This window comes from Nerophis lumbriciformis, linkage group LG19 (genome assembly GCF_033978685.3).
Source record: "Nerophis lumbriciformis linkage group LG19, RoL_Nlum_v2.1, whole genome shotgun sequence".
Classification (NCBI taxonomy): Eukaryota; Metazoa; Chordata; class Actinopteri; order Syngnathiformes; family Syngnathidae; genus Nerophis; species Nerophis lumbriciformis.
The window spans coordinates 12408139-12480227 of record NC_084566.2 but is presented as its reverse complement, the minus strand read 5'-3'; the positions used below and the strand labels follow the sequence as shown (position 1 = coordinate 12480227).

The window sequence follows — 72089 nt, the reverse complement described above, 5'->3', positions numbered from 1 at the left end:
TTTTATCAATAAATTATTTGCTCTCTGCTGCACTATTTTTTTGTTTCATTTCTCACTCTATGCAAAGAATCAATCGCGAGACAACAAGATTGCTCAATGAAGCTTGATAGTTGATACTGTTACCTGATTGGTTGTTAGCGTGTTACTCCCACTGATCAGGAACCACTTCCTGTGTTGCTCGGTTAACAGAGAGCGAGTGCATTTGGTCATGCAACCGACGTAGCCACGCAACTACGGGTTTCTTCCGACATAAAAGATAAAAAACATTGAATGTTTTATTGAACACATTCTTTATTGATATTGATCACAGAAGGCTGCAATATAGATTTTAGGCCATATCGCCCATCCCTCGTCCCCACCCCATCTTTCTATCGGTTTGGGTGTCCTTGGTCTGAAAAATGTTGAAGACTCCTGCTTTACTCAGCACCTTTTTGCACAACGCCACCCCATGCTCTTGCTTTTAAGTTGTCCTGTACAATATGTGATGGAAACGTCTGGTCTTATTGTTACTGAATGAAACTACGATGCTGTGTTGAAAGCGACACAAGAACACATGAAAAATGTCATAGAATAAAAGCTGCTTCAAAGAGAGTCAACCTTTTGTAAGCAGGTCTTGACAAAAGCAAATGTTGTGAAAGAGCATGTCGGGGTTGAAAGCTGCCCCGCAGGTTTCTCCACCTGTCTTTCGAACGCTCCTTATGACTCTTTGGATCTTTTTTTCAGGAAGCATCCATCAGATGCAGACAGACAGAAAGCTGAGGAAACTGACTCTGTGCCCACCAGCAAAGCATCAGCATGTGACCCGTATCGTTACAAGATGGACTACCCACACATGGGAATCTGCCTAATTATCAACAATAAGAACTTCCACAGAAGTACAAGTAAATAACCTACATTTTTTCCCAATTCAGTGATTTCATTCTTCCAAGGACCCCAATTAAAATACATTTTCCTAACTGTCAATCATAAAGTATATTCTTTGTGTGTCTGCTGAAGCAATGCACACATGAAGACGTTAGTTTGACCAGGTGCCAGTGATGTAACGACTTTACAGGTACATCCGGTATTTGCACCTGTCTCAAGGGAGAAGCTTGAGTTATCAGTAAATATCATGTGACCTGTAACTATGCTCAGCACTACTGTAGATCCATCTGATCTCTTCAAGATGCTGTTTTTAAATATGGACCACCGCTTGTGTCTCTTTACAGACATGAGTACTCGCAACGGGACGGATGTGGACGCTAAGCTTGCCTTCAAGACGTTTGCTGAATTTGGTTATTCTGTTAAAGTGTTCAACGATCAGACTGTGAAGCAGATGAAGAGTCTGATGCTCAGCAGTAATGTTTTTTTTTCTTTTTCTCATTATTTAACAGTAGATCCACACCTATTTGCACTCCCGACCATCACATGTTTTTTCTCTCTGCTTTAACTGCGAACAATTCAGTCAAATAATAATTGACTTAACTGTCTAATTTGCATAATTATTAATAAATCATGTATTTCTTTAAAAAGCTTAAAAAAACAACATACTGTATATATGTTTAAATTAGTGCTGTCAATGGTACATTTTAATCAGAATAATGACACTTTTGAATTTGGATTAATCATGATTATTAACGGTTATTTTTCGCTTGCATAATTTAAATTAACTTGTGGTGCTTTCGACTGCAATATTGTTGCAGGTTTTGCTTGTGTGATTATCTGTTGTGTGGCTGTTAACTCCTAGTAGCCTCTGGCCTACCATATTTAACTTTTGTAAATGACTAGACTGAAATACAAGAAAATACCAAACTTGTGTGCTTTTAGATGTTAACTGGCTATACAGCTTTGCACAAGTAAACATGCTGCAGGACTGCTTGTATCGGAGCTTACAGTATATTGCATATTTTAGCTGCAAGCCAATATCATCCGATTTGTTTTTGCTAATATCGGACCGATATCAATATCGGGTCGGAACACCCGTAGTGCGTTCTACTTGCCGGTAACGAGATTACTTTCTAAGCGTCATTGCTTGTGTTGAGCCTTTATTCACAACCACTACTCTATGTGAAAATACTTAATTGCATCCTGGCTAATTCCTATGTTACAACATGTGCTGAAACCATGGATGAAAGTTGGTCAACTTGACAATCGCAGCACAGATAACCGCTGACATTAGCAGGGTATTTGTCGTATTTTTCCTGTCATTCCACATCGCTCATGCCAAAGGCTCACCAATGTAATGTGGCGCTGATGATGTTGAAGACGAAGTGCATCAACAGTTCATCTCTACTTAGCATTGTGCCGACAGCTGTCTTTATAGCATTAAGTAGTGCACCAAGTCCCAAGGAGTCCTGCTGCTTTAGTTACATCAAACTCTCACCAATGAGGAGATGCCTTATTGATGACGCAGGAGTTGAAAATTAAGTGCATCAACCGTTTTACTCTATGCTTCATGAAAATAAACACTGGGTTCATCGCCATGACATTGGAAGTTACTTTTAACCCAGAATCGGAAGTCCCGCTTGGTGATTATCTTTATCAATCACCACAACATAACAATAGGAATAAAGACACAACGATTTATATAATGTTTCTTTAACCTTTCTATTAGCCTATTTAGTTACAGAATGACTGTATAGGAAACACAAACTTGAAGAGAAAGTGGTTTGATGGCGCTGCTCTAGGGGGAAAAGAGTGCTACAGCTATGAACCCAGCAGACAGCGCTGTCACAAGTCAGGTAGACTCAACATTTTCCAGCAGGAAATAATAATGTGTATAACTGATAATAATGTGTATAACTGAATATAAAATATTAATAACTGTGAGAGGCACATTACAGGGTTCAGAGTGTATTAAAAATAGACATTTTAGGGCCTTTTTACCAGCACTTCCAAAATTAGCATTTTTCCTCCGTACGTGGAGGGTCTTTGAACAAAACCCCTGTAAGTAGTGAGGATCTACTGTGATGTAAGCAGTATAACTTCCAGCATACATGCATGATTGGAAATAGCAAAACGATCAAAGCAAGTTATGTCATTCTCATTCGCTTTCCTTACTTGCAGCATCCCAAGAGGACCACAGCAACAGCGCGTCATTCGTGTGCGTGCTGCTAAGTCATGGCGACGAGGGCGTGATATTTGGAACTGACGGCTTTGAACAACTTGAAATTCTGACCAAACCTTTTAAAGGAGATCGCTGCAGGTCTCTGGTGGGAAAACCAAAGCTCTTCTTTATACAGGTGAGTGAAATGTACTGAAAACAATCCAAGCTTAAAATATGGCATAGTACATTCAATAAGGTAATGTGATTGCACCTCCTGTGAGCTGATGAAAGAATGTTAGTCAGCTGTGGGGACCAGGGTATCAGGGCAACTTGCTCTGGCTGACGAGGTAAGTCAGGAGGCAGGATCCAGGATTTTGCAGCCATTGTTGTGTTTGTTGTTGTGGCTTAAAATGCCTGAATTAGTGGCAGCTTTTTTCAGAAAGTAGCGGCAAAAGTTGCAACGTTTTGACTCTTAATTTTTTCCAAAAACATTGAATAAACTTATGATTTTATGAATTTGTTTTCAATGTATAAAGAGATCTTGTAACCTTAACTTCAAAAAGCACAAGTTAAAAAAAAAAACACTTGACTGTTTTATACCCCACGATAGAGCTGCAACTAATGACTATTTTGATACTCAGCGATTATCTTAACGAATAATCGACTTCTCGATTTATGAAGAATTAACCGAGTCAGTGGCTCTAATTTAGCGTCTACTTTAAATTCAACTTAAGGTATGTCTGGCATGTGCTAACTTACAAAGATGACTGATTCATTCAGAAGTATTATTACTGTAAATGTGCTGCTCAATAAGCTGTTACAAAAAACTAAATATAGTAACTATTAAACTTGTGTCCATATTAAAGCAAGGGCAGGCCCAGTGCTGACAAAAACAAAGTATATTTTTTTGGTGAAAACAAAGGGCAGTAAAAATAGCAGCTACAAAAAAACAAAAAACAATGCTATCTAACTTCTTCAAAAAACAAGCAATTTGAGATTATGTTTAAAAAGCTGCACACATGCACATTACTGATTAACTCTGGCATTTTTGCAATATAATAGACTCGATTAATTCTGAACATTATAGCTATCGAATAGATTGTATATTCTTTTATATCAGGGATGTAGAGCTTAATGTCCGCACCGTGTGTGTATGTGTATGTGATTCATGTTTATTGTGCTAACGCTGCTTCACACCTGAAGTATCTGATGTATAAATAAAAAAAGTAATTGAATTGATAAAGACAAAGTTTAGCTGGCTAACTTTGCCTAAAATGATAGTTGAATCTATTTTTCATATAAGTTCGAGCGATACAGTAAATTGTATTAGAAACGGAAACAGCATGTATGAGACAGTCTGCCCCACAACAATAGGATAGAGAAAAAGAAAGACCTTATTGACTACAATTTTAGACTACAATGGCGGACTCGCGCAAAGCTCTTCGGGTAAATTTCTACCATATATAGATAATCTGCTTACGTCACCAATGGGAAAAATGTCACAAAATGGGCAAATTCCAAATGACTCTTATGAAGGCAAGATTGTTTTATGAATATCTCCCCCATCCCTCCATGGTTCCTACCTCAGGTCCATATATTGGGTCATTCCCCACACTTTCATCGACGCTAGCTTAAGTTAATGGTGGTAATCATACGACTCGTTACCCACCTACCCGGGGCCCGGATCTGAACCCAAGTGGTGTTTTGTTATTGGACTTTTGTGCCCGTCACGGATTGTCCATAACGAACACCATGTTCAAGCATAAGGGTGTCCATATGTGCACTTGGCACCAGGACACCCTAGGCCGCAGTTCTATGATCGACTTTGTAGTTGTGTCATCGGATTTGCGGCCTCATGTTTTGGACACTCGGGTGAAGAGAGGGGCGGAGCTTTCTACCGATCACCACCTGGTGGTGAGTTGGCTGCGATGGTGGGGGAGGATGCCGGACAGACCTGGCAGGCCCAAACGCATTGTGAGGGTTTGCTGGGAACGTCTGGCAGAGTCTCCTGTCAGAGAGAGTTTCAATTCCCACCTCCGGAAGAACTTTGAACATGTCACGAGGGAGGTGCTGGACATTGAGTCCGAGTGGACCATGTTCCGCACCTCTATTGTCGAGGCGGCTGATTGGAGCTGTGGCCGCAAGGTAGTTGGTGCCTGTCGTGGCGGTAATCCTAGAACCCGTTGGTGGACACCGGCGGTGAGGGATGCCGTCAAGCTGAAGAAGGAGTCCTATCGGGTTCTTTTGGCTCATGGGACTCCTGAGGCAGCGGACAGGTACCGACAGGCCAAGCGGTGTGCGACTTCAGCGGTCGCGGAGGCAAAAACTCGGACATGGGAGGAGTTCGGGGAAGCCATGTAAAACGACTTCCGGACGGCTTCGAAGCGATTCTGGACCACCATCCGCCGCCTCAGGAAGGGGAAGCAGTGCACTACCAACACCGTGTATGGTGCGGATGGTGTTCTGCTGACCTCGACTGCGGAAGTTGTGGATCGGTGGAGGGAATACTTCGAAGACCTCCTCAATCCCACCAACACGTCTTCCTATGAGGAAGCAGTGCCTGGGGAATCTGTGGTGGGCTCTCCTATTTCTGAGGTTGCTGAGGTAGTTAAAAAGCTCCTCGGTGGCAAGGCCCCGGGGGTGGATGAGATCCGCCCGGAGTTCCTTAAGGCTCTGGATGCTGTAGGGCTGTCTTGGTTGACAAGACTCTGCAGCATCGCGTGGACATCGGGGGCAGTACCTCTGGATTGGCAGACCGGGGTGGTGGTTCCTCTCTTTAAAAAGGGGAACCGGAGGGTGTGTTCTAACTATCGTGGGATCACACTCCTCAGCCTTCCCGGTAAGGTCTATTCAGGTGTACTGGAGAGGAGGCTACGCCGGATAGTCGAACCTCGGATTCAGGAGGAACAGTGTGGTTTTCGTCCTGGTCGTGGAACTGTGTACCAACTCTATACTCTCGGCAGAGTCCTTGAGGGTGCATGGGAGTTTGCCCAACCAGTCTACATGTGCTTTGTGGACTTTGAGAAGGCATTCGACCGTGTCCCTCGGGAAGTCCTGTGGGGAGTGCTCAGAGAGTATGGGGTTTCGGACTGTCTGATTGTGGCGGTCCGCTCCCTGTATGATCAGTGTCAGAGCTTGGTTCGCATTGCTGGCAGTAAGTAGGACACGTTTCCGGTGAGGGTTGGACTCCGCCAAGGCTGCCCTTTGTCACCGATTCTGTTCATAACTTTTATGGACAGAATTTCTAGGCGCAGTCAAGGCGTTGAGGGGATCCGGTTTGGTGGCTGCAGGATTAGGTCTCTGCTTTTTGCAGATGATTTGGTCCTGATGGCTTCATCTGGCCAGGATCTTCAGCTCTCACTGGATCGGTTCGCAGCTGAGTGTGAAGCGACTGGGATGAGAATCAGCACCTCCAAGTCCGAGTCCATGGTTCTCGCCCGGAAAAGGGTGGAGTGCCATCTCCGGGTTGGGGAGGAGATCTTGCCCCAAGTGGAGGAGTTCAAGTACCTCGGAGTCTTGTTCACGAGTGAGGGAAGAGTGGATCGTGAGATCGACAGGCGGATCGGTGCGGCGTCTTCAGTAATGCGGACGCTGTATCAATCCGTTGTGGTGAAGAAGGAGCTGAGCCGGAAGGCAAAGCTCTCAATTTACCGGTCGATCTACGTTCCCATCCTCACCTATGGTCATGAGCTTTGGGTTATGACCGAAAGGACAAGATCACGGGTACAAGCGGCCGAAATGAGTTTCCTCCGCCGGGTGGCGGGGCTCTCCCTTAGAGATAGGGTGAGAAGCTCTGTCATCCGGGGGGAGCTCAAAGTAAAGCCGCTGCTCCTCCACATTGAGAGGAGCCAGATGAGGTGGTTCGGGCATCTGGTCAGGATGCCACCCGAGCGCCTCCCTAAGGAGGTGTTTAGGGCATGTCCGACCGGTAGGAGGCCCCGAGGAAGACCCAGGACACGTTGGGAAGACTATGTCTCCCGGCTGGCCTGGGAACGCCTCGGGATCCCCCGGGAGGAGCTGGACGAAGTGGCTGGGGAGAGGGAAGTCTGGGCTTCCCTGCTTAGGCTGCTACCCCCGCGACCCGACCTCGGATAAGCGGAAGAAGATGGATGGATGGATGGATCCCTCCATGGTTTGATTCCACATTTTCGGGACTCATGCAGATCCCAGATACACAAACACAGATACCAATAGGTAATAAAAGTTGATTTTGCATAATAGGTGCTCTTTAAGTTACATTTATTTAGAAATAAGATCTTATGTCACTGTTACGAACTATTTAAAGAAGCCATATTTGGCGGTGTGTTCCAGGCGTGTCGTGGCTCAACGCTGGATGATGGAGCTGAGCTTCAGGCCGACAGTGTAGAGGAGCAAAGTTCAGAGAGAATACCGGTGGAGGCGGATTTCCTCTACGCCTATTCCACAGCCCCAGGTAACCAACCCAGCACTTTTTATCAGCGACGTGCAGTAATGTCACGTTTAGTCAATGAGTCCTGCAGCATGGTACTGTAAACATAGAGTTGTACGGATCTAACAATGAAAACAACCCTTTAGGCTACTATTCATGGAGGAACACGCAGAACGGTTCCTGGTTCATGCAGGCGCTGTGCAACATGTTGCAGCATCACAGAGGAGAGTTGGAGCTGATGCAGATCATGACCCGTGTCAACAACACTGTGGCGATGCACTTTGAATCTAACTCTAACCTCCCTGGATTCACCGGCAAGAAGCAGATCCCCTGCATCGTCTCCATGTTAACCAAAGACCTTTACTTTCCTAAGTAGCTTTCTTTTTTTAAATATATGTTCAGCGAGTAGATAATCAGGTTTTTGTGAATCAATGTCTGGCTAGAACATTTCACTACACTTTTTCATTGAAATGACTTGTCTGCAGTTGTTGTAAATGAAGTGACCACTAGAGGCCGCCAGAGAAACATTTGGGTGCTGTACAATACAAAGTAACATTTAAACACAAACAAAAGTGTATCCTTGTCAAATACGTTTTTTTTTTATAAACCTGTCAAAAAATGTTATGCTCCTAAAAGATAACTACTCAAACGTGAAATAAAATCCGATTATTTTTGGTCTGTTCTTCAATTTCAATTTATGAAACGATATTAGTACTAACCGATGGCTCCCAAAACACTGATTTTAACTGTCAAAATAATTTCTTTTAAATATGAATTAACCTGATATTTTCCTTTTGCATGTTCGAAATAAACTCTAACCATAACCATTGTACTTGGTCCTCAATCTAAATGATCAGACCTCGCCCGGGTTACGTCATAACATTTCCTGCAATAACTACACACAATAAAAAAAGATTCTGTTACACGTTTATGTATTTAGTAAATAGATGTATTCATGTGTGAGTCGCAAATAACTGCATTACAGTGGAACTATGTGGTATTTATAACTCGATAACTTTCGTTTCCTGCAGAAACGAGAAGACGCAGACGGCAGGAAGTGAAAATGAAATCGAACACAAATATCGTCTACCTTGGCGCACATACATAGTTTTCTTAGTTTACTCAAAAAGTACAAACATGTAAAGATAGACTTGCTTTGTATAATAACATAGAAAGAGCTCAGCGATACGTGTGGTGGATGTGTCATTTAGTTGTGTTGAAGGCTCCACCGGCTTTGGCGATACGGGAAATGTATCTATCGATGCGATATTAAGTTAATACAGGTGACGTATTGCCAATACCAATACTTATACCTCCAACGTTATGCATCTGGAGATAAGTTGATTGGCAACTCTAAATTGGCCCTAGTGTGTTCAGTTCAGTTTCAGTTTATTTGGAACATGCATACGATACAATGTAATGCATCACACAATTCCAGTTGTTTCATTACAGCACGTCCAAAAAGGAGTAGGAAGAAGCAGAGTTTATTTAATCCTACCCCTTTTCATACCATAGCAATTTTATCCAATGTCCTTGTTCTCTGTAACAGAACAGTGAATAAATAATAAATAAATAAAACCACATAGTAAGCAAACAAATATTAAATACATAAATCATCTTTGTCTCAATAAAAAAAAGGAGAAAAAAAAGGGTTTGAGATGTTCATAATTCTTGTTCTGTGTACTTTGTGAACACTTGTAGTTTGAACAGTCTCTTAATCTGAATCATATTGGTGCTTTGTTTGATTTCTTTGGTTAATCGGTTCCATAATTTAATTCCACATATTGATATAATAAAGGTCTTAAGTGTTGTACGAGCATACAAATGTTTTAAATTAGATTTTCCTCTAAGGTTATATTTCTCCTCTTTGGTTGAGACAAATTGTTACATTCTTGGGTAGCAAGTTATATTTTGCTTTGTACATCGTTTTAGCTGTAAATGCACCAAATGGTTGAATATCAATAATTGTGATTTATTAAATAAAGGGTTTGTATGTTCTCTACATCCAACATTATGTATTATTCTAATTGATCTTTTTTGTAACACAGTTAGTGAATGAAGCGCACATTTGTAGTTGTTTCCCCAGTAACTCAGATATGGTAACACTAGTGAGCAGTAGAGAATATGAAGTGATTTTTGGTCCAGAACATGTTTTGCTTTATTCATTCTTGACGTGTTTCTTGCTACTTTATGTTGTATATTTTTTACATGAGATTTCCAATCAATTGTATCATCTATTATTACACCCAAAAGTCCATCCATCCATCCATCTTCTTCCGCTTATCCGAGGTCGGGTCGCGGGGGCAGCAGCCTAAGCAGGGAAGCCCAGACTTCCCTCTCCCCAGCCACTTCGTCCAGCTCTTCCTGTGGGACCCCGAGGCGTTCCCAGGCCAGCCGGGAGACATAGTCTTCCCAACGTGTCCTGGGTCTTCCCCGCGGCCTCCTACCGGTCGGACGTGCCCTAAACACCTCCCTAGGGAGGCGTTCGGGTGGCATCCTGACCAGATGCCCGAACCACCTCATCTGGCTCCTCTCGATGTGGAGGAGCAGCGGCTTTACTTTGAGCTCCCCCCGGATGGCAGAGCTTCTCACCCTATCTCTAAGGGAGAGCCCCGCCACCCGGCGGAGGAAACTAATTTCGGCCGCTTGTACCCGTGATCTTGTCCTTTCGGTCATAACCCAAAGCTCATGACCATAGGTGAGGATGGGAACGTAGATCGACCGGTAAATTGAGAGCTTTGCCTTCCGGCTCAGCTCCTTCTTCACCACAACGGATCGATACAGCGTCCGCATTACTGAAGACGCCGCACCGATCCGCCTGTCGATCTCACGATCCACTCTTCCCTCACTCGTGAACAAGACTCCGAGGTACTTGAACTCCTCCACTTGGGGCAAGATCTCCTCCCCAACCCGGAGATGGCACTCCACCCTTTTACGGGCGAGAACCATGGACTCGGACTTGGAGGTGCTGATTCTCATCCCAGTCGCTTCACACTCGGCTGCGAACCGATCCAGTGAGAGCTGAAGATCCTGGCCAGATGAAGCCATCAGGACCACATCATCTGCAAAAAGCAGAGACCTAATCCTGCAGCCACCAAACCAGATCCCCTCAACACCTTGACTGCGCCTAGAAATTATGTCCATAAAAGTTATGAACAGAATCGGTGACAAAGGGCAGCGTTGGCGGAGTCCAACCCTCACTGGAAACGTGTCCGACTTACTGCCGGCAATGCGGACCAAGCTCTGGCACTGAGCATACAGGGAGCGGACTGCCACAATCAGACAGTCCGATACCCCATACTCTCCGAGCACTCCCCACAGGACTTCCCGAGGGACACGGTCGAATGCCTTCTCCAAGTCCACAAAACACATGTAGACTGGTTGGGCAAACTCCCATGCACCCTCAAGGACCCTGCCGAGAGTATAGAGCTGGTCCACAGTTCCACGACCAGGACGAAAACCACACTGTTCCTCCTGAATCCGAGGTTCGACTATCCGGCGTAGCCTCCTCTCCAGTACACCTGAATAGACCTTACCGGGAAGGCTGAGGAGTGTGATCCCACGATAGTTAGAGCACACCCTCCGGTTCCCCTTCTTAAAGAGAGGAACCACCACCCCGGTCTGCCAATCCAGAGGTACCGCCCCCGATGTCCACGCGATGCTGCAGAGTCTTGTCAACCAAGACAGCCCCACAGCATCCAGAGCCTTAAGGAACTCCGGGCGGATCTCATCTACCCCTGGGGCCTTGCCACCGAGGAGCTTTTTAACTACCTCAGCAACCTCAGCCCCAGAAATAGGAGAGCCCACCACAGACTCCCCAGGCACTGCTTCCTCATAAGAAGACGTGTTGGTGGGATTGAGGAGGTCTTCGAAGAATTCCCTCCACCGATCCAGAACATCCGCAGTCGAGGTCAGCAGAACACCATCCCCGCCATACACGGTGTTGATAGTGCACTGCTTCCCCTTCCTGAGGCGGCGGATGGTGGTCCAGAATTGCTTCGAAGCCGTCCGGAAGTCGTTTTCCATGGCTTCCCCGAACTCCTCCCATGTCCGAGTTTTTGCCTCTGCGACCGCTGAAGCTGCACACCGCTTGGCCTGTCGGTACCTGTCCGCTGCCTCAGGAGTCCTATGAGCCAAAAGAACCTGATAGGACTCCTTCTTCAGCTTGACGGCATCCCTCACCGCCGGTGTCCACCAACGGGTTCAAGGATTACCGCCACGACAAGCACCAACTACCTTGCGGCCACAGCTCCAATCAGCCGCCTCGACAATAGAGGCGCGGAACATGGTTCATTCGGACTCAATGTCCAGCACCTCCCTCGTGACATGTTCAAAGTTCTTCCGGAGGTGGGAATTGAAACTCTCTCTGACAGGAGACTCTGCCAGACGTTCCCAGCAAACCCTCACAATGCGTTTGGGTCTGCCAGGTCTGTCCGGCATCCTCCCCCACCATCGCAGCCAACTCACCACCAGGTGGTGATCGGTAGAAAGCTCCGCCCCTCTCTTCACCCGAGTGTCCAAAACATGAGGCCGCAAATCCGATGACACAACTACACAGTCGATCATGGAACTGCGGCCTAGGGTGTCCTGGTGCCAAGTGCACATATGGACACCCTTATGCTTGAACATGGTGTTCGTTATGGACAATCTGTGATGGGCACAAAAGTCCAATAACAAAACACCGCTCGGGTTCAGATCCGGGCAGCCATTCTTCCCAATCACGCCTCTCCAGGTTTCACTGTCGTTGCCAACATGAGCATTGAAGTCCCACAAACAAACAAACAAAGGCGCTTTGTAGCACGAGGGAATCACCCGGGGGAGCACTCTCAAGTACTCCCTCGAGTGAATCCAAAAAGGGTGGGTACTCTGAGCTGCGGTTTGGCGCGTAAGCGCAAACCACAGTCAGGACCCGTTCCCCCACCCGAAGGCGGAGGGAAGCTACCCTCTCGTCCACCGGGTTGAACTCCAACGTACAGGCTCTGAGCCGGGGGAAAACAAGAATTGCCACCCCAGCCCGTCGCCTCTCACTGCCGGCAACGCCAGAATGGAAGAGAGTCCAGCCCCTCTCGAGAGAACTGGTTCCAGAGCCCTTGCTGTGCGTCGAAGTGAGTCCGACTATATCTAGCCGGAACTTCTCCACTTCGCGCACTAGCTCAGGCTCCTTCCCCCCCAGCGAGGTGACGTTCCACGTCCCAAGAGCTAGCTTCTGTAGCCGAGGATCGGACCGCCAAGTGCCCTGCCTTCGGCTGTCGCCCAGCTCACATCGCACCCGACCTCTATGACCCCTGCTATGGGTGGTGAGCCCATTGGAGGGGGGACCCACGTTGCCTCTTCGGGCTGTGCCCGGCCGGGCCCCATGGGGACAGGCCCGGCCACCAGGCGCTCGCCATCGTGCCCCATCGTGCCTGGCTCCAGAGGGGGGCCCCGGTGACCCGCGTCCGGGCGAGGGAAATCTGGGTCCTTGTTTTTTATTATTCATGGAAGTGTGTTTTCTTTTACCCTTTCAATATTTACTCCGTCTATCTGTACTTGTGTTTGACTTTCTTTTCTACTGTTACCAAATAGCATTATTTTAGTCTTACTGACATTCAAAGATAGTCTGTTTTTGTCAAACCATCGTTTTAATTTGTTCATTTCTTCTGTTATTATTTGTATTATCTTCTGTGTGTTGTCTCCTGAACAAAATGCTGTTGTATCATCTGCAAATAATACTAGCTTTAAGTCCTTTGTAACTTTACAAATGTCATTTATATAGAGATTGAACAACTTATGTCTGAATATTGATCCCTGAGGTACACCACAAGATATTTTTAGCAACATGGATGTGTGTTCGCCTATCTTTACTTATAGCTTCCTGCTGGTTAAGTAGCTTCTTATCCAGTTCAAGACCAACCCTCTGATGCCATACCGTTCTAATTTGTTTATTAAGATGTTATGATTAATTGTGTCAAATGCTTTTGTTAAACCCACAAACTGCAGCAGCACATTTTTAACTATCTATTGCATTTGTGATCTCTTCCGTTATTTCGATTAATGCCATTGACGTTGAGATGTTGGCTCTGCATCCGTATTGGTTGTCTGTGAGTGTTTAGTTTTTATTTATGAATTTGTCTAATCTGTTGTTAAACAGTTTTTCAGTGATTTTAGGAACGTGTGGAAGTAGAGAAACAGGTCTGTAGTTTGTAAACTGGTGTTAGTCTCATGCAGTCTTATAAATCGGTACGATTTTTGCTATTTTCATTTCATCTGGGAATTTGCCTGTTTGAAATGATAGGTTGTGAGTGTGAATGTTGTCTATCTGTGTTGGCCCTACGATGAGGTGGCGACTTGTCCAGGGTGTACCGCACCTTTCCGCCCGAGTGCAGCTGGGATAGGCTCCAGCACTCCGTCATCCTTATCGCAACCGTGAAAGGGGCATGCGGTAGAAAATGGATGGATGGACATTTTAAGATTTTAAAAACGTTGTGAGTTTGCCTTTAGTATATAATAAATATAATATATAATAAAGTATATGTTGGCCCCAAATAGTTAATCAAAAAACATTTTGATTATGCACACATTTTCAAAATGCAATATTTTTGAAAAATTAATAAACTAGCAATTCCGCAAATGTGCTATTTGTTTAAAAAAATGCTAAAACTTTTCTCCCCCACAAAACAAAAATGATTTAACAGCTGTTTTCTGTATTAGTGAGTCTTTAATTCAGTGTTTTTCAACGTTTTTTGAGCCAAGGCACATTTTTTGCGTTGAAAAAATTCAGAGGCACACCACCAGCAGAAATCATTAAAAAATGAAACACAGTTGACAGTAAAAAGTTTAAAGTCAATTGTTGGGTATGACTTTAAAGCATAACCAAGCATGCATCAATGTTGCTCTTGTCTCAAAGTAGGTGTACTGTCACCACCTGTCACATCACGCCCTGACTTATTTTTAGTTTTTTGCTGTTTTCCTGTGTGTAGTGTTTTAGTTCTTGTCTTGCGCTCCTAATTTGGTGGCTTTTTCTCTTTTTTTGGTATTTTCCTGTAGCAGTTTCATGTCTTCCTTGACCGCTATTCCCCACACCTGCTTTGTTTTAGCAATCAAGAATATTTCAGTTGTTTTTATCCTTCTTTGTCGGGACATTGTTGATTGTCATGTCATGTTCGGATGTACTTTGTGGACGCCGTCTTTGCTCCACAGTAAGTCTTTGCTGCCATCCAGCATTCTGTTTTTGTTTACTTTGTAGCAAGTTCAGTTTTAGTTTTGTTTTGCATAGCCTTCCCTAAGCTTCAATGCCTTTTCTTAGGGGCACTCACCTTTTGTTTATTTTTGGTTTAAGCATTAGACACCTTTTTACCTGCACACTGCCTCCCGCTGTTTCCGACATCTACAAAGCAATTAGCTACCGGCTGCCACCTACTGATATGGAAGAGTATTACACGGTTACTCTGCCGAGCTCTAGACAGCACCGACACTCAACAACAACACATAATGTGCAGACTATAATTACTGGTTTGCAAAAAATATTTTTAACCCAAATAAGTGAAACTAGATGATCTCCCACGGCACACCAGACTGTATCCGCGGCACAGTGGTTGAAAAACACTGCTTTAACTGATCTTTGGCAGAATTCTACTTAATTTAAAGAGGAACTGCCCTTTTTTGGAATTTAGCCCATCGTTCACAATCATTATGAAATACATTATGACGGATGATTTCTTTTTTTTGCATTCTAAATATTAAATAAACAGTATTAAAAGTCCGCTTACAATGGAACCTATAGGGAGCCGCTCAATTCTGCCCATAAAGCCCTTAAAAAACATCCAAACACCTCCATTAAGGTTTTATGTATATAATGTAAGTATATATGTAATGTAGTAACAGGCACGTTTATAATAACATTTAATGTTTACCAGTGGCGGGCCGTGCGTTTCTCACTTAAGCCTTCAGTGATGTCCGACTTCACCTCTCAAAATACCGTGATTTATGTCCCCACATGGACACGGCTGGAGATACTATACAGAAACACACTTGCACGCTACTATGTATTGAACCCCCTCAACAATGTACAAAAGGGTCTATTTCTCGGCGCATTTAACATTCAATAAACCCGCTTCAGCAATTAAAACATATTGTACGTGGTACTGTCAAAATTAAAATAATTGTATAAAAAAAATTAAACATGAAAAAAATAAAAAAATAAAATATTTGAACAATTTGGCGGGCAAACCATTTCGCTGCCGGTCTTGTCCCAAAATGTGATTGCATGCCAAAAATGGATTTCCTTCACGGGAGCGTGCACCGCTCGCTAAACCTGCATTGCTTGGCTTCGTCTGTCCACAGCGGATTATTCGGACAAACACTTTATCTACGTGGTTATTGTACCGGTGAGTTTTATGTGGCTTTCTATGGCTCGTATGGTTCCGGTGCCACTTCCTGTTTTCTCAACTTGTGATTGGATACACACTTGGGACTCCCAATTGTGTATCCAATCACAGCGTTAGGCCAACTAGAAGGCCTTACTGACAACAACTCGTGATCTGATTGGCTATCGCCATCGTCTATCCCCTCTATGTGTCCGTTCACTTACAATGCAAAGACGCCCGCATTGTTGAGTCTGAAGGCACCGGGCAAATTTGGTGCAGCATGGCAACATAAGCTAGGTGAATTCTGATTGGATACAAACTCTAAACTAAAAACAACAGCATTGGAAGGAGCATAATATGACGTGAAGAGAATATGAATAACTTTTGATATTAAGGGAAAGTAAATACTTTTTTTAAAAATCTTTAATTGTGATTATGATTTCTGATTATGTGAGGCCAGCAGAGAAAGTCTTGCTGACCCTTTACGTATTTTGATCATTATAAGCATAAACGGTGCATTGATGAGGTTACGACTTGTCCAGGGTGTACGCTGCCTTCCACCCGAATGCAGCTGTGATAGGCTCCAGCCACCCTCGGTACCCCAAGAGGGACAAGCGGTAGAAAATGGATGGATGGATGGATGGATTATTACTCACTGCAGACTTTATGAACATAATACAACATCACTTGCTGTACAAGGTCTGCTGTCATTAGGATGCAGACTGCTGGGATGTTCACATATTCAAGTTTAGATGAAAAATTACTCATAATCCTTGTGAAGAAACGAGGGCGGGTGGGGGGCGGACACACCAAGTGTCTCTTTGTGTCGTTCTCCCCATTTCTGGGTCCTAAAAGGCTGTCAAAGTGTACCAACTTGTCGGAGTACGTGCTCAGCCATCTACTTTCTAGGTGAGACACTTGTGATTTAGGGCCATTGATTGATTGAGTGAGAGGCATGTAGAATAAACTTCCACAAGCAAGGAAGTGAGAAAGCAGCAGACCACTCGATGTTGTAAACATAGGCACACACAGTAGTGATCACGTCTCAGCTATAAATAGTTTGTCTGCGTTCCCGCCTATAATAACAATATCATTAATACTTGGTTAATATTCAAGTCACAAAATGCAAATGGAGTATTTTTGAATTGTTATTTATTGGATTTTATGGGCAGTAAGCAGATTTTCATTTACATTTATTTCATATTTAGAATGCATACTAAAAAAAAAATCCATCCTTCGTCATGTAATGACATAATGATTATGAACGATAAGCAAAATTCCCAAAAAAGTGTAGTTCCCCTATGAAACAAAAAAATTCTGCAGCACATTTAAATTGATTTGGATGCACCTGTATTTATATAACAACATATGACGATGTAACAAAATACAAAACAAAAAATTAACTTAATATATTTTATTACGATCTGCAATACAAACAAAAACTACCATTGGTTCTCCTCCAGATAATTTTTGCCTCCAAATATTAAAAAAATAATAATTTAATGCATACATCTAACAATATCAACAATAAAATAAATTATTCACATTTTATGACATTGTTTGATTAAAAACAGTCATCAGAGCAAAATCGAAGATCTCTATGAATAACACTGACAAGGAACCCAGATTTCCCTCGCCCGGACGCGGGTCACCGGGGCCCCCCTCTGGAGCCAGGCCTGGAGGTGGGGCACGATGGCGAGCGCCTGGTGGCCGGGCCTGTCCCCATGGGACCCGGCCGGGCACAGCCCGAAGAGGCAACGTGGGTCCCCCCTCCAATGGGCTCACCACCCATAGCAGGGGTCATAGAGGTCGGGTGCGATGTGAGCTGGGCGGAAGCCGAAGGCAGGGCACTTGGCGGTCCGATCCTCGGCTACAGAAGCTAGCTCTTGGGACGTGGAACGTCACCTCGCTGGGGGGGAAGGAGCCTGAGTTAGTGCGCGAGGTGGAGACGTTCCGGCTAGATATAGTCGGACTCACTTCGACGCACAGCAAGGGCTCTGGAACCAGTTCTCTCGAGAGGGGCTGGACTCTCTTCCTCTCTGGCGTTGCCGGCAGTGAGAGGCGACGGGCTGGGGTGGCAATTCTTGTTTCCCCCCGGCTCAGAGCCTGTACGTTGGAGTTCAACCCGGTGGACGAGAGGGTAGCTTCCCTCCGCCTTCGGGTGGGGGAACGGGTCCTGACTGTGGTTTGCGCTTACGCGCCAAACCGCAGCTCAGAGTACCCACCCTTTTTGGATTCACTTGAGGGAGTACTTGAGAGTGCCCCCCCGGGTGATTCCCTCGTTCTACTGGGTGACTTCAATGCTCATGTTGGCAGCGACAGTGAAACCTGGAGAGGCGTGATTGGGAAGAATGGCTGCCCGGATCTGAACCCGAGCGGTGTTTTGTTATTGGACTTTTGTGCCCGTCACAGATTGTCCATAACGAACACCATGTTCAAACATAAGGGTGTCCATATGTGCACTTGGCACCAGGACACCCTAGGCCGCAGTTCCATGATCGACTTTGTAGTTGTGTCATCGGATTTGCGGCCTCATGTTTTGGACACTCGGGTGAAGAGAGGGGCGGAGCTTTCTACCGATCACCACCTGGTGGTGAGTTGGCTGCGATGGTGGGGGAGGATGCCGGACAGACCTGGCAGGCCCAAACGCAATGTGAGGGTTTGCTGGGAACGTCTAGCAGAGTCTCCTGTCAGAGAGAGTTTCAATTCCCACCTCCGGAAGAACTTTGAACATGTCACGAGGGAGGTGCTGGACATTGAGTCCGAATGGACCATGTTCCGCGCCTCTATTGTCGAGGCGGCTGATTGGAGCTGTGGCTGCAAGGTAGTTGGTGCTTGTCGTGGCGGTAATCCTAGAACCCGTTGGTGGACACCGGCGGTGAGGGATGCCGTCAAGCTGAAGAAGGAGTCCTATCGGGTTCTTTTGGCTCATAGGACTCCTGAGGCAGTAGACAGGTACCGACAGGCCAAGCGGTGTGCGGCTTCAGCGGTTGCAGAGGCAAAAACTCGGACATGGGAGGAGTTCGGTGAGGCCATGGAAAACGACTTCCGGACGGCTTCGAAACAATTCTGGACCACCATCCGCCGCCTCAGGAAGGGGAAGCAGTGGACTATCAACACCGTGTATGGCGAGGATGGTGTTCTGCTGACCTCGACTGCGGATGTTGTGGATCGGTGGAGGGAATACTTCGAAGACCTCCTCAATCCCACCAACACGTCTTCCTATGAGGAAGCAGTGCCTGGGGAGTCTGTGGTGGGCTCTCCTATTTCTGGGGCTGAGGTTGCTGAGGTAGTTAAAAAGCTCTTCGGTGGCAAGGCCCCGGGGGTAGATGAGATCCGCCCGGAGTTCCTTAAGGCTCTGGATGCTGTGGGGCTGTCTTGGTTGACAAGACTCTGCAGCATCGCGTGGACATCGGGGGCGGTACCACTGGATTGGCAGACCGGGGTGGTGGTTCCTCTCTTTAAGAAGGGGAACCGGAGGGTGTGTTCTAACTATCGTGGGATCACACTCCTCAGCCTTCCCGGTAAGGTCTATTCAGGTGTACTGGAAAGGAGGCTACGCCGGATAGTCGAACCTCGGATTCAGGAGGAACAGTGTGGTTTTCGTCCTGGTCGTGGAACTGTGGACCAGCTCTATACTCTCGGCAGGGTCCTTGAGGGTGCATGGGAGTTTGCCCAACCAGTCTACATGTGTTTTGTGGACTTGGAGAAGGCATTCGACCGTGTCCCTCGGGAAGTCCTGTGGGGAGTGCTCAGGGAGTATGGGGTATCGGACTGTCTGATTGTGGCAGTCCGCTCCCTGTATGCTCAGTGCCAGAGCTTGGTCCGCATTGCCGGTAGTAAGTCGGACACGTTTCCAGTGAGGGTTGGACTCCGCCAAGGCTGCCCTTTGTCACCGATTCTGTTCATAACTTTTATGGACAGAATTTCTAGGCGCAGTCAAGGCGTTGAGGGGATCTGGTTTGGTGGCTGCAGGATTAGGTCTCTGCTTTTTGCAGATGATGTGGTCCTGATGGCTTCATCTGGCCAGGATCTTCAGCTCTCGCTGGATCGGTTCGCAGCCGAGTGTGAAGCGACTGGGATGAGAATCAGCACCTCCAAGTCCGAGTCCATGGTTCTCGCCCGGAAAAGGGTGGAGTGCCATCTCCGGGTTGGGGAGGAGATCTTGCCCCACGTGGAGGAGTTCAAGTACCTCGGAGTCTTGTTCACGAGTGAGGGAAGAGTGGATCGTGAGATCGACAGGCGGATCGGTGCGGCGTCTTCAGTAATGCGGACGCTGTATCGATCCGTTGTGGTGAAGAAGGAGCTGAGCCGGAAGGCAAAGCTCTCAATTTACCGGTCGATCTACGTTCCCATCCTCACCTATGGTCATGAGCTTTGGGTTATGACCGAAAGGACAAGATCACGGGTACAAGCGGCTGAAAGGAGTTTCCTCCGCCGGGTAGCGGGGCTCTCCCTTAGAGATAGGGTGAGAAGCTCTGCCATCCGGGAGGAGCTCAAAGTAAAGCCGCTGCTCCTCCACATCGAGAGGAGCCAGATGAGGTGGTTCGGGCATCTGGTCAGGATGCCACCCGAACGCCTCCCTAGGGAGGTGTTTAGGGCACGTCCGACCGGTAGGAGGCCGCGGGGAAGACCCAGGACACGTTGGGAAGACTATGTCTCCCGGCTGGCCTGGGAACGCCTTGGGGTCCCACGGGAAGAGCTGGACGAAGTGGCTGGGGAGAGGGAAGTCTGGGCTTCCCTGCTTAGGCTGCTGCCCCCGCGACCCGACCTCGGATAAGCAGAAGAAGATGGATGGATGGATGGATCAGAGCAAAATGAGTAAACAACAAAATATTTGTTTTCATTCAAATCAATTTTGTCCCCAAATATTTAAACAGTACTTTTCATATATAAATGTAACAATATCAACAAAAATAAATGATCCCTTATTACCTAGAATTGTATGATTAAAAACAAAATAAGACCATAAAAACACTTTTTTTCATTCAAATAATGTTTACCTCCAAATATATTTTGTTCACAATTTAATACATAAATATAACAAAAATTATATTATATTACATAAATTGTTTGATTAAAAAGGCAAACACAGTCAATCAATCAATGTTTACTTATATAGCCCTAAATCACCAGTGTCTCAAAGGGCTGCACAAGTCACAACAACATCCTCGGCTCAGATCCCACACCAGGGCAAGAAAAAACTCAGCCCAACGGGACAATGAGACACCTTGGAGGGGACCATAGATATGGGGACCCCCCTTGGGCGACCGGTGCAATGGACGTCAAGTGGATCTACCATAATATTGTGAGAGTCCAGTCCATAGTGGATCTAACATAATAGTGAGAGTCCAGTCCATGGTGGATCTAACATAATAGTGTGAGAGTCCAGTCCATAGTGGATCTAACATAATAGTGAGAGTCCAGTCCATGGTGGATCTAACATAATAGTGTGAGAGTCCAGTCCATAGTGGATCTAACATAATAGTGAGAGTCCAGTCCATGGTGGATCTAACATAATAGTGTGAGAGTCCAGTCCATAGTGGATCTAACATAATAGTGAGAGTCCAGTCCATGGTGGATCTAACATAATAGTGTGAGAGTCCAGTCCATAGTGGGTCTAACATAATAGTGTGAGAGTCCAGTCCATAGTGGATCTAACATAATAGTGTGAGAGTCCAGTCCATGGTGGATCTAACATAATAGTGAGAGTCCAGTCCATGGTGGATCTAACATAATAATGTGAGAGTCCAGTCCATAGTGGATCTAACATAATAGTGAGAGAGTCCAGTCCATAGTGGATCTAACATTATAGTGAGAGTTCAGTCCATTGTGGATCTAACATAATAGTGTGAGAGTCCAGTCCATAGTGGATCTAACATAATAGTGTGAGAGTCATGTCCATAGTGGGTCTAACATAATAGTGTGAGAGTTCAGTCCATAGTGGGTCTAACATAATAGTGTGAGAGTCCAGTCCATAGTGGATCTAACATAATAGTGTGAGAGTTCAGTCCATAGTGGATCTAACATTATAGTGAGAGTTCAGTCCATAGTGGATCTAACATAATAGTGAGAGTCCAGTCCATAGTGGATCTAACAAAATAGTGTGAGAGTCCAGTCCATAGTGGGTCTAACATAATAGTGTGAGAGTCCAGTCCATAGTGGGTCTAACATAATAGTGAGAGAGTCCAGTCCATAGTGGATCTAACATAATAGTGAGAGTCCAGTCCATAGTGGATCTAACACAATAGTGTCAGAGTCCAGTCCATAGTGGATCTAACATAATAGTGAGAGTCCAGTCCATAGTGGATCTAACATAATAGTGTGAGAGTCCAGTCCACAGTGGATCTAACATAATAGTGTGAGAGTCCAGTCCACAGTGGATCTAACATAATAGTGTGAGAGTCCAGTCCATAGTGGATCTAACATAATAGTGTGAGAGTCCAGTCCATAGTGGGGCCAGCAGGAGACCATCCTGAGTGGAGACAGGTCAGCAGGGCAGATACGTCACCAACTGATGCACAGGCGAGCGGTCCACCCCGGGTCTCGACTTTGGACAGCCAGCACTTCATCCGTGGCCACCGAACCTGTGCCCCCCCCCCCTCCACGAAGGAGAGGGGGGCAGCAATTGTTAGTCAAGAAAAAAAACTCTTATTAGTTCACGTTCATTTTATTTTCGCCCCCAGTTTTAATACATCAATGTAACAATATCAACAACACATTTTTGTTGTAATTTTAGCTTTCTACAATTGTTTGATTAAAGGTCAACATTCCCTTGGTTCTCATTCGAATATCGACAATATCATATATAAACAACACATAAAGGCGTTTAAAGCAGGTGAAAATACAAGCTAGTATCGAACCGGTCGCGGCTGCCCCCGGTATCGCTCTTGTCGACCTTTGGATCAAGCTCCTCCCGCCCCCCTTCTCCTGGCTGCTCACTTCCGCGCCGCGGCTCGAAAGAGCCACACAGAAGTAGGAGGGGGATTCCCACTTCCCGAGCTAACCTTCTTGTTTTGCTTTCGCTCTGGACCAGAAACAAAACCTAACGACGCTCTCACTTTTCCCTGCAGCCAATACAATATTCAAACATACCGCCACCATCGTGTTATTTTGGCAGAAGCTGCGAGCTGTCCAAAGTCACCAGGTAACTTCCGCATTTCCCCGCCGCTAAATGTTACCAAGCTGGGCGACGTAACTGCGCCTTGCTTGCACTGTGAGCCAAATGACGCCTTTTACTTTCTCTCTTGCCTTTTATTCACTCGCCTGAGCTTTTATTTTCACTTTTGGGGGTTAGCTTGTTTCGTTTGTGCGGGAGAGCTGCAAAGCTTGGTTGAACTTGTCACGCTGTTGTAATAAACTTCTACTGTAGAACGACGTTCGTGGTGCGTTCACAGTTTGTAGTCATTCGCAGAATCGTTGTAGACTTCTCAAATGTGTCACGCCATTTACTGTTTTAGTGGCAATTATAAAACTACAACGTAAGTCTTAATGTTTGTTGGCTTACTGTGTTTCCAGTGAACATATATAATTTGTAGTCATGCAAACGTCCTGAAATGTGTGTATTTTAAATTGTTCATGTCTGGGTGTGTTTGATCTCCCTGCTTATTTTGCAAAAACAGTGAATGCCCCATACAGTGTTGGGCAATCTTGGTATGGCGGTCCATAACAAGTTAGTGGTTTAACGCAGAGGTCTTCAACAGGCCGTTCGCGACCGCAAGGGTGTCAGTGGGGGTACTGGGGGTGCTGTCAAATAATACATTTTCAAAATCAGATTTGATTATTTGCAGTACATTACTTGCGTTTAAGTTTAAACAAGAACAATATATTTTGGTTCAACGTAACTTTATTGTCAAAAGGTCAAACAAGCACTTTTAAATGGTTTACTTGAATACATGTAGTTTATTTGCTCAAAATTGCTATTGTTTTAGCTTAAATCAAACTGTTGTGTATTTTAAAGCATACTCTGCCACTAATGCATGGAATTTGTCAGCCTTACTTTAAATACACATTATCATTAATCAAAAATACTGTAGTGAACAGATAAATGGGCCGTTAACTAAAGATTTGCATCATCGTCACTTTTTTTAGAAAATTTTATGGACTTAATTATGTCTTCCGTGCAGCAGTATGCCATGAAAAAAAATGTCATAAAAAGCTCTGAAAAGATAAATGGCCACCAAAAGTAATACTTGTATAGTGCTTTTCTACCTTCAAGGTACTCAAAGCGCTTTTACACTATTTCCACACCCACCTATACATTCACACCCTGATGGCGGGAGATGCCATGCAAGGACTTAACCACAACCCACCAGGAAGTGTCTTGCCCAAAAACACAACGAACGTGACTCTGATGGATGAAGCCAGGGATTGAATCTGGTATGGCCACTCTCCCAACCAAGCCAAGCCGTAGTTGCTCTTTTGTTCCACTATTTCTTCACTACCACAACCGTGATTTTCATTTAAGATAGACTATTAATGTTCATGAAAGCTAGAGTGATGATTTATTCAGTGTATGGTTGTGTGATATAGATCAGTGTTTTTCAACCACTGTGCCGCGGCACACTAGTGTGCCGTGAGATACAGTCTGGTGTGCCGTGGGAGATTAAGGATTAAAGCACCAAAAATTATTCCCGGGCGCGGCCACCGCTGCTGCCGACTGCTGCTGCCCACTGCTCCCCTCACCTCCCAGGGGGTGAACAAGGGGATGGGTCAAATGCAGAGGACACATTTCACCACACCTAGTGTGTGTGTGACAATCATTGGTACTTTAATTATGTAATTTTACCTATTTGGGTTCAAAACATTTTTTACAAACCAGTAATTATAGTTTGCAAATTATGTGTTGTTGTCGAGTGTCTGAGTTGTCTCGAGCTCGGCAGAGCAACCGTGTAATACTCTTCCATATCAGTAGGTGGCAGCCGGTAGCTAATTGCTTTGTAGCTGTTGGAAACAGCGGGAGGGAGTGTGAAGGTAAAAAGGTGTCTAATGCTTAAACCAAAAATAAACAAAAGGTGAGTGCCCCTAAGAAAAGGCATTGAAGCTTAGGGAAGGCTATGCAAAACAAAACTAAAACTGAACTGGCTACAAAGTAAACAAAAACAGAATGCTGGACTACAGCAAAGACTTACTGTGGAGCAGAGACGGCGTCCACAATGTATATCCGAACATGACATGACAATCAACAATGTCCACACAAAGAAGGATAAAAACAACTGAAATATTCTTGATTGCTAAAACAAAGTAGATGCGGGAAATATCGCTCAAAGGAAGACATGAAACTGCTACAGGAAAATACAAAAAAAAAAGAAAAAGCAACCAAAATAGGAGCGCAAGACAAGAACTAAAACATTAAACACAGGAAAACAGCATAAAACTCCAAATAAGTCACGGCGTGATGTGACAGGTCGTGATAGTACACCTACTTTGAGACAAGAGCTATATTGATGCATGGTTGGTTATGGTTTAAAGTCATACCCAACAATTGCAGCGACAACTTTTTACTGTCAACTGAGTTTCGTTTTTTAATGATTTCTGCTGGTGGTGTGCCTCCGGATTTTTTCAACGTAAAAAATGTGCCTTGGCTCAAAAAAGGTTGAGAAACACTGATATAGATAATATTAAATTTTAATGATATAAATTTGGCAGACAATATAGCTTGTATTACTGTTATTATATCATGATAATGCATGGTGATGAAACATCCTAGCTGTGTCCCGCTTAATTATCAACGACACGACAACTGTGTTCTCAATGCATAGTAGCGCCCTCGCTAGCGAGCTCGTGGCTAACGTCCCTCCACAGTGTGAAGCCGTCCCTAAATCACTAATCCTGGTCTCCATTGAGGCAAATAAAGTAAGTTTCTTGCAAGTATCATTATTTCTGGAGGACGGGGAATAGCTAAACATGTTTTGTTACACACCGTAGGAGAATACAAGAAGCCATGCTATCTGCTAAGCGAGAGCTCTTGAATGTAAACATAAGTAGGCAGATCGGCGATGCGAAGTATAGAGTTAGTGTATGCTTGATACTGCAGTCATTAGATCGATATGTTTTATTTGCACAAAACCTTTTGTCGTTACTGTTTACAAACTCAGGAAATAAGTACCTGAATACACGAAGGCTTTAAGGGCAAAAACGAAAGGATTTAAATCAGAGCCAATAGTAGCAAATGATTTAAATATTTTATATTGTTCACTGCTATCCTGTTTTTGTCTGATTATAATTGTGTTAAATTGAATCATTCAATGCTGTTGAAAATTTTAAGTATTAGTTAGTATCAACATTTGTATGACCAATACTGCCCCTGTAACTACTTGGTATTGGATCGATCACCCAAAAATTATGTAAAGTATCTAACAACAGAATAATAAGTGCTTATTACATTTGATCTTAAGTGTAGATAGAAACATGTTACAACAGAGAATAACCAGCTATTAACAGTAAATTAGCAAGTGGATTAATAATAGTTTTGACACAATATATTACCGCATACTTCAGCAGTTAAATTAGGAGCCTTTGTAACCCCTTATGAAATGCTTCTATTATCATTTATATGCTAAATTATACATTGTGATATATATCGTTATCGCAGTAGGCTGCAATATAGATTTTAGGCCATATCGCCCATTTCTAATTCCGTGCTGTTAGAAGATCTAGTAGAAGAGCAGATATCCTTCCTGACAATATTTTAAAAAGGTAAAAAAACCGCCTCAAAGACAACAAGGGTTAAAGAAAGTACAGTAGACACAACTATTGTGACGTGACTGTGAGAGAGACAAAGTTGGATGTAAATAATTGTCAAAAATGGCTCAGATAAGGAGTTATTTTTTAAATTATTATTGTTTAATTTAATTCTTATATTAAATCTTTTTATTTGTGTGTTGCGTGTACATTGTGAGTGACTTTGGTGTTAATGTATGTATATTTTAGAAATAAGATCCAACTTACACTAAAACTCAACTTTTAAGAATGCAACTTGTTAATCATAATGCGAGGAATGACAGGTGCGTATTGCACAATAACAAGGTCCTTTTAGGGCCAATTTAATCTAAAACACAATGCTATGCAAGTTATATAAATGGGGGGTCCTCACTCCATGTCTACGTCAGTTTGGAAAACGTTAAAGACCTCTGGTTTAACCATAAACTTAATCTGAATGTCATCTGAAATTGTTTTTTAAATGTCTAACTAATCATGTTAGACATTGATTAGACGTCTCCAGTCTGGCTGGCAGACGTCAAGGCTCTCGCAGACGTAACACCAGATCTTCAGTCAGTGTGGACTGTGTGGTTCCTAAGTTCAAAACATATTTTGGACAGTCCACCTTTTCCTGTAGCGCAGCCAGACTGTGGAACATTCTCCCCACTGAATTAAAACTGCAAACTGCAAACATCTTCACCAGCGTCAGAAATTGTGACAGAAATCAGAGCAAAGTTGTACACATGATTAAGTTATTGTAAATTTGATTCATTGTATATTTTGTAACATTTTAACACATATTCTGTATCCTAGGAGCCTCCCATGGACAGGTGTTGAAAATTAGCATTTTCTTACTGTAACACCTAAAGCACTGCATGTGGTTTGTCCAATGTAACTGTTATACCAATATAAAAAAATAAACATCGTATATGAAATATTCATCTGCCATTGAGACTTTCAATAGTTGTATGTTTCCAGTACGGTGTCTTTCCCCTGTTTGACTAGTTCAGTGTTGTTGGCATGCTTTGCTATTATGCTGGGCGACTGCCACAGCATTATTTGGCTTGACGGACTTTGATCCGACCACACAACAACACTACTATTAAACCAAACCTAGTCAAACTCCATGTTTGAAAAAACATCCTGTAATAAACTTCCTCACCTCTATAATAATAATACTCCTTAAACAGCCTTAGCTTTGATATTAGGTAACATTTTAACATTCCTAAAGGCAATACTAGTGTGAAGAGATTTTTTTATGTCAAGCCTTAAATGAGTCATATAAATAATTGTTTCTCCTTTTGAAACACCTCAACGTGGTCTACATAACATGTAATGGTGGTTATTCAGTCAAAATCTTGCATAGATTATGTTTTACTCACTTTTTTTCAAGACGGAGTGGCGAAGTTGGTAGAGTGGCCGTGCCAGCAATCGGAGGGTTGCTGGTTACTGGGGTTCAATCCCCACCTTCTACCATCCTAGTCACGTCTGTTGTGTCCTTGCGCAAGACACTTCACCCCTTGCTCCTGATGGCTGCTGGTTAGCGCCTTGCATGGCAGCTCCCGCCATCAGTGTGTGAATGTGTGTGTGAATGGGTGAATGTGGAAATACTGTCAAAGCGCTTTGAGTACCTTGAAGGTAGAAAAGCGCTATACAAGTATTTATCATTTATCATTTATTTGTGGGCTGTCTTATTTATGTGCCTCCACTTAGACAGCGTCTTCTCCCGTCACCCATGTTGTAGTTTTTAGCGCCTCCTTACAGTACCTGCAGCATTTATCCAGGGTGTGTATTTGAAGCTATTAAATAATCACACTTAATGGTTGCTTGCAGTTCTTGAAGCTTTGCATGCAGACGTTGCTCGTTAGTTCTTTGTTCACGTGTTTGTGTGTTGACAGCCCAAGATGCCAGTGGATAGGATGAGGATGCGGCCGTGGCTGGAAGAGCAGATCAACTCCTGTCAGATACCAGGCCTCAAATGGGTAAACAAAGTAAGTACTTTTATTGGCACCTATCCTCTCTAGAATGCACAAAATACAGTTCATGTGAGGAGTTTACATCATATTACTTGTGGAAACGTAATGACTTATTTGGACCTGAGTTCATTTTAGATAACATTTATTTAGGATTTTTTTCTAAGGAATATCCAAACTGCGGCCCAGGGGCCATTTGCATTGCTAGTATTTTAATGGCTGCGGCACATTCTAAAAATACAATTACATAAAACACATAAAAGATGGAATAAAAGAGCAAATATGTGTAAAGCACAGCTATTCAACAGGCTACACCAAAAAAAAAGACAAATTAATTAAAACATTTCAAACAGGTCCGTGAGTTTAGTTCAAACTCGGAGAGAGTCACATTCCTGCAGGAGAATCCAAAAACACAACACTGTTAAAAAAAAAAAAACTTCAGATTTTATGTTAAAAAACTGGCATCTCACTCGCCAGAATTTACCTTCTAATTTACAGGGGGTTTTACAACAAATTACCATAGATATAAAATGGTTACCGTATTTTCCGCACTATAAGGCGCACCGGATTATTAGCCGCACCTTCAATGAATTACATATTTCATAACTTTGTCCACCAATAAGCCGCCCCGGATTATAAGCCGCGCCTACGCTGCGCTAAAGGGAATGTCAAAAAAACAGTCAGATAGTTCAGTCAAACTTTAATAATATATTGAAAACCAGCGTTCTAACAACTCTGTCCCAAAATGTACGCAAATGTGCAATCACAAACATAGTAAAATTCAAAATGGTGTAGAGCAATAGCAACATGTTGCCCTTAACGTTAATGTCACAACACACAAAATAAACATAGCGCTCACCTTCTGAAGTTATTCTTCATTCGTAAATCCTTCGAATTCTTCGTCTTCGGTGTCCGAATTGAAAAGTTGCGCAAGCGTGGGATGCAAAATGGCCGGTTCCGTCTCGTAGAAGTCATCGGAGTCAGTGTCGCTGTTGTTGTCCAGTAGTTCTGTGAATCCTGCCTTCCGGAAAGCTCGGACCACAGTTGTGACCGAAATATCTGCCCAGGCATTTACGATCCACTGGCAAATGTTGGCGTATGTCGTCCGGCGCTGTCTGCCCGTCTTAGTGAAGGTGTGTTCGCCTTCGGAGCTGTGTGAAAAAAGCCACCCGGCCTCTTCGCGTAAACTTCCCTTAACCACTCGCTCATCTTTTCTTCATCCATCCATCCCTTCGAGTTAGCTTTTATGATGACGCCGGCTGGAAAGGTCTCTTTTGGCAAGGTCTTCCTTTTGAATATCACCATGGGTGGAAGTTAGCATGGCAAGCTAGAACCACAGTGAAGGATGACTTCTCATTCCCTGTGGTGCGAATATTCACCGTACGTGCTCCCGTTCCACAGTGCGGTTCACAGGAATATCAGTTGCTGTGAAATACGGTAGTAATCCGTGTGCGGATGGAGAGATTGCGTCTTTTTATGAACCGGATCCTTTTCGCTTAGTAGGAGCCATTTTGTGGTCTTTACAGATGTAAACAGGAAATGAAACGTACGGTGATATCCGCGCGTTTTTTCTTCTTCTTCCGGGGGCGGGCGGTAGCTTACAGTAGAAGAAGAAGCGCTTCCTGTTCTATGGGGGCGGGTGCTTACCTTGGCGGTTGCTTGCGTAGAAGAAGAAGCGCTTCCTGTTCTACCGGGAAAAAAGATGGCGGCTGTTTACCGAAGTTGCGAGATCGAAACTTTATGAAAATGAATCGTAATAAAGCGCACCGGGTTATAAGGCGCACTGTTAGCTTTTGAGAAAATTTGTGGTTTTTAGGTGCGCCTTATAGTGCGGAAAATACGGTACACTGCTATTTTTGCTGTGAAATAAAATGGCAGTTTTTTTACTGTAAAATCTATGATTATTGTTTTTACAGTGCGTTTCTGTAAATGGAAAAACGCTACAACTTTGATTTTTACCGTAAAACCTTTTTTGCAGAAGGTCTTTAAAGACAGCACAGCACTTCTGTAACGCTGACAAAAAAATATCAAAATCAAATGTCTATTGTATAGAGGTGGGGGAAATAATGGATTTTTAGATGCATTGCATTTCCGACATGGACGATTATAGAATTGATTAGTAAACGTCGCTAATCGATTTATTTATTGTAAATAAAGTAATGCAGACAGTTCTAAAATTTGACTGACTGCAGCGAGCCACCTCACCAAGAGATCCGACCAGCTCCTTTATTATCAGGCATTGCTCCCCTCACCTCCCAGGGGGTGATCAAGGGTGATGGGTCAAATGCAGAGAATAATTTCGCCACACCTAGTGCGTGTGTGACAATCATTGGTACTTTAACTTAACTTATAGTCCAGTTTTGCACAGATGTTCATTAATTTATTAATTGTGGGAATTAATTTAACTGTTTCTTATTCTAAATTAATAGTTTTTTTTAAATTGCAAGTGATAATCACTTATTTAGTGAAATGAAAAGAAATGTAAAACTGCATCAATGTACGTAAATTAAAATGCATCAATAATCGATTTTTTTAAAAATCAAATCGTAACTTTTGAATCGTAATCAAATTGTGAAATGCCCAAAGGTTCCCACTTCGACTATTGTAGAAGATGCACCTGGTTCTCAGGAATATACAAAATAAAAATAATTGAGAAGGGAGATGCTTGTCCCCCTTTCAACAAATGTTGCCTCCCAAAAATTTAGTTGAATAGCCCTGGTGTAAAGTAACAGGAAGAAGTTGAAATATTGACGCTAAAAACTAGGCTTTCATTTCCTGCTTCTCAAGAAGGATACCTATAACCGATTACCGTAACTTACAGTGCATCTAGAAAGTATTCACAGCGCTTCACTTTTTCCACATTTTGATATGTTACAGCCTTATTCCCAAATGGAATAAATCAATATTTGTCCTCAAAATTATCCACACAATACCCCTTATTGGCAACGTGATTTTTTTTTAATTTGCATATTTATAAAAAACACATCTACATAAGTATTTAGACCCTATACTCAATACTTTTTCGATGTACCTTTGGCAGAAATTACAGCCTCAAATAGGATGCCACAAGCTTGGCACACCTATTTTTGGGCAGTTTCACCCATTCCTCTTTGCCCATTTTTCTTTGCAGCACCTCTCAAGCTCCATCAGATTGGATAGGAAGTGTTGGTTTTCATCCAGAATGTCTCTGTACATTGCTGCATTCATCTTAGTCTAGCCAAGGAGGTCACTCTGTCAGAGCTGCAGTATTCCTCTGTGGAGAGAGGAGAACCTTCCAGAAGGACAACCATCTCTGCAGCAAACCACCAATCAGGCCTGTATGGTATAGTGGCCAGACAGAAGCCATTTCTTCATAAAAAGTTTGCCACAATGCACCTGAAAGACTCTCAGACCATGAGAAACAACATGCTCTGGTTTGATGAGAAACAGATTGAACTCTTTGGCATGAATGCCAGGCATCATGTTTGGAGGAAACAAGGCACAACTCATCACCAGGCCAATACCATCAAAAACAACAAAAAGGTAGATTTGCATAAATGTTGTTTAGTTTACAGGTAACATTACAGTGAAGTCTTAAGAGGCACACACATAGCATAGGAAAAAAAATTAAAATAAGAAATATATATTAGCCTGTAGAATTTAAGGCCTGTATGATATAGACCAGGGGTGCTCATTACGTCGATCGCGAGCTACCGGTCGATCTCGGAGGGTGTGTCAGTCGATCACCAGCCAGGCATTAAAAAAATAGTCCTAATAATGAGCGATCATAAATCTTCACTATGACGTCACTTTCGTCACTTGATTGACATTCACGGCACCCGATGGTCTTCTGAGATGACGCTGGCTGCTGCCAGCTCATTAAAATTACCGACTGGAAGGCGAGAAACACTTTATTTCAACAGACTCTGGCACCGTACCTGTCGTCAAAACTCCAAAGACCGCGACTGCACAGTTGCACAGTTGCGCTAACAAAACGAGTCTCAGAAAGCTGGCGTGCACAAGCTAGCAAGCTACGGAGTTTGCCGACAATGTATTTCTTGTAAAGTGTATACAAAGGAGTACGGAAGCTGGACAAATAAGATGCCAAAAACCAACCACTTTCATGTGGTATTGGACAGAAAGGAGGACTTTTTTCTCCTCCATTCGAAAATGCGGACGTTTTTAGCACCACTGTCTGATTCCAATCAATGCAAGTCATCAGAATCAGGTAATACACCAACTTATATTCTTGTCTTCATGAAAGAAAGGACTCTATATGTGTTAAACATGCCTGTATTATCTTTAAACACCTTTAACTTATTAACAATATTAACTATATGTGTTAAACATGCTTGTATTATCATTAAACACCTTTAACTTGTTAACAATATTAACTATATGTGTTAAACATGGTTGTATTATCATTAAACACCTTTAACTTGTTAACAATATTAACTATATGTGTTAAACATGCTTGTATTATCTTTAAACACCTTTAACTTATTAATAATATTAACTATATGTATTAAACATGCTTGTATTATCATTAAACACCTTTAACTTGTTAACAATATTAACTATATGTGTTAAACATGCTTGCATTATCTTTAAACACCTTTAACTTGTTAACAATATTAACTATATGTATTAAACATACTTGTATTATCATTAAACACCTTTAATTTATTAACAATATTAACTATATGTATTAAACATTCTTGTATTATCATTAAACCCCTTTAATTTATTAACAATATTAACTATGTGTTAAACATGATTGCATTATCATTAAACACCTTTAATTTATTAACAATATTAACTATATGTGTTAAACATACTTGCATTATCATTAAACACCTTTAACTTATTAACAAAAACATATATTTCATAAATAAGTAAATATAAATTATATATATGAATGAGGTAGATCCCCACGACTTGATTAACTGAAAAGTAGCTCGCCTGCAGAAAAAGTGTGAGCACCCCTGATATAGACGGAAGCCATTTCTTAATAAAAATAATATTGCCAATAATATATGCCAATATTCACCTGAAAGACTCTCATGAGAAACAAAATTCTCTGGTCTGAGGAGACAAAGGTTGAACTCTTTAGCATGAATGCCTGGCGTCATGTTTGGAGGAAACCAGGCACCGCTCATTACCAGGCCAATACTATTCCTACAGTGAAGCATAGTGGTGGAAGCATCATGCTGTGGGGATGGTTTTCAGTGGCAGGAACTGGGAGACTGGTCAGGTTAGAGGGCAAGATGAATGCAGCAATGTACAGAGACATCCTGGATGAAAACCAATGCTTCTCATTCAACTTGATGGAGCTTGAGTGGTGCTGCAAAGAGAAATGGGCAAGACTGCCCAAAGATAGGTGTGCCAAGCTTGTGGCATCGTATTCAAAAAAACTTGAGGCTGTATTTTCTGCCAAAGGTGCATCAACAAAGTATTGAGCAAAGACTGTAAATACTAATGTATGTGTGTGTTTTTTAATTTTATTTTTTTAAATACATTTGGGAATTTTATGGGTCTTATGTTTGGAATTTTTAGGACAAATATGAAATTATTCCATTTTGGAAAAAGACTGTGACATAACAAAATGTAGAAAAAGTGAAGGGCTGTGAATATTTTCCGGGTGCACTGTATCTAAAGCTGTTATTTTTCTAAATGTAGACTTAAATGTAGTTTATTCAGGCATTTCTTTGCAGCTGGCTTCGTACGCTTTCAAAACACAATTGATTGACTGATAAGGTTTGATGTGTTGAAGATTGATGTTTTTTCCTCCTCGCAGAATGTTTGCAGAACATTTTGTGCAAAGAGCATGCGAAAAGTCCCAAACAATGGACGCCATTTTTGTTTACAATGAGCTCAGGGAAAGCACTTTGTTTTTTCACCCAAACCCACCTAAAGCACAGTACGGGTAATCTTGCCTTATTGGAGTGTTTCTTTGTAATTGGTTATCTAAGCTATTTTTGCACATTATCCTATTTATTGATATGATGTTATAATCTCATATCGCTACGATAATTATCTGGTTGATATTTATTGTTAAAACATGCTTTTGCCTGTATGCAGCAGTAAGAGGCAGAAAAAGTGATAGTGCATGATGACATATTTCTCCAGGAAAAAAGAATCTTCCAGATCCCGTGGATGCACGCTGCTCGGCATGGCTGGGACCTGGAGAAAGATGCTCCTCTCTTCATGAGATGGGCCATACATACAGGTGAAGACACTTACTGTAGTTTTCTATAATGCATGTACAATTACATTCCCTGGCAAAAATGATAAAATCACCAGAGATGGGGAATGTTAATTAAGTTCAGTTTTTCCAACTATAGTCATTTCAAATCGCAACTTTAATAAAAAACAGTGTTCACAGTTGGTGAAGCTGATCTGACAACAGCAATCAAAGCGAATTGGAGCAAGATTGATGAAGAGTAATATTTGTCACACATTAAGTCCATGCCTCAGGTACTGCAAGCTGTTATAAAAGCCAGAGGTGGTGCGACAAAGTACTAGTGGTGTGTTGTAGTGTTTTTGTTTGTTTTTCAAATTCCATTATTTCTTTTTCCAAATTGAGTGATTCAATATTTCTTTCACTCTGCTTGTTTTAAAAATGAAACCTTTACTGACCACTGTGACCAGTGACTACCACAATCTAAATTCTTGATTTTATTTTAGTGTTTCTTAAACTCTGAAAGTCTCCATTTTAAATGGCTATAGTTTTGTGTCATATTTGTTATCTGCTTTTTTCCTACAAAATTAAACAACTAAATTAACATCCTCCATCTCTGGTGATTCCATCATTTTCTCAAGGGGTTGTATACCGAATGCACAATTAATAAGCATGTCAGTGGTTTCCTCCCATAGTTAAAACTCTGAATGTTAGGCAAATGTTTTCTTCAACCTTAACAGAAAATAATTGAGAAACACTGGGTTAAAGGCAGACCTTAAAACAGAGATCTTCGGGGGTCCGCAGAGATACTGCAGTGAGTGTCGTGATATTTTTGTTTGATGTAACTCTTGAAAAAGTAAAAAAAAAATGTTTTAAATATTTATATTCACACCCACAATTTTCTCACTAATATAAATGTCTTTAAATACACATTAACACTGATCCAACACTCTGTAGTGTCGTTTAGAAATGGCAGTGACATGGCCACCCTACTCACTGTACCTTGCTGGTTTGAAATAAAAACATGGATAAAGAATGTTTTTATTTTATTCATACTAGCATTTAAGATAGCTAGCCATTTGTCTATTGATCTATTTGCCAGCTAGCTATTAGTAGCACTGTACTGTATTATTTGAATATATTAGTATTGCACAATAACATGGTACCTTTTAAGACCAGTTTAATTAAAAACATATATACAGTATATACAGAGGGTGTCCCTGCTCCAACTTTCTGTCAGTTTGGGGGTCCTTGACCTGGAAAATGTTAACAACCCCTGCCCAAAGGTCATGTCCACTGGAACATGGATAATTAAAAAAGACACCTCTCTTGTGTTTAAAAGATCTCCGTCCACACGAGTGTAGTTTCAAAACAGTTTTTGTCGACACAAAATCTCAATCAACTGCTGTCATGCGCATTATGTTCAATAAGAAGTCCAGAAAAGCAGTCAAAGCTGATTTGGTGGCATTATATAACACCTTAGTTTTGCGATATACTGTAGTAGATGTACAATGACGTGCATTTTCTTTTAAAATCAGCGCACAATTACATCGAGCTCAGGAAACATCAAGAATGTTTTTTAATCCCCTGAGCATGTTATAAAGCACACGCTGCACAAAACGAAGCAAACACTTGAAAGTCAATATTTTCATAAGATTTAAAAAATATGAGATAATGTCGCATTATTTTTGACACAAACCAAAAAGCTCTTTGAAACTCTTCACCCTTGCTGGCATTTATAAATGTTTCATTTGTCAGAGACAAAACTATATGTTTGCTTGTGGACAAGAAGCCATTTTAGCTGTAATTTTTTTCTTTTTGTCTGCCTTCAAACATTGTGTCCTTTGCTTCAGTCATGTAATCTTTTATTATCTCTGCATCTGAGAATGACTTCTTTTCTCTTGCTTGCCCAAATTATTGCATCATTGATGTGATAAGGATTGTAACTGTAAGTTGATATGCCAATTTCAGTGCATTTCATTTTGTCGTTCTCATCTCTGAATGTTGAGGAAATGCCTCTTCAATATGCCTGTTCCTCGTCTCATATTGATGTTTTAAATCAGACATCTTCATAACAGCGATAGTCTCCTGGCATATTTTGCACATGGGTCTTGTGCTCATTGGATAAAAAAATAAATGCAAATTATTCAGTCCAATTTTCTTGGAATTGCCACTTTTCACTGTACATTTTCTTTTACTGGGGAAATTAGGACACACCATTTTTCATGCAACCAATGCTATGGCAATGTACTGGATAAAAACCAACGCTTCCCATCCAATATGATGGAGTTTAAGAGGTGCTGCAAAGAGGAATGGGTGAAACTGCCCAAAGATAGGTCTGCCAAGCTTGTGGCATCTTATTCTAAAAGATTTGAGGCTGTAATTGGTGCCAAAAGTGCATCATCAAAGTATTGAGCAAAGGCTGTCAATATTTATGTACATGTGATTTTTTTAGTTTTAATAAATTTGCAAAAGAAAAATACATTCACATTGTCATTATGGAATATTGTGTGTAGAATTTTTGGAATGAAAATGAATGTATTCCATTTTGGAATGAAGCTGTAATATAACAAAATGGAAAAAGTGCAATCAAAATAAATGAAACAATGTGGTACAGCTCACACTGATACTTTATGGATAAATACAGGTAAAAGCCAGTAAATTAGAATATTTTGAAAAACTTGATTTATTTCAGTAATTGCATTCAAAAGGTGTAACTTGTACATTATATTTATTCATTGCACACAGACTGATGCATTCAAATGTTTATTTCATTTAATTTTGATGATTTGAAGTGGCAACAAATGAAAATCCAAAATTCCGTGTGTCACAAAATTAGAATATTACTTAAGGCTAATACAAAAAAAGGATTTTTAGAAATGTTGGCCAACTGAAAAGTATGAAAATGAAAAATATGAGCATGTCCAATACTCAATACTTGGTTGGAGCTCCTTTTGCCTCAATTACTGCGTTAATGCGGCGTGGCATGGAGTCGATGAGTTTCTGGCACTGCTCAGGTGTTATGAGAGCCCAGGTTGCTCTGATAGTGGCCTTCAACTCTTCTGCGTTTTTGGGTCTGGCATTCTGCATCTTCCTTTTCACAATACCCCACAGATTTTCTATGGGGCTAAGGTCAGGGGAGTTGGCGGGCCAATTTAGAACAGAAATACCATGGTCCGTAAACCAGGCACAGGTAGATTTTGCGCTGTGTGCAGGCGCCAAGTCCTGTTGGAACTTGAAATCTCCATCTCCATAGAGCAGGTCAGCAGCAGGAAGCATGAAGTGCTCTAAAACTTGCTGGTAGACGGCTGCGTTGACCCTGGATCTCAGGAAACAGAGTGGACCGACACCAGCAGATGACATGGCACCCCAATTTTGCATTTCCTTTGGAAATCGAGGTCCCAGAGTCTGGAGGAAGACAGGAGAGGCACAGGATCCACGTTGCCTGAAGTCTAGTGTAAAGTTTCCACCATCAGTGATGGTTTGGGGTGCCATGTCATCTGCTGGTGTCGGTCCACTCTGTTTCCTGAGATCCAGGGTCAACGCAGCCGTCTACCAGCAAGTTTTAGAGCACTTCATGCTTCCTGCTGCTGACCTGCTCTATGGAGATGGAGATTTCAAGTTCCAACAGGACTTGGCGCCTGCACACAGCGCAAAATCTACCCGTGCCTGGTTTACGGACCATGGTATTTCTGTTCTAAATTGGCCCGCCAACTCCCCTGACCTTAGCCCCATAGAAAATCTGTGGGGTATTGTGAAAAGGAAGATGCAGAATGCCAGACCCAAAAACGCAGAAGAGTTGAAGGCCACTATCAGAGCAACCTGGGCTCTCATAACACCTGAGCAGTGCCAGAAACTCATCGACTCCATGCCACGCCGCATTAACGCAGTAATTGAGGCAAAAGGAGCTCCAACCAAGTATTGAGTATTGGACATGCTCATATTTTTCATTTTCATACTTTTCAGTTGGCCAACATTTCTAAAAATCCCTTTTTTGTATTAGCCTTAAGTAATATTCTAATTTTGTGACACACGGAATTTTGGATTTTCATTTGTTGCCACTTCAAATCATCAAAATTAAATGAAATAAACATTTAAATGCATCAGTCTGTGTGCAATGAATAAATATAATGTACAAGTTACACCTTTTGAATGCAATTACTGAAATAAATCAAGTTTTTCAAAATATTCTAATTTACTGGCTTTTACCTGTATGTCATGGGACCAGTGGCAAAGAGATGAACAACACTTGGTTCTAAACAGACCATAACTAATTTCATTGTCTTTTCTTTAATCTTTTTTAACCATCGGGCTGTGGTGGAATTTGTGTTTCTGTGACTGCGAAGCAACATTTTCATCAATATGCACATTCTATACATCCCCTGTAATCAAAAGCTAAAAGTTCAACCTAAATACTGTAAGTTTAAGAATAACAAAAGGCAATCCAAACCACAAGCACTTAAATGAGGAAAATGTAAAAAAAAAGCAGTCCGAGACCAGCATATTCCATAAAAAATGTTTTCAAACAAACAACTAATGCGACAATCACCATTTGAAAGACAACACTTACTGTAGCCTTTCCAAAAGTACAGCTATAATTTCTCCACCTGTTAAGTATCAGTAATCTGTTTTATTTATTCGTATCCAGTAACATCTATAGTAACTATCAACATTAAATTTGGCACCAAGATCACACCTTGTAGATGCAAAGAAAAACTAGATTTTTTGGGGTTACTTAATGATTTAGGATGCACTTTTGGAGCCAAATGTAAATGATACTCATTACTGTTCCGTAGACACATTCTGTCTTCTTTGCTGCTAGAATATTATGAGGGTATGTACTGTTCGGACTTTCCCTTGTAAATGGCGAAGTCCTCCTAGGTCCTTTTGTTCTAGCGACTATCTGACTAAAAAACGAGACAAGAATTTAAGTTTAACAATTTATTTTACAAATGGAGTAAGTACAAACACAGCTGATATAGAGAAGACCATGCTTGCTAAAGGCTACTGTGTTCTCTGTAGATGTGCCACTGCTCACTTGATTTTGTCCATCCTCCTACCCCTCCCAAGCAAAGCTGCTTTGGTTTCTATCTATCGAAACCGAAAGTCCATCTAAGTATGTGTGTGTATGAGCAAGTACACAAACACACGTCTGCCTTCACCCCATCTCGTACTTGGTACTTCCCCTCACCATCAAAACTAGACAGTATGCTACATGTGTGTTTAAGAGCAGGTGTTGCCATAGCAACAGGGTGTACTTATTGTGTTTCGTTCCTGAAGCAAAGTAGGGTGACCAAAGAATGACTCCCTATGCATTCCATTTTATTTGAGGAGTAAATATCCCTAACAGTACTGTTCAGAATATAACAAGACAATGCACCATCCCCTAAGACGAGAGCTGTCCTATATAGTCTGTGGGCATGAATAGATGAATTCTTAATCAATGAGAATAATCTATGTAACAGGGCCTTCATAACAATGTATTTCTTGAGGTTATTTCATAACCAATTAACACAGCCTAAATGAAGACATTTGTTTAATCATTCCGGGAGCAAAAGGAGGCACAATTCAATCAATCAAACTTTATTTATGAAGCGCTTGTCATACATGAAAGAAATGCAACGTAAAGTGCTTTACAAAGTTAAAAAACATACTCCGATGGACACACACACACACGCACGCACACACACACACACACACACACACACACACACACACACACACACACACACACACACACACACACACACACACACACACACACACACACACACACACACAACTATATGAACAAATGAATGCATGGCTGAGTACAGAGGAGACATGTGTGTAAACACTATCACAGGAGCCATCTGCACCAGGAGGTCATCGGACCATGGCCACCAGAACGCTGGCACAAAGCGCCCCCACAGCACGGCCGATAACCCCTGAGGCAGATGGCTCATCTGAGGAACCTTGGAAAGTAAAAATAATACAACTTGTAAAATAGTAATAACCATGAGTCGAGATAAAGGATAAAATACAAGACATATGAATGTAAAATAAGAAATAAAAAAGATAAAAGCAGTAAATTTAGAATAAATATAACTAAATAAAATCTTGCATATAACTAATAAGAGGAAAAGTAAAGTACAAATGACTTCAATAAAATTAATTAATATTAGGTAAAAGCCAAATCTAAAAGGTGGGTCTATGCCTGTTCTTAAAAACATGAACGTTCTCCGCAGCCCTGAGCTCCTCTGGCAAGCTGTTCCATAGACGGGGGCCATAATGGTGGAAAGATGCCATCCCGTGACTTTGTGTCCTGACTTTTGGAATAATTAGGAGATGAGTGCCGGAGGATCTCAGGGCCCGTGAAGTTTCGGAGGGTAAAAGCCAATCTAAAAGACAAGAAGGCCCAATACCATAAAAACATTTATAAACCATAAGAAGACCCTTAACATTGATCCTGAAACACATGGGGAGCCAATGCAGAGATTTTAAAACTGGTGTAATGTTATCCCACCTTCTGGTCTTAGTCAGGACACATGCCGCTGAATTGTGGTGTAATTGCAAAGGTGTAATAACATTTTTAGGAAGACCAGCCTAATAATAATTTATCCGACTTGTAATAAAAGCATGCATTAGGGTCTCCGTGTTGCCCTGAGTGATAATTGGGCAAACTCTGGCTATTATTCCTAAGATTATAAAAACCTATTTTTGTGATATTTTTTTTACTGTATATGTGGTATAAAACTTAGGTCAGAGTCGAAAACGACGCCCAGATATTTAACTTGTAGTGATGGAGTTATGATAATGGTAGTATGCTATACTGTACATGCATTATCGTGAACCGTTCATGACTCATCTGTAAACATGTAGGCAAGTACCAGCCTGGAAAAGACCGACAGGATCCAAAGACTTGGAAGGCAAATTTCCGCTGTGCCATGAACAGCCTGCTTGACATTGTGGAGGTGAAAGATAAAAGCAACAAAAAGGGAACAAATGCCTTTAGGGTGTACAAGATGTTGTCCTCTTCTGAAAAAAGTATGAAGAAAGGTGAGTGATAATTTGTTGTTGTTTCAAACAAAAATGATCATTAAAATGTTGTACTTAAACTTAAAGGCCAATTTTATCGTTAACTAATTGTTAACTTATTAGTAGCAAATTCATATGACATGACAGGGCTACTCAAATCTAGAGACCCACAAATAATGTTTTAAATGAGGTCCATTTGTTGAGGTAGGTCAGGTTAAAATAATCCCACTTGCAGCTTAATATGCCAATTTCTGTGAAGTTAATTTTGTTCTCACCTCCGAATATTATTGGGGAAATGTGTCTTCAAAAAGCCTGTGCTTCTTTTCATAACCATTTTTTTAATCAGACATTGTAACAGCAACAGTCTCCTAACATAGTAAGCACTTACATTATAGGTCTTGTGCTTGTTGGAGAGAGAATAAATGCAAATTAGTCAAATTTTCTTGGAATTGCCAATTTTCACTGTCCACTTTTCTTTTACTGGTGAACTTAGAACACGCCATTTTCGTGCAGAGAACGCTCCGACAGCCGGCAAAGTGTCGATATGCGAGAAGCTACAAAAACTAAAGTGAAACTTAAAAATGAACGCTTGAGTGATGCAGTTACAAGCAGTCAGGGTAGTGTTAGTATCGGGACAAGCCCCTGTAAACACCTGCTAACACAAATAACATATAGTGACGCAATAACGTTTAACAATAATCGAGGCAACGCTGTATGTTTAAAATGTTATACTCTCAACAGAGTAAGCTTTTGAATCAGAGAGTTTTAGTCAAAAGGAGAAGAATGCAGATTTATTCTATACACTACTTAATATTTCTGAGTATTATTTTATTCTAAGAAACATACTACAATGCGCCACATGGGATACAATATCATTTTAAAGGCCCCTGAAATGAGCAGGAAAGGACCCTTTTAACAGCGCTAATAGTAACGTTGAGGGGAGATTGCTCCTTGAAGCGTGAGTCAGGACAAATTAGTTGCTGGGTTTTATTGGTTCTGCTGGTTAGGATGTGAGCAGAACAAAGCTGATGCGAGGATTACACTGAGCAATATTGATAAAAGACAACCGACGGTCAAACAATATGGAAACCGTAAATAAACATATTTCACTGTCCCTGTTGTTGATCGAATCACTGGTCATATTTGTGTGGTTCAGGCTGTTGTACTAATGGGTCAAATTTGGCGTGCTGGGCATATGCGATATATAACATGGAAAAACTAGATCCAGTTTTTCCATGTTATATATCGCATATGTCCAGCACGCCAAATTTCACATAAAATTCACTTTTTCTGGACTGGGAAAAGGCAAATCATACTTGATTTTAATTGTGTAAATACAATACATATTGACGTAAACTGAAGACTAGGAATGGGTATTGTTTACATTTGAACTGATACTAGTACCAAACTGGTACTTTTGAAATGAGGGCTGTGCTTAAAAATGGAAGACATACCGTACACATTTTTGTGAAAATAAACAATGCCTTTTTATTTTTACAGAATTTTGTGACATTCAAGTTGGAAACACTAGTAATTTAAATACTTCCGCTAAGTAAAATATAAAAAAATAATACATACAATAAAAAATGTCATAATTATTGCAGCAAAACCAGCAACAATACAAAACAGACAATGCGCAGAAAAAAAAACTTGTTTCTGTCGTAATGTTGATGCTCATATATCCGGAGTTCGTGAACGCACCACGCTCGCTGTGATGGTTGATTGGTGACTTACCTACAATACATTACATGCACAATATCACAGTCAAACACTTGTTGTAGGCTGCTTTCAGTCTGATTACTACCGTTTACTTCAGCACCGGTGCCCTAAGAAACCTTACGAAAGACCTCAGCAAACGTTGGCTGTGTATTAATGACAAAGGTTCATACTATAGTCTAGATTTAAGTGTGACATATCAGTCAATTTTGAAAATTGTATTACCTCACAGGTTTTGTATTATAGATATTCCACTGTAATACCACTTGTCTTATACAAAGGATTTGCCAGCAAGGCTGTGGGTTTTTATTCAATATCTGTTTTTTCTCTGGATATCCATTTAGGAAAGAAGAAGATCGACAAGGAAGGTAGACCCAAGGGAAATAAAGAGGTAGATAAACACAGGCATGCAACACATCACATAATTTGTTTTTTTGCACACAATACAACACAAACATACGTTAGCACTCCTGATAATTAACAGAACCAATTTTTTTACGTAGAAAAAAACAAATGAGTGTTATTACTAAGGGAACTTTGATCATATATCAATCCGATATATGATTTGTCAATTTGTCGGATTAAATCAGCTTGCATGTAAAATCTTAGATATAACAGCTCCAATACAAGCAGTCCTGCACCACGTTTACTTGTGCAAAGTTGGAAAGCCAGTTAACAGAAACGTATTAGAAAGTATACAGTAACAAACGTGTCCGCATCATTCAATTTACTGAATCGTGAGCTTAACTTGATGAATTATTGTGGCCGCCTGGTGTCACCAAAATACAATTACCACTCCACTTTAACTTAAAGACAGCTGGACAACCAGTAAATATCTAAATGTCCTCCAATAATGTCACTTAATCAAACCTTTTATAACATATGGCAATACATCACAAAACCTTTTCTAACAATGTAATATTGATTTATAATGTCTTTATATATGTATATTTTTGGGCCAGTTTGTATTTTTTTTGGCCGATTTGTAAGCCAAGGATGATTTTTGCACCTCTGTTCTACAAAGTGTCGCTGCACTGCTACCTTGCTCTCCAGGGTTACCAAGGCAAGGCAGTATACAAAATTGACAGCTTTTTTTTATTTTACATTTTAAGTGGCAGGAAACTTGATCCATTGTGTAATTCATTCATTTTTCATTTATTTATTTATTTCAGGCAATGACATAAAAAAGTACAAAGTTGACAACACATAATAATCTAAATTAATATAGTGCAAAAGGTAATGTATAGTATGTAATTAGAGTAAATGGAAATGTATCATTTCAATGACATTTTTTTTACTCGATTTGTCCAATTAACTATTACTGTCATCTAGTGTACATATACAGTATACATCTTGAATTTTAAGATTTATTTTACATTTATCAGTGAACTACGTATAAATAAATACTGTAATAAAAAATAAAACAGTTTGGACACTGGTGATCAGACATGGAATGTTACTAAACTCAGTCCACTGATGGGTTTTAAAATCCTTTAGAAACTTACTGTCCACTGGGTGTCTGGGTGTCAAATTCATCCTGGGGTTACACATCACGGTACTGCGCAAAGAATAAAGCAGTTAACTTACCACCACCGGGTTGCTTAATACAACCCTGGCAAAAACAATTTATTCACCAGACTGGGATGTTCGGTTATTCATTCGGTTGTTTAATTTTGTAGCAAATACCAGACATGACACAAAACTAAAGTCATTTCAAATGGCAACTTTCTGGCTTTAAGAAATACTAAAATATATCTAGAATATAAATGGTGGTAATCATTAACAGTTTAATTTTTAGATGAAGCAGAGTGAAAGAATTATGAAAGCACTCAATTGTGAGGAAAACATTTTGAATTCACAAAGTAAATTTTCATTTTCAAAGCTAACAGCTTTTCTTGTATTGTTACATCAACTGTAACAATACCAAGTACAAAATCCATACATAGTCGATAATACTGTACAATGATTACGTCGATATTTTTTACTGTCACAAAATCTTTTGTCTTTTTTGTTGTTAGTAAACCCATGAAATACGTTCCTCAACACAGGAAAACTTTAATGATGACCAATGTATGACCCTGTAACTACTTGGTATTGGATTAATACCAAAATGTGTAGTATCACCCAAAACGTATGTAAAGTATCAAACAAAAGAAGAATAGGTGATTATTACATTTTAGATGTGTAGCTAGAACTTAGAAAGCATGCAGATAGTAACAGTGAATGAACAAGTAGATTGATAATCCATGTTCTACTGCTTGTCCTTCGTAATTTTGACAAAATAATATAACCAGAAATGCCACAATATGTTACTGCATATGTCAGCAGCCAATTAGAAGCCTTTGTTTGCTTGCTTACTACTAAAACTAGAATGTTTACTACCTTATTTAATGCCTAGCGTCTTCTTTTATTGAAATAAGAAATGTTTGTTTATGTATCATAAGCTTTTCTGTTAAAATAAAACCAATAATGAAAATGTTTGTGGTCCCCTTTATTTGAAATACATTTTTGTACCTATACCGGTACCAAAATATTGGTATTGGGACAACCCTAATGTCAACATGAACCATGGCTCCAACATGAGATATGGGAATTGGAACATAAAAGAGTATTGTCGTACTTTTTCAAGAAGGTAAATCATCACGCAATGTTGCAAAATATGTTGATTGTTCACAGTCAGCTGTGTCTAAAATCTGGACTAAGTACAAACAACATGGGAAGATTGTAAAAGGGAAGCATACTGGTAGACCAAAACAACATCATCATCATCAAAGCATCAAGACGGAAAACTTAAAGCATAATGTCTTTGCAACAGAAAATGCACAGCAAAACAAATGAATAACAAATGGGCCGAAACTGGAGTCACTGTCTGTGACCGACCTGTAAGAAACCATCTTTAGGAAATGGGATTTAAATACAGAAAAGCTAAACAAAAACTGTCATTAACATTTCAACATAAAGAAATAGGTTCCAATGGGCTAAGGAAAAGCAGTCGTGGTCCCTGGGTGACTAAATGAAAGTCATATTCATTGGTGAAATGTCAATCTGCATTGGGCAAGGTAATGATGCTGGAACTTTTGTTTGGTTCCATTATAATGAGATTTATAAAGATGACTTCTTGAAGAAAACATACCACAGTCATTGATGATATGGGACTGCATGTCAGATAATGTAAATGGGGAGATGGCTGTCATTACATCTTCAATAGATGCACAAGTTTACACAGACATTTGTGGACCTTTTTCTTATTCCATCAATTTAAAGGATGTTTGAGGATGATGACATCATTATTCAAAATGATAATGCATCTATAGAGCAATACATAGAGCAAAAACTGTAGAACATTTTCATGAATACACAAGGTCAATGTTAACGCCTGCAAATAGTTTAGATCGCAATCCACTTGAAAATCTGCGGTAGAAATTGAAGAAAATGGTCCATGACAATACTCCAACCTGCAAAGCTGATTTGACAACAGCAATCAAATAAAGTTGGAGCAATCTTGATGAAGTGTAATGTTGGTCACAAGTTAAGTCCATGCTTCAGAGACTGTAAGCTGTTATGAAAGCCAGAGGTGGTGCAACAAAGTACTAGTGGTGTGTTGCAGTGATTTTTTGTTTTTGTTTTTAATGAATCCATAATTTTTTTCCTCAATATTGAGTGATTGTAGAATGTTTTCACTCTGCTTGACCTAAATATTAAACTGTTACTGACAACCATGATATATTCTTGATTTATTTTTGTGTTTCTTAAAGCCAGAAAGTTGGCGTTTGAAATGGCAATTGTTTTGTGTCATGTTTATCTGCTTTTTTTTCTACAAAATTAAACCACTGAACGCACATCTTTCAATATTAGTTATTACACATTTTATTTTACCAGGGGTTGTATACTGGCAAAATGACATCTGTTAGTTATACTGTCTAATGGCATACTCAAAATGAACTCACAGTTCTCAAGCTGGTCTGCAACTTCCTGCAGTCTGACATTAGTCTGTCTGCTGCTTAATGTCAACAGGAAGTCTAGTCAGGGATAATTCTGACTGGATCGTTCAGTTGACCAGTGAAACTTGCGTTAGTGCCTCCTGCTTCACTCACATACCGATACGGAAATGTAGAAATAAATACTATAATAATGTGGGAATGAGTAAATGTGGAAGTAAATGCATTTAAAAATAAATACATGTGGAAATATTACATGTAGAAATTAACAAATGTAAATGTAATAAATCTAGAAATAACTTTAAAACAAATATTTATGTCCCATTTATTTCCAAGTTTTTATTTATTCATCCATGCATCTAATTATGTATTATATATTCATGCCAGTATTTATTTATACATGTATTTATGTATACTTTTGTCAGTTATCATACTCCATACTATTACACATCCAAAATAATAAAAGTATGTATGGTTCTTTCTGATATTGTACCAGATCCATATCGGTATCGCCCGTTACTCAATATCTGTATCGTATCGGTCGCAAGTGAGAAAGTTGTAATGGGACACCCCTACCCTTGAATATTACCACAGCTCATAAGACTGCTGAGGAAGATCAGCATTAAGGGACATAATAATAACACCACATTGTGTTATGTTGTCAGATTGTGCTAATCTTTAACTGTAATGTTTGTTCTTTCCTATAGTATTTAAAAAAAAAGTCAATTTTGGACATGACATGAGAAAAAGAACATTCAACAGCAAGATATAGCTCAATATTAAATCAGAACAGTTGATTATCAGGATAAAATATTTTTTTTTGTTTTGGCTTTGAGCATTTGGAGCGACATGATTACTGTATCTATCCATTCATTATTCCTCATTAACAAAGTGTAAAGGTAGATCATCTGAAGTACTGTCTCCCTGTCCTTACCTTTATCTGCTCCTCTGGTTGCCAGACAGTTTCTAAGTCTTGTGGGACTACTCTTCTACACATCAAAGAGGAACCACAGGATGAAGTCAAGATTCCAGACACAACCAGAGGTGCCTCAACTGTGCTACCTCACACACATTTGATAACGTACAAGTTTTTAGTAGCATGCTCATACTTATTGGCCCATGTTAGCACATTTCCTCCCAGGGGTTTTATTATCTCATATACTGTATGTATGTATGTATGTATGTATGTATATATATATATATATATATATATATATATATATATATATATATATATATATATATATATATATATACATACATATATATACATACATACACAAACCCCGTTTCCATATGAGTTGGGAAATTGTGTTAGATGTAAATATAAACAGAATACAATGATTTGCAAATCATTTTCAACCCATATTCAGTTGAATATGCTACAAAGACAACATATTTGATGTTCAAACTGATAAACATTTTTTTTAATGCAAATAATCATTAATAGAATTTGATGCCAGCAACACGTGACAAAGAAGTTGGGAAAGGTGGCAATAAATACTGATAAAGTTGAGGAATGCTCATCAAACACTTATTTGGAACATCCCACAGGTGTGCAGGCTAATTGGGAACAGGTGGGTGCCATGATTGGGTATAAAAACAGCTTCCCAAAAAATGCTCAGTCTTTCACAAGAAATGATGGGTTGAGGTACACTCCTTTGTCCACAACTGCTTGAGCAAATAGTCAAACAGTTTAAGAACAACGTTTCTCAAAGTGCAATTGCAAGAAATTTAGGGATTTCAACATCTACGGTCCATAATATCATCAAAAGGTTCAGAGAATCTGGAGAAATCACTCCACGTAAGCGGCATGGCCGGAAACCAACATTGAATGACCGTGACCTTCGATCCCTCAAACGGCACTGTATCAAAAACCGACATCAATCTCTAAAGGATATCACCACATGGGCTCAGGAACACTTCAGAAAACCACTGTCACTAAATACAGTTTGTCACTTCATCTGTAAGTGCCAGTTAAAGCTCTACTATGCAAAGCGAAAGCCATTTATCAACAATATTCAGAAACGCCGCTGGCTTCTCTGGGCCCGAGATCATCTAAGATGGACTCATGCAAAGTGGAAAAGTGTTCTGTGGTCTGACGAGTCCACATTTCAAATTGTTTTTGGAAATTTTCGACATCGTGTCATCCGGACCAAAGAGGAAGCGAACCATCCAGACTGTTATCGACGCAAAGTTCAAAAGCCAGCATCTGTGATGGTATGGGGGTGCATTAGTGCCCAAGGCATGGGTAACTTACACATCTGTGAAGGCACCATTAATGCTGAAAGGTACATACAGGTTTTGGAACAACATATGCTGCCATCTAAGCGCCATCTTTTTCATGGACGCCCCTGCTTATTTCAGCAAGACAATGCCAAGCCACATTCAGCACGTGTTACAACAGCGTGGCTTCGTAAAAAAAGAGTGCGGGTACTTTCCTGGCTCGCCTGCAGTCCAGACCTGTCTCCCATCGAAAATGTGTGGCGCATTATGAAGCGTAAAATACGACAGCGGAGACCCCGGACTGTTGATCGACTGAAGCTCTACATAAAACAAGAATGGGAAAGAATTCCACTTTCAAAGCTTCAAAAATTAGTTTCCTCAGTTCCCAATCGTTTATTGAGTGTTGTTAAAAGAAAAGGTGATATAACACAGTGGTGAACATGCCCTTTCTCAACTACTTTGGCACGTGTTGCAGCCAGGAAATTCTAAGTTAATTATTATTTGCAAAAAAAAAATAAAGTTTGAGGGCAGCACGGTGGAAGAGGGGTTGGTGCATCTGCCTCACAATACGAAGGTCCTGAGTAGTCCTGAGTTCAATCCTGGGCTCGGGATCTTTCTGTGTGGAGTTTGCATGTTCTCCCCGTGACTGCGTGGGTTCCCTCCGGGTACTCCGGCTTCCTCCCACCTCCAAAGACATGCACCTGGGGATAAGTTGATTGGCAACACTAAATTGACCCTAGTGTGTGAATGTTGTCTGTCTATCTGTGTTGGCCCTGTGATGAGGTGGCGACTTGTCCAGGGTGTACCCCGCCTTCCGCCCTAATGCAGCTGAGATAGGCTCCAGCGACCCCCCGCGACCCCAAAAAGGGACAAGCGGTAGAAAATAGATGAATGGATGGAAAATAAAGTTTGAGTTTGAACATCAAATAGCTTGTCTTTGTAGTGCATTCAATTGAATATGGGTTGAAAAGGATTTGCAAATCATTGTATTCTGTTTATATTTACATCTAACACAATTTCCCAACTCGTATGGAAACGGGGTTTGTATATGTATGTGTGTACATCATTATTTTTGTGTTGTTGTTGATTTTTTTCCTTCTTCTTTCTATGCCCTACTGCTCTGGTATATGTGTATATATATATATATATATATATATATATATATATATATATATATATATATATATACATACAACAATATTGTGGGATGAAAGTCTGATAGAAACATGAATGAATCATGCATATGTATTCACCCTTTCTCATTCTCTCCTCTGTGTCCATGCACAGCCATCCCCAGTTTCACAGAAGATCACTTGATGGCAAGCGAGCAGCTGCCGTTCGTCTGTCAGACAATCGAAGTGACAACTGAGAACGAGGAGGAAACAGTTAGCTCGTCTCACTCGTACCCTCTTCAAATCTCTCCTAGCGGTGAGACTGCACACAATGCATACATCTTGGAGTACAAGTCAAAAGCATATTGTTGTATTGTCCAGCATTACCTGTCTGTACACTTTTTAAACATAATCTTTCACAGCGTCAGCACCTTTTTGTGTTATCTTATCTAAAGTTGGGAACAGAGCGCTCTCACACTTGTGAAACATTACTGCTCACAGTAGTTTAATATTTAGTGGCTTGTGGCAATAAGCCAGGCGTAAAATAAAATGATCTTGGGGACATATTCAACTGTGCAGGTCCCTTGAAAGTGAACTGAATTAGTTATTAGTATATGTATATTTTTCATGTGTGGGTGTGCATGCATGAGGTATACACTATGTTGTCTTACTTTTAACCAGTCATTCAGGCAAAGCTGGCTCTATCACTTCCTTACAGTTATTATTCCAACATTCCCCCTATTTAAAACAAAAAATCTTCTTGTCAGAATCAAAGTTCAAAATGTGATCCCGCCTTCTTGGTTTGCTGTGTGTTTGCTGCCGCTAACTCGTTAGCTTTCATTTGAAACAAAGCTTCATCTTTGTTGATGATTTTCTTTTGTCTAATTTGTTTTCTTTATCTTCACAGCCAGTGACACAGACAGCGACGTTGAGGACACAGAACAGGTGAGTCTCTTGTTCCACATGCACCCACACATGCATATACACACACACACACACACACACACACACACACACACACACACACACACACACACACACACCCACACACATGGGACGGCCTTGTCGGCAAATCTTGCTGTCAAACATTGACAGTCTTTTTTTGTAGTTTGTAGTGTGTACACACACACACACACACACACATACAGTATATACAGTAAAACACACAAAATTGCTAAATTTTAGGGTAACGGTCAACTGTCATCAATCATTTCCTAATCATGAACCAAACTGAACATTATGTATTTAAAACTGGATTCAAAGGAAATCTCAATAATGAGACCACTACGCTGCTTAGTTATCACTATTCATTTCATGGGAGCAGCTTTTACACGTTCAAAGATACGACCGGGCGTGCAACCAATGTCGACTTTGACATTTTTTGTTTTACGATCTCGGGCAGTGCTTCGCAATTATTTTCTGTTACCCCGCCCCTGGAAAGGTGAAAATATTTGCCCCCCCCCCCCCCCGAATCGCCACCGTGACTATAAATGGTATAATTTGTTCATAAAATTGTTATAACTATACATCTGCATAAAATTGTAGGTTTAGTAACATTAAAGGAAACAACACACTGTCCTTTCCTTGTCTCCCACCGTGGTTACAGTGAGGCCAAGTGCTACATACGCTTCGTCATATTCTGGTACGGCAAAAAAAGCATGTTCCCCGAGGTCACACACGCACCCCACCCCCCACCAAGTCTGCAGCGTGTTTACTTGTGCAAAGCTGGACAGCCAGTAACCATTTAAATGTCCACCAATAAGCATAAGTTGGTCTTTTCTTGTATTTTAGTCAAGTAATATACAAAAAGTAAACTTGGAAGGGTAAAGACTACACAAGCTAGAGGTATGTAGTAAGTGTCCTAAAATAAACAATATTGCAATCTAAAACGGCACGTGTTAATATAAACAAGCATCAAATAATTATAGTTGCATATTATAGACACATAAAAAGTCTCCAAAGCAGAAGTGTATTAGAAAGTATCCAGTAACAAACGTGTCCGCATCATTCAGTTTACTGCATCATGAGCTTAACTTCATGAAATAATTACCACTACACCTCAACTTAAAGACAGCATAAAGTGATTTCAGACTGTTAATGATACACTGTAAAAAGGTAAATGCAGGAGTATCAAACTAATTTTAGCTCAGGGGCCACATGGCCCCTACTTACGATGTCTATTTTTATCTTACTTTCCTTTTCTTTTCCACACTGCCACCAGATGGGTCTGCTTTACACATAACGTGAAAAAAGTTAACTAAAAAATGAAAGTGACATTGTCTTTTCTCAGTTTAACGACGCATGACTATGTATTCTTCTGACGCGTCAACACAACTAGTTTTTTTTTTTAGTAGTATTGATCATTTATGGCGGTGCGTCACAAAACCACAAAATGTGGGAACATTAATGGGGATTTGCATTTTTTTTTTAAATTTTGGCTATCGTTCACAATCCTTAAGAGAGACAAGAAAACTAAGTTTTTTTGGGGGGTTTTTTGCATTCTAATTTGTAAAAGTCAGCTCGTTCTTGGTGACCAGCTAATGAGAGCAATCAATTCTACCTCTAAATCACTTTAAAAATGCATCGAAAGACCACCAACAATGCTTCATTTACGTTACATAACCTGTATAATAACCAAGCTGAAGCGACATTGTTTATTGTAAGAGCGAACACGTGCTGAGGAACTGTTTATCTAGCGTAGTGACACATCATCTTGCGACGACATGCTACGGCATTAGCCGTAAGCTAGCTACGGCAAAAGGTAAGCTAGCTGTTGCGTCAGCAGCTGAATCGCTTTTGAGTTTGTAATACACAACACAATGTGATAAGACACCAATCTGTACTGACTGTAAAACATGAACAATCATATTACAGTATCTGTAAAGTATTAGCTTACATTTCATGTTTTGTTTGTACACAGGTAGCTCAAGAGTGTATGTACTGTAGTTGTAATAACAAGCATTAAGTGCTACATATATAATGATCAATATAATAGTGACTCACTCAATGGACAGTTGTCTGTTTGGTCAAGCTGACCGGGTAATTTTTTTCCAGTTTATTTTGGGTAAGCACCCCATGTATGCCTGCATAGCTTGGCTCCAAGTTCCACATTTAGACCGTCAAGTCACGGCGGTCCTGACTCTATCGGCTTCTGTCTGCTCCAACATTTCATCCTCTCTTGATGCTCGCTACTATAAGCAGCAGTTCATCCTCCGTATACAAGGTTGTGAATCCTCATTTGTCCAAAAATAGTGGTCTTGGTTGTCTGTTACCAAGTCTGCCATGATTAGAAAACATAAGCGTTTGTTTCCGGAAGTATGAACACACATTTGTTGTCGGAAGTCGGATGTGCGCTGCTATGGAAACGGAAATCAATGCGCTGAGAAAAAAAGTTCCGGTAATGCATAAAATGACCAAAATATGCTAAATATTGAACATATTACATATTGTTATGAATATGTCTGTTACTACATTATATATATACTTGCATTGTGTTCATAAAACGTTGATGGAGGGTTTTGAAATCGTTTTTGAGGGCTTTGAAGTAGGGATGTCCGATAATATCGGCAGGCCGATAAATGTGTTGAAATGTAATATCGGAAATTATTGGTATCGGTTTTTTTTTATTATCGGTTTATTTATTTTTTTATTTTTTTATTTTTTTTATTAAATCAACATAAAAAACACAAGATACACTTACAACTAGTGCACCAACCCAAAAAACCTCCCTTCCCCATTTACACTCATTCACACAAAAGGGTTGTTTCTTTCTGTTATTAATATTCTGGTTCCTACATTATATATTAATATATATCAATACAGTCTGCAAGGGATACAGTCCGTAAGCACACTTGATTGTGCGTGGTGCTGGTCCACTAATAGTACTAACCTTTAACAATTAATTTTACTCATTTTCATTAATTACTAGTTTCTATGTAACTGTTTTTATATTGTTTTACTTTCTTTTTTATTCAAGAAAATGTTTTTAATTTATTTATCTTATTTTATTAATTTTTTTTAAAAGTACCTTATCTTCACCATACCTGGCTGTCCAAATTAGGCATAATAATGTGTTAATTCCACGACTGTATATATCGGTTGATATCGGTATCGGTTGATATCGGTATCGGTAATTAAAGAGTTGGACAATATTGGAATATCGGATATCAGCAAAAAGCCATTATCGGACATACCTACTTTAAAGGCTACAACAGTGACTCCCATTAGCCGCATTTTGCAAGCATTCTTTTAATTTATCTTTAGAATCCTGAACAAAAGAAAAATACTTGTGTTCTTGTCTCTCATAATGATTGTGAATGATAGGCAAAAAGTTCCCCTTTAAAGTTTGTAACACTGCCTGTACAGCAGTGGTCCCCAACCTTTTTGTAGGTGCGGACCGGTCAACGCTTGAAAATTTGTCCCGCGGACCAGGGGGAGGGGGGGGTTAATGGCGCCTGGACAGTATCTGATTGAATGTAAAAATATGCCGACTTGGCAAGTTTTAACTGACAGATTTTGCTGTACGGTTTCCTTGGAAATGCCCACTTTGTTTACAATTTCTACCTTTTTGTTTTTGCTCATGCACAATTTGACCTTCCTCTTCATGTCCTGCCCTTCGCTGTGACTCACAGGGTGTCAGTGCATCCTGGAGGCGGGACCTCGGCAGGTCAGTTCTCAAGGTGTCGCCATATCCTCTTCCCGGCATGGCCACCTTTGTTCGAGGAAGCAAAAACTTCAGAGTAACCACCACGCGAGACCCAAACCCCCTCATCAGTTATCACAGCGACGGCTGGACGAAGCCTTACAGCCAGAACTCTCTCACGTCGTCCATACCCAACCACACTCATGAGATGCGGGCCAGCGTGATCATGAAAACATCAGATGTCACCTATTCTTAACCTAAGGACAATGAGTTGAAGTTTTTCTTTAAGTCAGACTCTAACTGAGTAGGGATTAGGCATCAGCTTGACTTATCCGTTAGTTGGCTGTCCCATTGCCTCATTGTACACTTCTTATGTCCGCGTGACGAAGATGGTCCGTTTGAGTTTGTCATCCGCAGATTTCTTCAAACGCATTTCCCACCATTTCGACGCCAAATGTGGACTTTTGACATGGATTTTGGTGGTGCATTTTTTGTTTTCTTTGCATTGGAGCTGGGGTGACTGCTTATTGGAGTGGTTGGAAATCTGTACAAATCATCGTAATTATAATAATCGTTACATTTAGTACCTATGAATTCAACTTGACAAAAACATGATTCTGAAAACCGTTTGCCAAGTACCATATTTCCTCAATTAGTTGCACCTCGCCAAATTGACGCTGTCTCTCAATTAGTTCCCTAAATAAAATCAACTAGTATGGGTGTCCTGATCGAATATTTATATCGGGTTATATCAGCCAGCATCTAAAGCATCCGATACAAGTCTGTTCTGCTCCCACAAACTTCTCTTCCTGCTGGCTTTTAAGAGTCTTTATTTTAAAACACTGTAAAAATTAACACACAGAATTAAAGTATGTCATTTTAACTTACATTGAATACAAAATAATTTCTCCATGACATTCCAACATAAAAGAAATGTATTGAAATAAATGAGCTAGTAGTGGAAATACCATATACATGCTACTACTGGTGTGGAATGAATACAATATTTACAGTATAAACACTTTGTAGGACTCCACAAAAGACAAGGCTGGCACATTCAACTTACTACTAATATTACTTGATCGAGCCTTTTCTAAAATTCCACACTACAAAATTAAGTAAGATTATGTAACATTTGTGCTGATATCAGATGGATATCAGTATCTATTGGAAGTGAAAAAGTATCAGGACACCTCTATTATCCATCCATCCAATTCTATAGCTTGTCCCGTTCGGGGTCGCGGGGGTACTGGAGACTATCTCAGCTGCATTCGGGCGGAAGGCGGGGTACAGCCTGGACAAGTCGCAACCTCATCGCAGGGCCAACACAGATAGACAACATTCACACTCACATTAACACACCAGGGACCATTTAGTGTTGCCAAATTAGTATTAAAACCTCCAGCCATTGGAGATTGCTTACCAAAAAATGTACTTATTTTTAACACACCCTGCCACGAAATGAGTAATTACGGTCAACCTGCCGTTTTGGAACTGACCCCAACTTTTGAAAAGACTGTCCTATAGCAAAGCCTCTGATTGGCTGTAACTGACGCACTAACTCCGAAGCATTGTTTCATACACTGTGTTAGCAAAGAAACTGAATAAAATCAGATAATTGAAAAGTGGGATTTGAAACAATAATAGAGGGAGTTGGTACATGCTTGAAACAGGTTTGACCAGCTTTGATCTTTCATCCTGTTAATACTTGCCAGGTTTTTTTCATTGACATGACTTCTGTTCCTTTTTAGTGTTTAATTCAAATCAAGAGAAAACTACTTGTGATGCTAACAACTTTTTTGTACAGTACTACTTAGGCCAAGACAACTATTCACAGAATCTCAGTCAAAACCTTATATATATATATATATATATATATATATATATATATATATATATATATGTATGTGTATGTATGTGTGTGTGTATATATATGTATGTATATATATGTATGTGTGTGTGTGTGTGTGTGTGTATGTATATATATATATGTATGTGTACATATATACATATACACATACATATGTATGTGTATATTATATATACATATAGGCTCCAGCAACCCCCGCGACCCCAAAAGGGACAAGGGGTAGAAAATGGATGGATATATATATGTATATATGTATATATATATATATATATATATATATATATATATATATATATATATATGTGTGTAGATATGTATATATACATATATATGTATGTATGTATGTATGTATCCATCCATTTCTACCGCTTGTCCCTTTTGGGGTAGCGGGGGGTGCTGGAGCCTATCTCAGCTACATATATACCGGGTATGTAGCTGACATGGGCTACAGCTATATATGTATATGTAGATATACTGTATATATATATATATATATATATATATATATATATATATATATATGTATGTATGTATGTATGTATGTATGTATGTATGTATGTATGTATGTATGTATGTATGTATGTGTGTGTGTGTGTGTGTGTGTGTGTGTGTGTGTGTGTGTGTGTGTGTGTGTGTGTATATATATATCCATATGATGTATGTGTATGTATATATATATTTATGTGTATGTATATATATTATATACGTATATATATACATATATACATACACATACATCCATGTGGATATATATATATATATATATATATATATATATATATATATATATATATATGTATATATATATATGTATATTTGCATGAATAGATGTTTCATGGCCGGTATGAACAAGCGCAACAATCGCTGTTCAAGCATTCATGTCAATACTCGACTATTGTTTGAGTATATACAGTATACAGTGTTCCCTCGATATCCACCTGAGTTAGGTTCCCCAACCCCTTGAATATTGTATACATTTTTTAAACGCTCTGCTTGCTTTTATTAACCTTTCACACACATTCTTAAACACTCTGCTCACTCACTTTTTGTTTCTTCCGAGACTTTCTCGCCATCGTCCTTTACATTATTTTCCTCATTAATTTATGTAGTGGGTAGAATCATTGATCGGGTGCTTGTAGCTAAGCTACCTTCTTTTAGCATAGCGATGAGGGGGTTCCCCTTGTCTCCGATTGTAAGCAGCTTCCTGTGGGGCTTGGGTTCTGTGCTAGAAGCCTTAGAAGGCACAGAATGTTTGGACATGGTCATGCTTCAAATACTGATTTTACACAAAGACACAACAGCACAGCTTAACTGTTTGCTCATGGAGCAAATACTGTAAATCTCAAAGAAAGTGGATGTGTGTGGATAACAGACAAATACACAGTTAAGCCTCCATGTTACTACAGATCCACACAGCCAATAGTTAGCCCTTAGTTCTTGCACTTAAAATGTAGGTTGGCTTCCTGGCGAGCTGCTGAAATAGGTATTGTAATACATCAAAGATACCTACCGGTATATACCATTTTTAAATCTGCAGTTAGTGCAGTAAGTGAACTACGAAGTGGCGAGGGAACACTGTACTACAAACATTGTCAAACGTGTTTATCCTGTGCTGGTTATGAAGGGTGTTTTTATTTAAAATGTTTGTAATTGCCTATTGTGTGAATGCTAAGAGTTGCTGCCAAACGCCAAAGAAAAAAAAAAATCAAATGAGGACTATAATATGCTGTTTAATACGTCACTTGAAGTGTGTATTGTTGGTGCCGTGCTTAAAGTACTGGCCCCAAGACAGACTTGCTCATGCACTGTTTAATTTAATTATTGATTAAAAACACTTTTTTAAAGGTTGCAAAATGTTTTTTTTAATTATTGCTCTCACAGCAATATTTGTCCGTAAAGCCTGTTTTATAAGCACCAAAATCTTACCATTTCTCTCGCTGCAAATGTAAAAAGTGAGCGTAATGTTAGCATTTTGCTAACATAGCTAAGCTGGTCTTGCTAACGTTTGTGTCCTCCTTCCCCACTTTTCAATGTCACGTTGTTGTATATAATACGACTTTGGACAAGTGCAGAGTTACAGTGGATAAAATACACAACAGTGCTGATAGTATATATTTGTACCATGAAATGATTACGTGGACCCCGACTTAAACAAGTTGAAAAACTTATTCGGGTGTTACCATTTAGTGGTCAATTGTACGGAATATGTACTGTACTGTGCAATCTACTAATAAAAGTTTCAATCAATCAATCAAAACCCTGTCCGAGACTAAAACCGCTCATTAGCATTTAAGCCACAGACACACAAAACGGCTTTTCCCCAATAGGCCTTACTAAAAGCACTTACACTAATTTTTGAATAAGGCTAGGAAACGTTGACCAGGAATTTATAAAGAAACACATTTATGAAGAAAAACACAAAAACAAACTCTTGTCACTAAAAGCACTTTAAAACTGTCTAAATTCCGGCATTGAGGCAAACACACTTTCAAAACTCAAAAATCTGACTTTTTAAATTAAAAAAGTTATTTTATGGCAGAAGTTGTTAGGATATGATACATTTGGATATGTTTGAATCAAACATACAATTAAGTAAGAATTCTAACCAAAAAGTATCTAAATTCCCTTACATATTTGTATTCCTGTTTCCCCCCCATACAGCAATTATTTTTTCGGAAATGTTTCCTTTAAAAAAGAACAAAAAAACATTTCAGTTAAAGTTAAAGTACCAATGATTGTCACACACACACACACACTAGGTGTGGTGAAATGTGTTCTCTGCATTTGACCCATCCCCTTGTTCACCCCCTGGGAGGTGAGGGGAGCAGTGACCGCGCCCGGGAATCAATTTGGTGATTTAACCCCCAATTTCAACCCTTGAGTGCCAAGCAGGGAGGTAATGGGTCCCATTTTTATAGTTTTTGGTATGACTCGGCCGGGGTTTGAACTCATAACTTACCGATCTCAGGGCGGACACTCTAACCCAGGGGTCGGCAACCTTTACCACTCAAAGAGCCATTTTGACCCGTTTCACAAATTAAAGAAAACAATGGGAGCCACAAAAGTTGTAGCCTGGAAGAGTTTGGGCTACAAGGGATTCTGGGTATTTGTTCTGTTGGGTTTATGTTGTGTTACGGTGCGGATGTTCTCCCGAAATGTGTTTGTAATTGTTGTTTGGTGTGGGTTCACAGTGTGGCGCATATTTGTAACAGTGTTAAAGTTGTTTATATCACCATCCTCAGTGTAACCTGTATGGCTGTTGACCAAGTATGCCTTGCAGTCACTTACGTGTGTTATGCAGAAGTCGTATACAACATGAGACTTAGCCGGCACGCAGTTTGTATGGTGAAAAAGCTGAAGCGACGACAGGTCGTAGAGGACGCTAAAGGCAGTGCCTTCACGGCACGCCCTCAATGTTGTTGTCCGGGTGAAAATCGGAGAATGGTAGCCCCGGAAGATTTTCAAGAGGGGCACTGAAATTCGGGTTACTCCCGGAAAAATCGGGAGGGTTGGCAAGTATGCAGCTGAGCCGCATCAGAGTGATCAAAGAACCGCATGCGGCTCCGGAGCCGCGGGTTGCCGACCCTTGCTCTAACCACTAGGCCAATGAGTAGTGGCATTCATGTGACACCCAAAAACCCTACCTAATACTGCTTCTTATAATCAAATGACCGGAATGACGCCTATGAATCTCCTCATCCATCAGGGGATTGTATTCTAAGGGCTTTGACAGGATCACAACTGGACTGTTCAGTTTGTTCAAGAAGACTTGTGTTGGATGGTGTTGGAATCAAGTATTTCACCTGTAAGGTGAAGACACCTCGCAGCGAGAGTGGTTGCTGTGTAATGTCACCAATCCTAAAAAGTCCTTGATTGACTCTATATCAGTGGAGCGATGTTGATTAATGGAAGGCTCGCCTCTCTCAGCATTCACACAATAACACTAATATCTCAAGGTAGAGGCAGTGCTACTTTGGTTTCATTCCCATGCTTGTTAAGTCTGCACATTTCCAGACCCAACTCTAATTAGATGAAGATGATTGAGTGGGCATCTATCTCAGGACAAAGTACCCTCCAAAACAGGGCAGATGAACCCACCGTGACCCCTTCTGTTTCTTGTTAATATTGTAATTTTTTTTACTTTGTGTGCTTGCAAGCCGCTTCTGCACTTTACAGTTTGTGTGTTAACGCGTGCCTTCCGTGTGACGTCAAACCATCTGGGCTTTAGTCTCCTCGTGTCACATGCAGCAATGATATACATGGCAAGTATTCATCACCTGGTTACTCAGGTCCGTGCGTTACGAGCACCTTCTCCTCAAATGGAGGATTCTCAGGGCCTCAGCTTTTAGAACATTTTCATCTTGGAATTGGACCTTAGACCAAATAGAGCAGGTCCTCGGTCTGTGTACGACTTCCACTCTACGATGGCCTTGTCAGTCAAGTCTGACTGGAGGTCTGATACAGTACCTACATACAGAATACAGTTATACAAACATTTATAACAATAAAACAATTATTTAATTGTATTCCTCTGAAAGCATTGCACTGCGTAGTTATCACTGTCCATTTCATAGGAGAAGATCCTTCATGAAGGTCGCGATGGTCCACTTTTTTTGTCCTGGTTCAACTCTACTTTTGAAACTGACACGTATTCTCAATGTAGCGACGCAACTACATTTTCTTTCACCACGTGCATGTAACATGGTGTTTTTTAATATTTTACAGTATGAATGATTCATGGAAGTATTTTGTAACACGAAACATCGTGACAAGCAACGTCATAGAGCAAAACATTGTGACAGGAAACATCGTGACAGGCAACATGAAAAAGCGAAACATTGTGACAGGAAACATCGTAACAGGCAACATGAAAAAGCGAAACATCGTGACAGAAAATGTCTCGACAGGAAACGTAACATGAAATGTGTTGACAGGAAACGTAAAGTAAAATGTAACAGGAAACATGATGAAGAGAAACGTGACAGGAACCGTTGTAACATGAAATGTCTTGACAGGAAACGTAAAGTGAAACTTGACGCAAAACATCGTGACACGAAACGTTGTAAAGTGAAACGTTGGGACAGAAAATGTCTTGACAGGTAACGTAACAATAACACGAAACGTGACACAAAACAGCGTGACATGAAACATAAAGTGAAATGTTGGGACAGAAAATGTCTTGACAGGTAACGTAACAATAACACGAAACGTGACACAAAACAGCGTGACAGGAAACCGTGAAAAGCAACGTCAGAGCAAAACTTTGTGACAGGAAACATCGTGACAGAAAATGTCTCGACAGGAAACGTAACATGATATGTCTTGACAGGAAACGTAAAGTAAAACGTGACGGTAAACATCATGACATGAAATGTCGTAATGCGAAACTTTGTGACAGGAAATGTGTTGACAGGAAACGTAACATTGTAACACGAAACGTGACACAAAACGGCGTGGCAGGAAACAGTGACAAGCAACGTCATAGAGCAAAACATTGTGACAGGAAAGGTCTTGACAGGAAACGTAAAGTGAAACATTGTAACGCGAAACGTGACAGGAAACATCATGACAGGCAACATGATAAAGCGTAACATCGTGACAGAAAATGTCTCGACAGGAAACGTAACATGAAATGTCTTGACAGGAAATGTAAAGGGAAACATGACAGGAAACATGATAAAGCAAAACGTGGTAGGATCCGTCGTAAAGCGAAACATCGTGACAGGAAATGTCTCGACATGAAACGTAACACAAAATGTCTTGACAAGAAACATAAAGTGAAACGTAACAGGAAACTTTGTGAGAGGCAACATGATAAAGCGAAACGTGACAGGAACCGTCGTAAAGCGAAACATCGTGACAGGAAATGTCTCGACATGAAACGTATGACAAAATGTCTTGACAGGAAACGTAAAGTAAAACGTAACAAGAAACATCGTGACAGGCAACGTGATAAAGCGAAACGTGACAGGACCTGTCGTAAAGCGAAACATTGTGACAGGAAATGTAACACCAAATGGCTTGACAAGAAACGTAAAGTGAAACGTCACACAAAACATCGTGACAGGAAATGTAACACGAAATGTCTTGACAGGCAACATGATAAAGTGAAATGTGACAGGAACCGTCATAAAGCGAAACATCGTGACAGGAAATGTCCCGACAGGAAACGTAACACGAAATGTCTCGACAGGAAATGTAAAGTGAAACGTAACAGGAAACATCGTAAAGCAAAACATTTTGACACGAAATGCCGCCAAATGAAATTTGGTAACCACAGAACGTCATAACCCCAAACATTGTAGCACCAGAGCGTTGTAACACAGAACGTGACGCGAAACATTGTAACCCCAAAAGTCGGAACCACAGAACGTTGTAACATGAGACGTGCCTTGGAACGTCGCGACGCGGAACACGGTAACACGTGATGCTTTAACACCAAAGGCAGTGAGAAAAACCTGGTAAAAACAGAGGCACCTGTACATGAAGTCTTTGATAGGCTGTTGGAAGATTATTGGATTTAGTCTCGCGCTGCAAACTATCCATCGTCACTGTCCCCTCCGATAAGCCTCATAATGAATTGATGCTGCTGTCTAGGGTCTATTCTTAGCCTTACTTTTCTCTTCCCTTCATTCTGATACAAGTTGATTTGTTTCATGTCACCAAAGAATCTGATTCCAGTACATCGGGGGCTTTTTCCCGTGTTTTCTGAGGCGATATGATCTGGTTAGGTGGAGAACATAGACTTGGACAATGACACACTAAGAGGTCTTACTGTCCATCCATCCATTTTCTACCGCTTAATCCCTTCGGGGTCATGGGGGGCGCTGAAGCCTATCTCAGCTACAATCGGGCAGAAGGCGGGGTACACCCTGGACAAGTCGCCACCTTATCACAGGGTCTTACTGTCAAAACACTTAATTTTCCGCTGATATTGTGTCGAATCAATATCTGTATCGGCCAATACTGCAGGCTTATCGGGTAAAAGTTGTATCAAGACACCCCTAAAAGTTGCTGCTTTCATTTGTAAAATAAACTTTACAAACATGTTGTTAAAAAAATATTAAAAATACTACTTTTGTTGAGCTATCTTCTTATAGCCTACCGTTTGACCAACTTGCTTGTGTTAAGCCAATGAATCCTGCCACCTCCGTACTTTGCGACAAGTTCCCTCTTGAATTTAGTAGTGTTTCCCACCTTCTTTATCAAAGTGCTGACACTCGCTACTTTCTTTGGCCCCATGGTGGATGACTTTGCAGTCCTACTTAATATTGAAAATAGACTCTAAACCCGAAAGAGTCAGTTGGCTCGCATTCAGACTGACATTGTTGCTGACAAACTTAAGAAGCTGTACCCTGATATAATTTTGGAAATTGTGGGTATGTCCACGATTGGAGATAAAATCCTTAGTCAACTGAATTTAATGTTTATCCGGAGGTAAATCCCGGATAAAGCATTATTACTGTACCTCGGAGTCTTGTTCACGAGTGAGGGAATAGTGGATCGTGAGATCGACAGGCGGATCGGTGAGGTGTCTTCAGTAATGCGGACGCTGTATCGATCCGTTGTGGTAAAGAAGGAGCTGAGCCGGAAGGCAAAGCTCTCGATTTACCGGTCGAGCTATGTTCCCATCCTTACCTATGGTCATGAGCTTTGGGTTATGACCGAAAGGACAAGATCACGGGTACAAGCGGCCGAAATGAGTTTCCTCTGCCGGGTGGCGGGGCTCTCCCTTAGAGATAGGGTGAGAAGCTCTGTCATCAAGTGAAGCCACTGGTCCTCCACATCAAGAGGAGCCAGATGAGGTAATTCGGGCATCGGATCAGGATGCCACCTGAACGCCTCCCCAGGGAGGTGTTTAGGGCATGTCCGACCGGTAGGAGGCCACGGGGAAGACCCAGGACACGTTGGGAAGACTATCTCTCCCGGCTGGCCTGGGAACGCCTCGGGATCCCTCGGGAGGAGCTGGACGAAGTGGCTGGGGAGAGGGAAGTCTGGGCTTCCCTGCTTAGGCTGCTGCCCCCGCGACCCGACCTCGGATAAGCGGAAGAAGATGGATGGATGGACTGAGTCACCAACGAGTAGGATTCTTTGATACGCAGGCACACAGACTAGTTTGTTACGTGCATTGTTTGGCCGTACGCTTACCGAGACCAGATACAAAAATCGGGCCTTACCAAAATCGAGGTAGAGCTGTATTAAAATCAGAGTAAAAACAGAAAAAGAACATTTCCATCAAAATAAATAAAAGCCTTGTTTTATTTTCTGTATATGTTGACCGAGTATTTTGCTTATTTTAATAGGTGTAAGATTTTTATGCCTTGATTTTCACATTTTTAATCTTGTTTCTATTTTATTTTAAGAAATATAAGAAGCAAAATTAGCTATAAAAAAAAATAAAAGGGTGGCTGTTGGTGACAACATCGGGGAGGCTAAAGCACAATTCTGCAACCCTTTAGCATTTACATAAATGAATATGTCGTCATTTGCACCAAAGACTGGATGCGCATAGCAGAATGATCACCATGACTGTATTCAACTTGCTCATTGACTCAGTCACTCTTTGGAGTATGACAGTCAAAACGTATGGAAGTGTGTTATTGGGCGAAAGTGGTGGCAGCTAACCTTTTGAGACATGCATGTACAAATTCCAAGTGCCTAATCATTTCCCCTCCCGACTCACACAGCAAACTTTTAAAGAATGATGTATTGCAAAGAATGAGCATTATTTGCCAACTGGTCCTGTAAAGTAATGTACTCTATGGATACACAAGAACATCAGTGACCTTTGTGCTGTCCATAAAAGACAAACTGTACTCGATTAAAACCGTGTGTGCTGAAGTAAATCCCAATAAAAACTACTTTGTATTTTTTCCCCAGGTCCTTCACTTTTTATGACACGGTTTCTTTATCTTGTGCACTCATAAGGATCAGAGTCCACTTTTATGTGGCTGTGCAAGTGTTTGTGCACAAGCTGTGCAAGTGTTTGTGCACACTGTGGTTGCGCAACTGTTGTGTTCCTCTATTCTCTCCTACAGATGCACACACACTCACACACAAACCTTGGGTTTGATCCGAAACTCTAACTGCCGTTTCAGTTTCTCTTCTCTATCGACTTCCTTCCCGTCTTTCAGGCCACAATGTGAAGTGCTAACTAAAAAGACAAGTCCAGGCAAGACCGTCTCATAAAAATAGATCTGCTTCTTCTTCCCTCCCAAAGGAGTGTTTAGACTTTCCAAAGTATGCTAAAGATCATCCGTAGCATATTTTCCATCTGCACTTTATCTTATTCAACATGCAGATATGAGTGATATGTTGCTCTAATGGCAAACAAGGTGGAAAAAAACCTTAATACTTATAGTCTTTGCTGCAGAACACTCACTTCTGCCATCTAGTGGTCAAAAATAAATGAAAGCTATCATTCAGTCCTTCCACCATTTCTCAGGGTTTTTCTTGGGACGCCTCAATTTGCTGCAGCTTTTTCAGAAGGTTGCGGCAAATGTTGCAACTTTGGATTTGATGAATGTATCCATGTTTTAAGTATTCCTTGTAACCTTGTAACCAAAACAAATACTGGTTGCAGCCCAAAATGACACCAGTCCGGCCCGTGAGTTCAGTTAAAGAAACTTGGGAAAACTGACATTGTTGCAGCAGATCCAAGAAACACCTGTGGAACAAACTGCTTCAAAGCCGTCAACATACTTGCCAACCTTGAGACCTCCGATTTCGGGAGGTGGGGGTGGGGTGTGGGGGGCATGGTCGGGGGTGGGGTGGGGGGCGTGGTTAAGATATATATATATATATATATATATATATATAAAAAATACTTGACTTTCAGTGAATTCTAGCTATATATATATATATATATATATATATATATATATATATATATATATATATATATATATATATATATATATATATATATATTACACACACACACACACACATATATATATATATATATATATATATATATATATATATATATATATATATATATATATATCTTAAATTATTATTTATTTATATATATATATATATATATATATATATATATATATATAAATAAATTAAAAAAATACTTGAATTTCAGTGTTCATTTATTTACACATATACACACACATAACACTCATCTACTAATTGTTGAGTTAAGGGTTGAATTGTCCATCCTTGTTCTATTCTCTGTCACTATTTCAGAACACACACATTATACAAATATACATTATAAAATCAATAAGAAAACGGGAGCTCTAATTTGGGAGTCTGAATTAGGATCAGAAGTTCCTATATAAACTCAAGTCGCCATTTTGTATTGATTACTGTAGCTGTGCACTGGATTCATTCACAAATACAAACTACAACTCACAAACACTTTAGAGTTAGGCTCCACCATCAGAATGTGTACTTAAACTTATAAAGATCACATGGATATTATTCAGTGAGTTGATTCACCAAAACTAACCTGTTATACAGGAGGAAAAAGCACACAGGACGTTTCAATTGTTCACAGATTGGTCACACTCATCAGAATGACAAGACACTTCCGGTCTGCAGGTGATAGCATTCAATTGGGAAGAAACGCCCTACTGCCCCCTACTGACCAATGTGAATACTGATAAATGTGTAATGACAGCTCCAAAAACGAATTCAAACCACAAAATAAAATAAATAAATCAACACAAAAATGTGACACAATATGGGTGGGTCACATATGCATGTACAGTAGATGGCAGTATTGTCCTGTTTAAAAGTGTCACAACATCGCTGTTTACGGCAGACGAACTGCTTTACGTAGACGAAATGCTGTTGTTGTGTGTTGTTATCGCGCTGGGAGGACGTTAATGAAACTGCCGTACAATAAACCCACATAAGAAACCAAGAACTCGCCCTCGATCATTAGCTGTTTAAATTGTGGGAAAGCGGACGTGTGAACAGGTTGTCAACATGTCACTCAGGTCCGCATGGAGCTGGAGGGGGCGTGGCCTCCAGCTCCGCCTGAATTTCGGGAGATTTTCGGGAGAAAATTTGTCCCGGGAGGTTTTCGGGAGAGGCGCTGAATTTCGGGAGTCTCCCGGAAAATCCGGGAGGGTTGGCAAGTATGGCCGTCAAACCCTAACAACATTTCCTGACAGACAGACCACAAGTGGTGAGACCAGGGAACTGCACCTCATCAACCATCATCCTCAACACCGGTGCCCCCCAGGGATGTGTTCTGAGCCCCCTCCTCTATTCACTCTACACACAGGACTGTGTGGCTAAAAACACCACCAACTCCATTGTGAAATTCGCTGACGACACAGCTGTGGTGGGCCTGATCTCCGGTAATGATAAGACAGCCTACCTGAGTGAAGTGAAGAACCTGGCACTATGGTGTCAGGAGAACCACCTCGCCCTGAACGTCAGCAAGACCAAGGAGATCAACGTGGATTATAGGAGACGGAGGGCAAGGAACTACAGTCCACTCAGCATAGGCGGGACGCCGGTCGAGAGAGTGACCATCTTCAAATACCTCGGAGTGACAATATCAGAAGACCTGGACCACACACATAGACAACGTGGTGAAAAAGGCACGACAACGTCTCTACTTCCTCAGGAGACTCAGGAAGTTCAAACTAAACCACAAGATCCTCAGAAACTTCTACTCATGCACAACAGAGAGTGTCATGACTGGAAACATCACCTCCTGGTTTGGGAATAGCACCGCACACGACCGCATCAGACTGCAGAGAGTGGCCAGATCAGCCGAGCGCACCATCGCAGGTGTGCTCCCAACCATCTGCAACATCTACACCAGGCGGTGTAGATCCAAGGCCAAGAAGATAGTGAGGGACTCTAGCCACTCAAGCAACTGCCTCTTCTCACTGCTGCAGTCAGGCAAGCGCTACCGGAGTCTCATGGCCAACACGGAGAGACTCAGGAGGAGCTTCTATCCCCAAGCCATCAGACTGCTCAACTGCACCGCTGAGTTTGGGTTAAAATATTAAATGAAGCGCCTTGACATTCAATAATTTACAGTTTAATGTGCGTCTTCATGCTAAATGCCCACCCCCACGTATCGCAAAGGCCCCTACTTACACGACAACATTATTATACCAACAGCGTTTCACATCAATTTCATTAATGTGAAAGCAACATTAGTTACATCAGTATGACTTCATGTTCACGCTATGTTGAAAGCACGTTTCGGATCGGATAATGTTTAAAGTAAAAGTGGACGTCGCCGTGCTACGTTGTTTGAGTTGTAGCGGGCTGTGCATGACCAAAGATCGTATATTATAAGGGGATGATCTACCGCATGGTGATGTACAGCACACACGATGTCCTACACAAAGTACATTTACAGTCAGTCATATCATCATCCTTTTGTCACCTAAAAAAATACAGAGGACATGATGTGTGTCCTCAATGGTGGTTACGGCCATGCTTGCAAGTGCAAAACCACATACAGTACATTTGTGCACTGGGGTACTAATTAGAGTCTATTTAGTCGCCATGTCCTAGAATAGTCGACTATTCGATTCGTAGGAATCTGATTCTATCCTATTTCCGTTGCGGGTATTTGTTTACCTGTCAAGACGTGAACTGTGAGGGTTTTGTTTTCCCGAGATGCAAGTAAAGCTGTATCGGACATGGCTTGGAGGTGTGTATATATTCTATTTTAAACACTAACAGACTACAAAAAAGGAAGCAAACAAAAGGTACGCACAATGGCGGAGAACAAACTTGACTAATGAAACAAAACTTGCACAAAGGCAGAAACTATGAACAATAAACAAAAACTTACTTGGCATGGAACTATGAAACAAGCAGCGTGAACTGAGCATGGAACCGTAAACATGGCATGAAGCAGAGTGATGTCGCCAGAAAGACAGCCTGGCAACTGGAAGCTTAAATGGTAGTGACATGATTAGTGACAAAATCTAGTGAATCAGATTGGACTATTACTTTTTTCTTCAACAGCACTAAATTACAGTATACTCTAAATAAGTAAAGCAGTATTAAAGCTAGGGTACCTAAGTTATATTGGTTAACTTAGGGGTTTACAGTTTGAATTCTGCTTGGTGACACAATATTCAAGTACCCCAGCTTTAAAGTGGGGTCCTTTAAAAAAACGTTTTCAACAAATCGGCCATTTCACTGAATCGGTGCGGTTTTCTTGTTGCAACTCTCAAAATAAATGTTGTAATCTACTAGAAGCCTTTATTGTTCCATCTCAAGCCACTTTATTTCATTTGTGTACACGGTTCCAAAGCTGAAGATGACTGAAATGTTACAGGAGTGACTTTTTAAGCATATAATGATCAAATACATGAACTAATAAAGTACTATCTATCTATCTATAGTCACATGACAATAATTATCTAACATTTTGTTGTTTTGTTCACAATTTTGGGTGCCTGGGTCAGATTAATAATATTGATACCGGTAATTGGATTTACTTGGTTCAGACATTTTGGGGTGGACTATTACTGAAACTGTACTGTATTGTTAAATATAGTTGTATAAAAAAGATACTGCACTGTGGTTTAATGGATTCTATTTGTAAATCACTTTTCTACCTTCAAAGTACTCAAAGTGCATTAAAGTTAAAGTTAAAGTACCAATGATTGTCACACACACACACGAGGTGTGGCAAAAATGTTTCTCTGCTCCCACTATTACCACCTTCACACCAGGAGCCACTGGGGGTTCAATGTCTTGCTCAAGGATACCTCGCCATGGTCACAGGGGGATTGAGGATAGCACCCGCAACCTTCAGGTTGGGAGACAACACCTCTACCACCTGAGCCAGGCTACCACAATTTGTGGTAAGCACATCTGCCTCGCAGTGAGGAAGTGCGGGTCCATACTTGCCAACCCTCCCGAATTTTCCGGGAGACTCCCGAAATTCAGCGCCTCTCCCGAAAACCTCCCGGGACAAATATTCTCCCGAAAATCTCCCGATTTTCAGCCGGAGCTGGAGGCCACGCCCCCTCCAGCTCCATGCGGACCTGAGTGAGGACAGCCTTTTTTCACGTCCGCTTTCCCACGATATAAACAGCGTGCCTGCCCAATCACGTTATTCCATACGAGGCGTCCGGCATACCGCAGATGAGCATGTTGCAGATGGAGAAGATCTTCTCGGCGTCCGTGTTGGCGCACACGTTGCCATAGCCGACGCTGGTCAGGCTGCTGAGGGTGAAGTAGAGGGTGGCGATGTACGAGCTGCGCACCGACGGGCCGCCGACCGTGTTGTTGACGTAGGGCATCTCCAGGCGTTTGCCCAGCTCATGGAGCCATCCTTGGGGAAGAGACGGGAGGACAACAGGGTGACAAGAACTAAATTATCCAGACTAGAGATAAATTGTATTATTATGTTTATCTTACCTAAAAATAAATATATTTATTAATTTTGAAAAATAACTAAATAAATGTTTACTATCATTTGCTAAAAACATCAAAATTAATTTTATTTTTTATTTTGTATTATCATTATCTGACTCCTTATTACATCCAGCCATAAAATTACACATAATTAATTTAAAATGCCATCCATCCATCCATTTTCTACCGCTTGTCCCTTTTGGGGTCGCGGGGAGTGCTGGAGCCTATCTCAGCTGCATTCGGGCGGAAGGCGGGGTACACCCTGGACATGACCATATTTAATTATTAAAATAACTGCTTGTTTATCAACAACTTTAGCATTTTATTCATTACATTTTGAAGCTCTCAGAAGCCAAGTTATGTTATATTCCTTAAGATTTATTTATGCAAGTTTGAAGTATCAATGATCTAAACACAGTTTTGTTTGCATATTTTCAGGATGTATATATATATGTATATATATATATATGTATGAAATACTTGACTTGGTGAATTCCAGCTGTAAATATACTCCTCCCCTCGTAACCACGCCCACAACCACGCCCCCGCCCCCACGCCCCCACTCCCCACCTCCCGAAATCGGAGGTCT

The 72089-nt window shown here is 40.9% G+C and overlaps 2 protein-coding genes across 3 annotated transcripts in view; both read left to right on the top strand.

Moving 5' to 3' along the window:
• LOC133618827 (caspase-3-like) overlaps window positions 1–8115 on the top strand; it is a 16546-nt gene extending 8431 nt beyond the window's left edge. Inside the window, exons 3-7 of the mRNA XM_061979571.2 lie at window positions 724–881; window positions 1209–1337; window positions 3046–3221; window positions 7337–7457; window positions 7580–8115. Coding sequence (XP_061835555.1) covers window positions 724–881; window positions 1209–1337; window positions 3046–3221; window positions 7337–7457; window positions 7580–7809 — 814 coding nt within the window. The 3' untranslated portion in view covers window positions 7810–8115. The remainder of the gene's footprint in view (window positions 1–723; window positions 882–1208; window positions 1338–3045; window positions 3222–7336; window positions 7458–7579) is intronic.
• A 14597-nt stretch (window positions 8116–22712) lies between these two features.
• irf2b (interferon regulatory factor 2b) lies at window positions 22713–57322 on the top strand. 2 transcript variants are annotated; one of them, XM_061979573.2, is made up of 9 exons: window positions 22848–22925; window positions 28378–28470; window positions 34561–34660; window positions 41474–41650; window positions 43690–43736; window positions 48243–48327; window positions 50797–50937; window positions 51529–51566; window positions 55253–57319. In XM_061979573.2, exons 2-9 carry the CDS (start codon window positions 28384–28386, stop codon window positions 55517–55519), a joined length of 942 nt encoding a protein of 313 aa, XP_061835557.1. In that variant the 5' UTR covers window positions 22848–22925; window positions 28378–28383; the 3' UTR covers window positions 55520–57319. The 2 variants fall into 2 exon arrangements, with proteins under 2 accessions (XP_061835556.1, XP_061835557.1); XM_061979572.2 differs by lacking the exon at window positions 41474–41650 and having other exon boundaries at window positions 22713–22925; window positions 55253–57322.
• Window positions 57323–72089: the final 14767 nt, after the last annotated feature.

Excerpts from the sequence above, each read along its gene's own strand:
- irf2b (XM_061979573.2), top strand. The coding sequence starts at position 28,384 with ATGCCAGTGGATAGGATGAGGATGCGGCCGTGGCTGGAAGAGCAGATC. Across the intron at positions 34,661-41,473 it reads GAGATGGGCCATACATACAG|GCAAGTACCAGCCTGGAAAA; the intron begins GTGAAGACACTT and ends GTAAACATGTAG. Across the intron at positions 48,328-50,796 it reads GATTCCAGACACAACCAGAG|CCATCCCCAGTTTCACAGAA; the intron begins GTGCCTCAACTG and ends GTCCATGCACAG.